Raw genomic sequence first — 53,228 nt, forward strand, 5'->3', positions numbered from 1 at the left:
AATTCTATAAAAGAAGAGCTTAGCAACCTCTGCCCCACGGCAATAAAAGTGGTTCTTTGGAACACACAGCTTTCAGAAAAGAAAAAACTTCCCGAGTGATGAGTGGGTACTAAATCTCAGATTTTCACTTGGAGTTCAGGAATTTCATTTTCCATCATGTAGTTCTGGGTGCAACGGTTGCTGTAATAAGGTTTAAGATCTCTTTGCTGTAACCCTATTCATGTCTGAACTAAACAAAACCTTTGCCATTATTATTTAGCAAATAATTGGTGCTAAGTAATATTTAGCCAAAAAATCACAGGTGCTACCCTGGCCAGGTGAAGTCTTTCCCTGCAAACCAAAATTCTGAGAGACATGTGGAAGAGATGATTGCAGCAAAGCTCCAGGCTATCTCTGTTGAGTCTGGATTTTCATACCCTCCTCCTGCTTTTCTCTAGAAGGCCCATTGCAAGAACCAACCTGAGCTGTTGTGTGGACGACACTCATTGCTTTGTCTGGTCTTTGGGAGACAGTGGTAAGGCTACATTATCTGAAGTCGAAGTAGGCGGAGCGTCGTATGGTCCTGCTAGATCCTCAAGAAGACAGAGCAAAGAAACAGGCTTCGAATACTGCCAACAGGCTGGTCCTGTAGAACTTTGCAAGAGCGCCTTCCTGGCAGGTCCTTTTATTTCACAGCAGAGTGGCCGTCTCCCCACTCTGGTGATGAAACACGGCAACATGTAGTCTGGTGATGAAACGTGGCTTGTTTGTCCATGATGGTCCCAGCAGGAAACCGATGGCATTCTCAAAATAGGGGTGTTTATTCACAGAAAGACATTTAGACGGGTGGGGGGCAGGGCACCATAAGTGATGGTGCAGGTACCCGGAGTATCGGCCTACCACCTGTAGGAAGTGGAAAAAACCGGGATGGAAACCTGGAAGGAGAGTCGTGTGGAGAGAGAGAGGGCCGACCTCGGAGGCACAGTGGCTGACACTTGTTCCTCTCAGGGAGAGGAACACCCTGACCCTCTGACCTCCTGCGACGGCTCCCCATTGGCCAAACTCTATGGGGATTGGGGAGACATGGGGACACCGATGAAGCCCACCAGGTCAGCCTCACCAACAGAAGGAGGCTAGCGGGGCAAATGGAACTGCTAAGTGGCAGAGCCAGGATCTGAACACGGTACTTGATGACTGATGTGGCTGGATCTTTGGAATATGTATTCATTCAACAAACATTTAATTTCCACTCTGAAAAGCACCGTGTGAGGGGCTGAGTATTCTGATGTGGTAGCATCTCCCACTGAAGGACCCATTGAGCCCTGGTCTGGGGCTTCCCATGTGGAACTCTTACAGTCATCCTAGAAGGTGGGTGGCGTTATCTTCATCTGATAGGCAGGCTGTCCACAGGGGAGGTGGGCTTGCCCAGGGTCACGGGGGGTCAGGACTGAGATCCCATTACCCATCTGACCCCATGCCCGCATTCTTCACATGTTGCCCCTGAGAGCAGCCCCTTCCCACAAGGAAGTCTAACTGGGGAGAAAACCAGTCTGTTAGTGGTGAAGACTCTCCTTCCAGAATTTTAATATTTCCCACCTTAGGACAAGGACTAAAATAGCATCACTGCTCTTAAATGATGAGGCAAGAATTGGAGACTGTCTGGTGTGGGGTGTGAGGCCGTGCTGAGCTGGGGAAGTGCAGATACCCACAGCCCAGCATGAGCGGCTTCAGGAAGGAAGACCCCGGCCCACGAGATGAAGGGGGCCCTGGAGGACCACGCGGTCCAGGCCAAGAAGGGAGTTCCTCAGGCAGAGCTGCAGTTTGTTTCTTGTGGGATGGGGCCCTGGACTTGCACATGATGAAAACACAAGGTGGCAGGTCCGAGAGGAAAGGCCCAGAACGGGGAAGGTGCAAGAGCTGGCGCTGGGGGCCGTGGTGGAGACGCCAGCGAGCCGTCCGGCTTCTGTGTCCGGTTCCCTCCCCCGCCCCGCCCCCGCCCCGGGACACAGGGCACAGGCGGGTCTCTCTGGTGCTCGGGGACAGGGCAGGGATAAAACTTACTTACGTAGATGGGTCAGGCAACTCGACCTCACAGTCTGCGTGTGATTCTCCGAGTGTGGTCCCTGGACCAGCAGCACCGACATCCCCTTGGAACTTGTTAGAAATGCAAGCTCGAGGGACCACGCCAGGCCTACAGGGACAGCAGCTCTGGGCGTGGGGGCCAGAAGCCTGCTCCCCCCCAGCCCTGGAGGTGCCTCTGAGGCAGCCTCCGGTCTGAGAACCATTGCTGTGGTGTCACGGATCCAGAGCCCCGCGGGGGATTCGAAGGTCGTCAGTGCGGCCGGAGGCGGGGCCGCGGGGAGCGGTGGGCGCTGGGACAGCCTGTGACAGACCCTGATTGGCGCGGGCCAGGCTGTCGGTATCGGCAGTGGCGCAGGTGAGACTACAGGCCGCTCCGGCCGGAACTCAGCGGAGACAGAAAAGCAGGGCTGGAACAGAGGGGATCAAGGGGACAGCTAGGACTTCGAAGGCGGTCAGCGGCACCCAGTTTTTACCAACTCACTTGGATTCTCACCCATTTTCTTCCTGTTCTAATTCACTTTTCTGACGCAAAGACACCGGGGACGTGGGGAGGTCAGAGGAGGCTTCGCGAAGGGAAGGGGCACGTTAAAAGGAGGCTTCCCGGCAGAGGGGTCGCTGTCTCGTTGAGGACTTTAGGTGGGTGCGCGTGGCGTTTCCCGGGAGCCTTGTGTGCCGGGGCCGGGCGGGAGGAAGGGCGGCCCGGGGAACAGGACGGGCGTGGGACCTCACTGTGTAGCAGGCACTCTTAAGCGTTTTCTGTTTAACCCCCATCCAAACCCTCTGACCTTGTGAGATGGTGAAGTTTGGATTCTATCCCGTGGGCATTGGGCAGCCTTTTTAAGTCTTTTAAGGAGGAAGTGGTTTCGGCAGATTTTCGGAGCCTCTGGCTCTCCATCCTGACCACACACGCGAGTTGCCCGAGCAGGTGATTGAAAGAAAATGCAGCCACCAGCCCAGCCCGACTCGGAGGAGCGGCCCAGGCCTGGGACTGGGATGGTGGACAGGGCCGGAGGGTCTGGACAACACACCCGACGGCCTGACCAACACGGAGGGTCTGAGCTTAACTCAGCCGAAAGCATTTTAAGTACTTGACTCTAACGGCGGCATTTTGTTTTCTTTCAGGAACGTTCTCACGGCCGGTGAGTATCCTTTCTACTTCTCCACATAGCTTCATGATGTAAACTTTACAACCTGTTTTGCCCGTAAATGTTCACAGCTGTGCTTCATTTGCTTAACAAATGCACCTCATGCATCTCACACCAATGAGGGGACCCTCCTGAGTTCCCGTGTGACATTTCTTCTCTTTAGGAAATGCTCTGTACAGGCATACCTCGTTTTATTGTGCTTCCCAGAGACTGTGTTTCTGTATAGATTGAAGGTTTGTGGCAACCCTGTGTTGTCAGATGATGGTTAGCATTTTTCAGCAGCAAAGCATTCGTAACTTAAGGTATGTACCTTATTTTTTTAGGCATAAGGCTATTGCACACTTAACAGACCACAGTATAGGTAAACGTAACTTTCATATGCACTGGGAAACCCAAAACTTTGTATGACTTGTTTTATTGCAATTATTACTTTATTGCGATGGTCTGGAACCAAACCCACAATATCTCTGAGGTCTGCCTGTCTAGCTTTTCTCAGACTAACAGTAAAACTATAAAACAAGAAAATCTTCATTTCATTGTTGTCTCTATGTAGAGTGTAAGGGAATGAAACTTTTTAATTCTTGATTCCACCTCCGGAGTGCCTCTGATAAGTTACTAAACACGCATCCGCTACTTTCCATGCCGTTAGCCCTCACTGGCGAATATGGACCAGTGAGGAGCTTGTTTCAAACGCAGACTCTTTCTCTTTGTCAGAGCTGCTTTGGTTATCCCGTGAGCATCTTCTTCATCGTGATCAATGAGTTCTGTGAAAGATTTTCCTACTATGGAATGAGAGGTAACTCTTCAACACTCTCCCCACCCCCCGTCAGTGAAGAGCTTGAGTTACTGTAGCCACTGCTAACTTTGTTGCCCTCTCGTCCTCCACCACCCTCGGCAAAAAGCGATCCTGATTCTGTACTTTCAAAGTTTCCTCCACTGGAACGACAATCTGAGCACCGCCATCTATCACACGTTTGTGGCTCTGTGCTACCTGACGCCCATTCTCGGAGCTCTCATTGCCGACTCCTGGCTGGGGAAGTTCAAGTGAGTCATGGCAGGTTTCTTGTTAACGAGCAAGCCAACGAGTAATGATAAGCTTTGGGGTTTCGGAGGGTGGGCTAGGGAACGAAGAATCAGGGAACGTAAAACTCTTAGGAGAGAGTCCCAGGCCCTGTTTCTACTCATCCTCATATTGTCAGAATTCAGCACAGTGCCTGGCATTCAGCAGGGTGAATGCAGGTAGCATCGGTAGGATTTTTTTCCTCCTCTAAACACTTATAACGTCTTTGTCGCATCTTGAAATAGTAGGAGGGATAGCGTCTGTTGTTAATGACGCGTGAGAAATTAAGGGCTGGGAGAACAAAAAAGCTCCCTCAAAACAACGCAGCTGCTGAAAGGCTCAAACTGCTGGACCACAAGCACGGGGTGCTCAACCAATCCTGCAGGAAGAGCTCCAAGAGTGCGCTCGATGCGGGGGCAGGGGGCGGGTCGTTGGGACATTTCCTTGGACTTAACACAGAAGGAAGTAAAGGCTCTTCCAGGTCAAATGCATGACACGGGCAGAGGCAGGAATATTCACTATCTCAAAATTACTCAATATAATTCAAAAATAACCAATGGACCACTCCTGCCCGAATATTGTTACCAGGTGCAAGATAAATATCTCTGACTATTTAAAGATACAGGTCATCATTTCAGTAGCTAGGTAACAATAGACACTGAGTCTTTCAAATAGTTGAAAGAAAGAACAGATCTTCTGCCTCCCCAGGTTCTCGCAGCCAAAACTTCGCTCAGTGCTTACATGCTGAGGAACAAATTCTTCAGCAGGCTCTGCCTTGCAAAGGTTTATCAGGTAATTGTCCCAGTTTGAGAAACAAGGAGAATCGCGACTGGGCTTTTGAAAGTTGGAAGCAGAGTCCTTTTCGCGCTGGCGTAGGAAGTGTATGGCTCTTGTACAATTAACTTGGATTCTCTTGACCTCTTTTAACACAGGACAATTGTGTCGCTGTCCATTGTCTACACCATTGGACAAGTAGTCATTGCAGTGAGCTCAATTAATGACCTCGTGGACTTCAACCACGATGGAAACCCTGACAATATTTCTGTGCACGTGTGAGTTGATGTTAACTGCGGCCCTACCCCATCCTCTCACTAGTTGCTTGTTTGGTGCTGTAATTTAAAAAAAAAAATTTTTTTATTGAAGCATAGTTGATTTACAATGTGTTAGTTTCTGATGTGCAGCAAAGTGACTCAGTTATACATTTATATATTCTTTTTCATATTCTTTTCCATTATGGTTTATTACAAGATATTGAATATAGTTCTCTGTGCTGTACAGTAGGACCTTGTTGTTTATCTTTTTTCTTCTTTTTTTGCGGTACACGGGCCTCTCACTGCTGTGGCCTCTCCGGTTGCGGAGCACAGGCTCCGGACACGCAGCCCCAACGGCCATGGCTCACGGGCCCAGCTGCTCCGCGGCATATGGGGTCTTCCCGGACCGGGGCACAAACCCGCGTCCCCTGCATCGGCAGGCAGACTCTCAACCACTGCGCCACCAGGGAAGCCCTGTTTATCTATTTCATGTATAGTAGTTGGTATCTGCTGATCCCAAACTCCTAATTTATCCCTCCCCCCTTTGGTGCTCTAATTTTTAATCATTTTCCTTGAACCTTCACCATAAGTGTAAGGAAAGCTTTCCACCCTCATCAGTGTAGAGAAAGGTGTTGAATTGACTCAGAGTTGGGTCCTCAGTATGTCACCATCCTAACAGTTGTCTGGAGTCATTGCTCACTTGAAGGCTTGGTGTCTTGGGTGCATCTCCCATGAGGCGTGGTCAGTGCACAGGATGTTTGTATTAATCTCCATCTTCCCTAGAGGGACATGAACTCCCACAGACCTTGATCCTCAATTGCCCCAGGTTTCCTCAAGACTCTGTACCTTTGATTTTCTGTCTTGTAACACATTTCTGCTCATTTTTCGGTAACTCAGTTTCATAAATATTTTTTCTAGCCCTATGTTCTGCTTTCTTGATGAACAGTGCTATTGACAACTGCTCCTCTGTGAGATGAATTTCCCTTCATGGCAGTCTGGCCTAGCAGACAAGTTGTAAAGATTTATTTCGTTTTCTGTTCTTTTGTTTCGATTCCTCGATCTATGAGTAAACCATCTAATGGGTTGGGAAAGTATTATTGAAATTCAAATTAGTATCTGCAGTATCTGTGTTTCTGGTTTGTTAGTCAATCAGATTGCCACCCAGGCTAGGTCCCTGGATGTGAACCCGTGGTGTCCCCAGGGAGCTGTGTAGGTGGAGGGGAGTGGGTATAAGCAGGGTATAATCCACAGCTCAGATTACCAGGATCTGAGTCCCACAGAGGAGCTGTAGGACCCAGGCCAACTTATCTCCTCCACACCTCAGTTTTCTAATCAACAATATCAATTAAGAACATGGAGTTCGGCGCCAGGCCATATGGGTTCAGGTTCTGCCTGTGCCTCTGACTAGTGTTGATCTTCAGCAAGATTCTTAATCTCTGTGCCCAGTTGTCCTTATTTGTAATAGTACCTGCCTGTGCGTTAATCCAGGTAGAACACCTAGAGCACTGCCTGGCAAGCAGTAGGTACTCAAGAAAGCTTAGTGACTTATTTTATTTCACGGGGTTAGTATTGAAACCTGCCTACAGTCCTCACGAGAGTGCACGGTATATAATATTCAACCGGCCATGTTTTTGTTGTCCTTTAAAATGCTCAGAGTGACACCGCCAAACACAAGTTGTTTTAAGAGGCAAGCAAGATGAAAGAGGTGCTTCTGCCAGTTAGTCTAGGAAGATGGGCATGATTTTTTAAAGAATTCTTTCTATGTGCAGTATCTTCCTTGACTTTATCTGTTTCATAAAATATTTTTTTAGCATTTTAAAACAATATTAGCAATCAAGAAGATATGGAATCAACACTTATAAAACCTGAAATTTGTAGTAACCTATTGTAAATCTAACAAAATGAGGGTTGGTAAATTCTGTGAGTGCTTTTCTTCAATTCAGGAGATAAAACACAGATAACTTGGAAAACACAAAAGTAAATTTAAAAAATTTAAGTTTAGGGCTTCCCTGGTGGCGCAGTGGCTGAGAGTCCGCCTGCCGATGCAGGGGACGCGGGTTCGTGCCCCGGTCCGGGAAGATCCCACATGCCGCGGAGCGGCTGGGTCCATGAGCCATGGCCGCTGAGCCTGCGCGTCCGGAGCCTGTGCTCCACACAGGAGAGGCCACAACAGTGAGAGGCCCGTGTACCGCAAAAAACAAAAAAAAAAAAAACAAAAAAACCCCAACTCTTTAATCCCTTTTATTATTATAAATAATCTCTTTTTTATTATAAAAAGTTATAGTAATAAACATTTTGCTCTGCTTTTTTCAGTCTTCTGTACTTTGTGAACAAGTTAAGATCCTACTACATAACCTGCTATTCTGCTTTGCAATTAAATCATGTTTTCTAATGTCTTTTAATGACTATTATTAGTCTGTTATGACTGTACCAGAGACAATGCTTAAAATCTCACTTACCCATTCTTTTGCTAAAAATCATAAGGCTACAAAAGAACTCCATACCTAAATCTTTGTTCCGAATTCAAGCCATTTCTTTAAATTTTCTAGATGGTAAATTATTAGATAAAAGTATGAATTTGAAGACCCTTGAGTTCAAGTTTCATTCAACTGTCAAGACTGCATTTCTTGAATTATCTTCTGATACAGGTTGAATCCCTTCTCTGTGTTCCTGGTCCTCTTAGGGAAATTAGGGGAAAGAGAGGCCGATGATTTTAAGGATCTCACATTTCAGCAATACCCATCTCTTTCCCTAGGGCACTGTCCATGGTTGGCCTGGCCCTGATAGCTCTGGGTACCGGAGGGATAAAGCCTTGTGTGTCTGCATTTGGTGGAGATCAGTTTGAAAAGGGCCAGGTGAGAGCATGCGTCACCACAGAAACCATGTAAGTGATTATAAACACCGAGGAATCAAATTCCATGGTCAAAGTGTATTCTCCATTGGAGGCTGTTCGAGTACACATGAAAGTAAGACACTGACCAAAGCTAAGTTCAAAGTCAAGTCAGATCATCGGCTACAGTTGATCCGTTACTGTATTGCCAAAATCACCCTACCTTATCCTTTTTTATTACAGGAAAAACAAAGAAACAGATTTTTTTCCATCTTTTATTTGGCCATTAATGCTGGAAGTTTGCTGTCTACTATCATCACTCCCATGCTCAGAGGTAAAAAATATCTGAAGTGGACCTTGGTTTTTCTTTTTTTAATTGTGAAGAGAAGTCAGGTGAAAAGGTTGAGTCCTTGTTGGTTTGTCCTGTCCCACAATTCTCCCACGATGCCTCAGCTGTCACATACATCCTAGAGGATACAGTGAAATCTGGAATGCCAGCTACTTTTCTTTCAAGATTTAACTGCTAATCTTATTTGAATCCCTTATCCCAGTGACCCCTGAAGAAGTTAAACCGTCCTTAGCATAGCAATCGATTTTTCTAACTTATTATTAATGCAAAGTCCTTACTCATGGTAAGAGATAAGACAAGAGAGGCTGTTTGGAAACCACAGCGGGTGGGCCATAGTTGACATTTTTGCCTTCAAGCTTTGCTCCCCAGTGACGTTCAGCGAGCCAGGAAGAATTTAGCAGGCAAGGTTTTATTCTTTGCTTTCCCATCATCTCAGATATTTCTAAAAGAACTGCCCCCAAGGAAGAGAATGGGGCAGCGTCTGTCATCAGCTCACAGTTTTGTGCTTGTCAGCACTCCATTGAGGGTTTATGAATTTCCCATATGGAAGGGAATATTTGGGGACAAATTAGACCAAAACAGGACTATGGTGTCCACACCTCGAGTCAGAATAAACTATGAAAGAAGATAATTTATGGAGTTTATGTATTTCTGCCTGTAGTAGCACTTTGAAGATGACACTTAAACCCCATTCCAACTTGCTTTGTATGAAAATGTACTAGCTTTTATTCTTACATTATGTTTTCTCACCCCCTAACCTCCCCCGCCTCCAGGTTCTACTAGAATATGTGTTGTGCATGTTTGAATTAGAAAATGTGTAATAGGATAATTTTTAAGGGAACATCATGGCTCTCATACAGATATAACGTCAGCATGACAGAGATTTTATGTAACTTATTAGTTGATGAGGGAACTGGAAAGCTGCTACAATCAGTTCAAATAAGGATTTGACTAACAGAGATTTAGGTTCTTTACTGGATGGGGGGATTATTTTGCATTGCTGTGAATAGGAATCATTTGTACAGTAACGAACAGGAAACATTTGTATGACTATAGTTTTCTGCCTAGTTAAGTTCTTTCTCTGCAGAACTGTGAAACAGCTGGTCAAAAACAAAGACAAACCCCTTTAGGATCAGATGATTCCTGGAGGCTCCAGAACTCCATTGAAAGGACTTCCAGTAATTTCTGTTGCCCCTTCCAGAGTCTTAATTTTTTCCCTACCAACCCTAGGATTTCAGAGCTAAAGTAGATCTTCAGACAGGAGTTAGGAGACTATGGCCCACAGGCCAAATCCAGAGATCTGGACAAGACCATCCATGTGTGTATCGTCTATGGCTGCTTTCACCTACAAAGGCAGGGCTGAGTAGTTAGGACAGGTCCACAGCCTAAAAGATTTACTATCTGGCTGTTCACAAAAAAGTTTATTGACCCCTACCCTGGGTCATCTAATTGTTTTCTAATTGGCATGAATTCAGGGACATATAATCCTGATTTTCCAGGGCCCTTTGATTTTACTTTCTGAGTCCCACTTTCTTCATATTATTGTGTCTAGGTCATTTTCGTCTCTCCCAGTAAGTCAGTCCACAGAACATAAGGATTCCCACTGATTTTGGCTTAGCTGGTATCAGACGTCTATTTAGTGGCTAAGGTCAGAACCCGCCTCCATCTCCTGCTCTTTCTACTGCAAAGCCGTTTGCTCAGCCTTGTAGTAGACATCGGTCTACTGCAATGACCGTCTACTTGCAATGACATCAGTAAGGCAAATGGATAAGTCTAGAACATTAAGTGAAAACAATATGTAAGAACCAGTTAGGGATTTACAAAACCGGGAAATAGATGAGTATTACCATTGCCATACTGAATTTTAATCTTGTCATTTCTCCCCAGTTCAAGAATGTGGAATTCACAGTAAAAAAGCTTGTTACCCATTGGCGTTTGGGGTTCCTGCTGCCCTTATGGCTGTATCTCTGAGTAAGTAGAAATCAGTTGAATTACTACAGTCCTGTGATCAGGTCAGGCCTTCATATTAATTGTTGTGACCAGTTTTTAAAAGTTCATGTAACAAATTGTAATAGTAAGTAATACAAAGTATTGCTATCCCATGTTAAACATACTCTGAGAATTCAAAGAAAGTAGAGTTGGCGTGTTGTTTCAGAGAAAGTAGGATCAAAAAAGAGTCCAGAGGAAAGGGGATCAACTGAGTTGGACATTTAAAGGTTTGAAACTATTTAGGCAGATTAAGAAGAAGGTGATAGAATCTGCTAGACTAGGTGAAACCATGGCTGAAAGCTTTTGTTCTTATCAACATGTGCGCATCTACAACTTGCCTGAAGACATGGCAACCTGGTCCAATTGTCACTTAAATATTTCCAGTGAACATCTAGTTTTCCATAATGTATCATCTCTAAATGTTTCTACAAGACTGTCTTCCCTCTGGGAGGAATATATGTGTATAGTCATTTGCACATAAGTTCTTGGCATTGGCTTTTTAGGAGGTCTGAAGAGTTTTCTACAAGGGATAGTCCAGTTTAAAAGATGGTAGGTGTCTTCATTTCCTTGGGCTGCCATGACAAAATGTCACAGACTGAGTAGCTTAAACAACAGAAATTTATTAATTGTCTTACAGTTCTGGAGGCTGGAAGTCCAAGATCCATCTGTCAGCAGGGCCATGCTTCCTCTGAAGGCCCTAGGGAAGAATCTCTTCCAGGCTCCCCTGCTACCTCTAATCGTTCCCTGGCTTGTGGCAGTATAACTTCAGTCGGTCCACAGCCTTCCCCCTGTGCGTGCATCTGTGTCCAAATGTCCCCTTTTGATAAGGACACCAGTCATTTTGGAGTAGGACCCATCCTAATGACTTCTCCTTAACTTCATCATCTGCAAAGATTAGATTTCCAAATGAGGTAACATTCTGAGGTCCTGGGGACAGGGACTTCAACATCTTTTGGGGAGAACACAGTTCAATCTACAACAGAAGCAAAAGAAGGAAACAGAACCCAATAACCATCTCAAGCCTTCATAGCATCTCCTCCCTCTCAGATGAGGTAGCAGTCAGCACTATCACGTTCTCTGATTTTTTTTTTACCAGTTTTTAATAGTATTGAGTATGCCCTTTTTCATCTCTTTTGCTCATGTTGTAGTAATTTAGCTTTATCCTTACACTTAGGCGAAAGCTCAGGATTCGCCCCCTTTTTAACATCCATTTTCTTCTGTAATTGTTTAAATATTGCCACTCTCCCCTAGAAGGCTTATACATGCCTTCTCTCCTTCAATTCTGGGTAAAGAGATAGGTTTTCAAAAACTATTGTTTTATGCCAGATGCTGTGTTAAATTGGCATCAGGTAAATTCTCTTTTCGTCCCTGTGAGTCATCCTTACATCAAAGATTATGCTTTTTCTTATAATGGATTTGAGAAGAGGCCAAATCCTATGCCTTACCATCCTCTCTAGAAGTTCCTATCGGCAACAGTCCTATGCTTGAACAAGTTCATTAGTTAATCAGAAGCTTAAAGATTAAAATATTGGTTGACAAAAAGAGGTAAACTCAAATGGAATACTCAACTGGGTATTCCATGTCTGGATTGAGGGAAATTAGCATTGGGTGAGAATACAAGTAAACTCCTCTTCCTTTAACTGCAAAGAACATCTACAATCCAGGCACACACTTGGAGATATGCTTGAGAGTTGACAAAACTTCATGTCTTCTTAAATTGGGGAAAACAAGTAGAAGTCAAGCAATTCGTCGATGTTTTAAAATTATTGAATTGTGATATTGGATAATCAGAAATCCCAGCATAGAGATTGTGGTTTTCAGAGTCTCTTGCAGAAAGGCTTTTTTTTCCCCCTAAATTATTTTCACAGTATTATGCATTTTATAAGACGGTCCATGGAAGAATGGCCTCATTGAAAGAGAACTTTTTAACTTTTCATAAAACTGTAACTGCACATGCAATTAATGGTAACTGTTTCTGTACCATGACCACAGAATAAATTCTGCCATATGTGATTAAGTAGAAGTTTCAACAGATTAGTTCCTATTTTTGTCTGAAGATTTAAAAAAAAGAAGAAACTTTCTCTTGCTATTGCAGCCAGAAAATTAAAGCTGTGTTCTATGTATTTGTAGAATAATGCATTAATCTGCTCTGTGAAAGCATTTATCCCTGTAAAGAGGGATAGAACTTGTGCTCAAATAGCTCTACCGAGTGTCTGCCAGCTGCCCCAAGTTCTGGGAAGGAGATAGTATTAGGCTTCAATGTTCATATATGAGAACACAATATAATATTACTCAGAAGCTGCTGTGATCATTAGAATCAAAAGCACTCTGGAAACCAGGAGAGAGGGAGGTAAACCAACACTAATGAGTAATCCCGGTATCTCCAGAACAAGGTTGTAACTCAAATAAAAACACATATTCTAGTTCACAGATAGTTCTGTCAAACTCCCTGTTGACTTATCTTCTTTTGCCCTCCCCAGTTGTATTTGTCATTGGCAGTGGAATGTACAAGAAGGTCCAGCCCCAGGGTAATGTCATGGCTAAAGTCGCCAGGTGTATTGGGGTAAGTATTTCAGTAGTCTTCTCTCTCAATCACATTTAGTCACCCCAGAGCCTTCTACCTCCTTTAAATTAAAATTCAATGAACCTTTGACTTTCCTTTAGACATTTTATTCTTGTTCTTTCCTTTTTTGATAAATTGAAGTTTCTTATAAAACTCACCAAATGGAAAAGGACACAAACAGAACTCAAAAAGGGAAGGATGGAAATGGCTATTGAACTTATAAAATAAGATCAGTGGTGATAGAAAAGCAAATCAAAGGGACTCTTTACCTCTTAAAATGATAGACAACATCTGATGTTTGTCAGGGAGCAGTGAAACAAAAATGGAGAGGTCTGGTTTCATAGTGTATATCCAGAGTCTGAAGTGTGGAAAGTGTCAGTAATCCTACGTGCAGGAACTAAGGCCAAGAAAATAACTTTTAAAAATGAACACAGCGTCACATGAAAAGATTATCAATGTATGTAATACTTAGAAAAAAATTTATGACAAAAATTGAAGTCCAGCAAGTTGCTGAAAATAGAACAGTGTTTAACTTATAGTGCATCTATGTCATACTACGCAGACATCAGGAGTCTTGTTTCCAAGACTATTTCACCAAATAGGAACATGCGGAATATGGTTTCTTCCATGTGCATCTACACGGTATGTGTCCACACAGGCACATTTTAAGGCAGGAAATCAATATTGAGTGTAGGAATTTTTAAATAATGGAGTCAAATAACTTTATTCTCAAATGTGCTACCCATTTTTTTTTAAAGGAATATCTACATTGTATAATCAGGGAGTAATGTGTCACTCATTTTTTTTAAGTGTGGGTAATCTTTTGGATGTAAAGGCAGCCTTAAGATAATTTTAGTCACTTACTTTCCCCTTTTCCTGATGTTATTGTGTTAAACTATACATGTATACTTTATCAAAGTCAAAAATTCTCCCGCCTCGCTGCTATTCCCTTTTCCTCCTACACTTTCCTCTAACATTGGAACTATTCCCACCACAAAGCTTTTTCCAGTCTAATAGGAATGATCCAATTCCAGTGATCTCTAAGTTCTTTCTTCCCAAGTAACTGATGACTTAGCCCCAACGCCAAAAGAACAATTTCAAGCTATTTAGTCATGAAAATGATATTGTTATTTCCCAGCATCCTAAGTCACCTTGTAGCTTTGAGTTATTGCTTTTAAGTCACAAAGTCACATGCATGTCCCCAGCTGGCATCACCATCGCCTTCTCCTGCTGTTACATCACTGTGAATGCACTTTGCTTTCCTAAAGGCATCTTACAAACAAGGAATCTTGGGAGCCTCTAATTTTGTAATGGGTGGTGGTAGGTAGGTATGTTTTTTGGATCAGTGTTACCATGTTTTAAAGTATGTTCAACTATAATCTTTATTTTCTTCTACTTCTGTTTCTATGTAGTGAGTTCTCCCTCTCCTTCATGTGACTGTAATACATTATAATAGGCCTTCACCATCCAGTATGGTAGCCACTAGCCATGTGTGGCTATCGAACACTTGAAATGTGGCAAGTGCAACTGGGGAACAGAATTTTAAATTGGATTTCACTTAAATTAATTTAAATTATGTAATTTCTTATACACGTATTTCTATGTAGTGGGTTCTCTTAAATTTCAAAACCAGTACTCAATTCAGTTATTGGACAGCTTTTAAATATGTTTGAAACAACTTAGGTGTGTAAGTCTAGTTTTTCAAGCATAAATTTTAGACAGTGTAAATACAGATCAAACATTTCTGGTAAAAATTTAGCATCCAAATTGAAATGTGGCGTAAGCGTGAAGTATACCCTAGATTTTGAAGACTTGGTATGAAAAGAGAATGTAAATTTTTTCACTAATTTTTTAACATTGAGTACATGTTAAGACCATACTTGGGGTTTGTTGGGTTAAATAAAATATATTTAAAATGAATTTCACCTGTTTCCCTTTTACTTGTTAACATGGCTACCAGAAAACTCAAATGGCAAATGTGTCATGTGTTGTATTTCTACTGAACGCTCCTCTCTAGAGAATCCGGAGAGTAAAGTAGTAAGTAACAGCGTGATTTCGTTTACCCCAGCTCAAACGCTCTCAGTTAGTGAGAGGTTTGAAATAAATGCATGTCATGCCTTTAGCATCATCATTATACTAACATCTACAATTTTATATTTTGCTTCTCTTGTAAGTCTTCCATTAAAGGGAGTTTCATTGAAATGTGTTGCACTGATAAAGGAATCAGTTCTGTTTTGAAATCTGATTGTTCTTCCTTCCTTCAGTTTGCCATCAAAAATAGGGTTAAGCATCGGAGTAAGAAATTTCCCAAGAGGGAGCATTGGCTGGACTGGGCTAACGAGAAATACGACGTAAGTGATAATTACAGCCTCAACGGCCCCAGTGATCGTAATGCGTATTATTAAATAGGCTACATGGACAGAATTATCAGTCGTATCTTCATAAACTTTATTAGCATTTTAAATAAGACTCTGTGTGAGAGTGCTTATTTATATTGAAAAGACCTTGAGAAACAATGGATATAATTTATCTGGAAACAATATTACCTCTTCATAGTTATTCATGTGGAATAATCTGCCGTTCGTTATATGTCATTATGACCACGTAACTTTAGTTTGAATATCGAAGGGTTAAGTGATGGTGGTGGGATTTACATTTAGTGAATTTACACTTAAATTTGAATAATTTACCTCCTAAAGATGTTTTCACTCTTATTTTCAACACCTTAGGAATTTGGGGTTTTCTAAAGAAACCTGTGATAGGGTTCTTGGAACAATTACTCACCTCCCAGCTTGTCTCTAGATGCAAATATGTCTACGCTGAAAATAGCATTGGCTGGGAGCTCTGGCACAGGTCATGTCTGATTTGTCCCCGCACTCACTCCAACTGCAGGAGCAGCTCATCTCTCAAATTAAGATGGTTACAAGAGTGATGTTCCTGTATATTCCTCTCCCCATGTTCTGGGCCTTGTTTGATCAGCAGGTAATATGAAACTGTGTTTCTGTACATCTTCATTAACAAAACATTCTTTGGGCATTACCGCATGGCAAGCTGTACCTACTTAGTATTTAGCTCCTGAAAATGTTCTCTTCCAGTTCCTTTTTTACATTTCATTTACTTGGTAACTGTTCGATCACCTAGGGTTTCTTTCTTTCTTTCCCCCCCCTTTTTTTTTTAATTATCTAGAGGGTTCTATCCACATTTCTGTGACAAAACAATGAAGAAAAGTAGGCGGGGTCGAGTAGAGGAGCCTTGGGAAAGACAAGTATCCAGGACTCCTGCCAGCCAAATTGAGAATTCAGAGCTTTTCTCCTGATACAGCATGTAAAAGCTGTACTGTACTGTCTTTTATGGGATACACAGAATATTTAGACTGAGAGGGACTTGATATCTTCCACGCTGAAACGGGATTCTTGGGCTAGAAGCACCATCCAGAAATGTGAAATGCCTGCCAAAGTCATTCTAATCAGAGCAGGAGCTGGAACACATCATTGACTTGTCACCCTGCTCTTTCTCCCACAGCTGGAAGATGCGTGCCTAGGAATTTTTCTAAATAGGGTTAGAAAACCCAATGCATGACGCTCAGTAGCCAAAGTGATAAGCTATCCTTTCTTTTAGAAACCGGGGTTTAAGAAGAAATTTACACACGTGTATGGTTTTATTGTACAGGAGGGATTATTAAAAGGGTAAACCATCTCTTGGAAAAAACTGAGAATAGACATTAATCTCCTTATTTGTAAGTATGAAATTTAGACCAACATCTTAAGAACAAGTTTTGCATGTTGGGCGGGAACTGGTTATTAGAATCAGGCTTGCACTAGAAATGCACTGAGCACCTTTTATCTGTGTGACTTGGCGTAATCCCTTAACCCTTCTGAAAGGGTAATAACCCAGGGCAAGGCTGTGAGGATCAAAAGAGAGAATGTATAGTAAGTAATCAGTGACTGGCTTGTATTAAGAACTCAGCCGGTGGCATATTTCCTGACTTTCGATGATGTTCTCCTAGTAGAGATGATAGATTATGTTCAAAAATTCACATATCCAGTTCTCCATGGAATATATAACATATACTTGTACAGTCCTGCATCATCTTTTACTACAAAACAGGTTGAATATAAGTAGGCTGCCCAGGTTTAAATCCATCACTCTCTTGATGGAATTACATTTTAGGACAACCTAGGCTGTCAACGATAGGCTTTTTTTTTTTTTTTTTCCACATTTGCATTATATCACCATTTTACTTCTTAAAATTTACTTTAATGACAATGATACTCCCTTCTTGTTTTTTGTTTGTTTGTTTTTGTGTTTTAACATAACAGTAGGCTCTTAACAGTAATAATGTTCCTGAAACTGTGATCCCAGTGAACATAAAATAGCCTCAGGGTGTGAAGATGCTTTCACCTTGCAGGTGATGTCAACTTCCCAGCAAACCTCAGAAATGCATTTCTGTCTCTATGAAGGAGAGCTTATCTCAAAGTAGTACTTTGTAGGCTCTCTGTGAGTGGTTGGAGTACTATTTGTTGTTAACTGAACAGCAGAAATGCAAGTTGTTTCTTCTTACCTACAATCACAGTGGAACTGGGAGAGGAGCCTGATACTGAAAAACATCTTTAAACCCCATAGCAATTCAGACCTCATTCCTGATTTGGAAAAGACTCCACACTGGCTTATAAAACGCTTAAAACCCACATTCCCAGATGACGCAGTAAACTTAACTTGTTTTTAAGGGCTCCAGGTGGACGCTGCAGGCAACAACTATGAATGGGAAAATTGTAAGTCTGGGACCTGGAGCTATTTTACGGCCCCTGGTCCCTATTCCTTTGCTTTAGCCCCTTTGCCCCCTTTTTGCTTCTCTCTCATAACATTCCAACCCCCCAACTGATCCTCTGTGCGAACTTATCAATGAGATTTTCCCCCTCTTTTTAGGGAATTATTGAAATTCAGCCAGATCAGATGCAGGTGAGAGAAAATATTTAAGTCGCTTCCAGAGCTCAGAGCCACCGCTGAGGCAGTAACAGCTCCTCTCCACTTCCTCTGCAGACCGTGAACGCCATCCTGATCGTTATCCTGGTTCCCATCATGGATGCTGTGGTGTATCCTCTGATCGCAAAATGTGGCTTCAATTTCACGTAGGTGACCCTCGGGTTGGGGTTCGGACTCCATGTGTCCGAACTCCCTCAGCTTTGCAAATGGGCTTTGCAAATGGGCTGCACTCCCTCAGCTCCCAGAGCCTCAGCAGAAAGAATGTCTGGCTCCTCTCCCATGACGCCACCTACGTGAGGGAGTTTTCAAAGAAATATTTTCGAATCAGATGTCTATGTGCTGACGTTTCTGAAAATTTGCCCTTAAAATAAAAGTGCTATTAATGGCACCCTGAAAAAGCCTCTCATTAAGGCTCCCTTGTATGTGTAGATGATAGAAATAGTAACTGTGGTCCAAAGTAGTTTCTAGAATTTAAATGAGAAGCTGTAACATTTATCCTCCTTAGTCCTGGTCATGAATAAGAGACAGAGAGACGCTTGGAATCCACGTGTTTTGGAGGGGAGTTGGTTTTGTCTGGGGGAGGCGGGCGGGAGAGGAGCGCTTCCCTTGTGGGTTTACCGTCAGCTTGCTCACCTGCGGCTGGCTGAGAGCCACCCTTCTGCTTGTCCCGCCAGCTCCTTGAAGAAGATGACGGTTGGGATGTTCCTGGCTTCCATGGCTTTTGTGGCAGCTGCAATTGTGCAGGTGGAAATCGAGGTGAGCTGCTTTCTGATTCTCCAGTGGCCTTTCTTGGTGGGTCTGGTGGAGCGTCCTTCTCCAGGACTGAGAGGATGAGGGAGGCCAGGGATTTGCTGATAAACTAAGTCCTGGGGCTGTGGACGATGCGCTGCAGGGCAAAACAGTCCCTTTCAGTCAGCGCGCCCTGTGGGTTCTTGTCATTGCAAAGGACGCAGCCAGGAATAGGGCCAAAAAGGTGCACTCAATTAGGAGAAAACTTAGATGGCAGTTACACAGGGGCTTCCGTTTATAATACAGTTTTTATAAGGGGAGGGAAGTTTGTGGAACTTGTTCTTTTGCTATTTAAACTCCTAGGAGATCTGGTTAAAAGAGGTTCGGCACTCACAAAGTCCTTCAAAAATATGTAAATTGTAATGGGAAATTGTTCATGGGAAGATGCCTTTTGTATCCTAACATTCCTGATGATGGTTAGTTCCCAAGCTAATCCACACGTCTGTTGGACTCAAAATGGGACTGAACTAGATTCCTAATGCTGTTCGTCTGAGAGCAGCTCTCAGAAACAGGGTGTTAGGTAGTATGTAAGATGAGAGGTAAAATCTCTCTCTCCCCCCTCCCCTCCCCTCCTTTTCCCACACCTGCACCCCCATGTCTCTCTTTTTCTCTGTCTCTTTCTCTGTTTCTGTCTCTGTCCCTCTCCCTCCCTCCCTCCCTTCTCTCTCTTTAAATTTTTAAGCGTGGTAACATACGTATAACATAAAATTTGCCGTCTTAACCATTTCTACGTGTACAGCTTGGTAGCACTAGGTACATCCGTATTGTTGTGACCTCAATCCCTAGAACACTTCTCATCTTGCAGAACTGAAACCTTGTACCCATTAAACAACTCCTCATTCTACGTCCCCCCAGGCCCCCAGCCATGACCATTCTATTTCGTCTCGTTGAATTTGACTGTTCTCTGTACCTCATATAAGGGGAGTCATGCAGTATTTGTCCTTTTGTGTCTGACTTATTTCACTGAGCACGGTGTCATCAAGTTTCATCCATGTTGTAGCACATGTCAGAATTTCCTTCCTTTTTCAGGCAGAATAATAGTCTTTCATACGGATATAGCACATTTTGTTGATCCATTTATCTGTGGATGGACATTTGGGTCATTCCACCTGTTGGCTGTGGTCAGTAATGCTGCCTTGAGCTTGGGTGTGCTCACTTTCTCTTGGACATCACTAGCTTTATGCTAGTGGGAAATGAATTGTGGGGCTAAAATAGACGTGGATTACTTCAGTGACACTGGGATTTGAGAGAAAAGGCAGAAACCCTGAGCAGGGTGAGAGGCAGGGGGCTCCCAAGCATTGGGAGGGGATATTCAGAGCACTATGTCCAGGGCTGAGGTCTGAGCTTCTAGAGTTACGAGGGAGAGCAGACCTCAGGCGCTACAACAAGATCAACCTTCATTTAGGCGACGGTTACTCTGACCCCTCAGGTATCAGGCTTCATACATCAGGCATCCTTTGACCAGGTCTGACCTGGAGGTGGCTAGGTAGGACCGAGAGCAGCCTCTTGCTGACTGCTTCCATGTTCTGTCCGAGCATCACTTTCTGTGGGCGCCATGAAGTGCAGGATTGGAGGCCTCCTGGGCTTCGTGGTGGGTACGTTGTGTGCCTCAGCCAGTCCACCTTCCTCGGCCAGGGGGAAAGTGACTCCGGTGCCACGGTTAGGGTCATCTTCGGTATGCACTGAAGACCTCACTGCCAATTCTCTTTTATTTTGCTCAGAAAACTCTTCCCGTCTTCCCCAAAGGAAATGAAGTCCAAATTAAAGTATTGAATATAGGAAATGATAGCATGAATATATCCTTTCCTGGAAAGACAGAGACACTTAACCCGATGCATCAAGTAAGTAGAAGGAAATGCAACTTTCTTTTTCCTCTTCTGACCTGAGTTATCACAATAGGATTTGGAGAAGCCGATCTTCTTGGTTCTTGTGTAAATCCAAAGATGAGCCCAGAAGTGAAATGTCTTCATCTCTGATCTCATTTTGGCTTCACTCTGGACCAGTGTGCTCTTTAATGTGTCTGTGAATCACCTGGGGAGCTTGTTAAAATGCAGATTTGTGACCAGTGGGTCTGAAATGCTGCATTTTTACAAGCTGTCGGGTGACACTGCTGCTGCCGGTACGTGGAACCACACTTTAAATAGCAAGGTTCTAGGTCAGCGGTTCTCCACCGGAGCTATCAAAACAGCCCCCACAGGGAACACTTGGAAATCTCTAGAAACATTTCTAATGGTCACAACTGGGAGTGTGCTTTTGGCGTCTCCTATGTAGAAGCCAGAGATGCTGACATGCAGCCCCCTCAACAAAGAATTATCTGCCCCAAATGCCAACAGTGCTGAGACTGGAAAACCCTACTGTGTATGGTTGGTCATTGGTCTCGATGAGAGCTTCTCAACCTTAAGTCTGGAGAGCTTTGGCAATTCTGACGCCTGCAGCCCAACTCCAGAAATTTTGATTTAACTGGTCACATTCCCGGTCAGCCACCACTGAGAACCACTCCCTTAGATCTTGCCGAACTAATAATCGTGAAGGAGGAAAGAATGTTTGACTCCCGATGCTTGGGAAAGCCCAGTATTGATTTTCACCCAGGTTGTTGCTTTTCCTCAATGCTGTTCTTTGCCCAATGGTAGAAATAATTTCCATAGCATTTATCTTCCTAAAATGAAAGTAAAATGCTGGATGAAAATCATAATTCTTGTGGTAATGCTAAACAACTTCAGGATAGAGTCCACAGGGGTGGGCTAGGGCGGGGGCTGAGACAAACCAATGCCAGCCCCCATCAAGGCATTTTTGGATGTGTATGAACATGACCTGGGAATGCCAATAATATGCATGACAGTGTTAGTGCAGAATAAGGCTCTGGTATTAACTGTGATTCCTTTCCCCCCATTATAGACAAGTGATTTTATGACTTTCAGTGCAGACAAACTGACAAGTATAAACATTTCTTCTACTGGATCACCACCCACTCCAGTAAAAGACTTTGAGCAGGGCCATCGCCATATCCTTCTAGTCTGGGCCCCAAACAAATACCAAGTGGTAAGTAGCTGGACACCTGCAGCTGACTCTTGACTGTGCTATTGGAGACTGTGCTATTGGCCTTTTAGTGGTGTGACTTTTTTTCCTCCCCATGTAGTATTATATTAGATAATCCTCAATTCTTCCTTTTTCAAGGACACAGTCATTTGACTTCCAGTAAAGGTTTGACTGGTGGATGGGAAGGGTTAATAGTAATTTTACAAATTTTAAAAAGACCTTCTGGGCATGGTATGGTATATGTGCACACAGGTCACACAGAGTACCTGTGTGGATTCTCAGAGACTTTTTGAGATAAAGTTTCAAAGATATCTTTAATGGCATTCATTTAAAAAATTTGCACTGAGTAATTGGGAAATTAGAGCCGTCTCTAAAAAAAGAGTGAATACATCAGGTAAAAGCAATAGAAATGCATAAAAATGATTTCATAACAAAATATAGGCATCTGGATATTCCATTCAGCATATAAAGAAGCTATGAAGGTGTAGTTGACCTAATGAAGGAGTTGTGCGTATTCTGTAAGGTGAATTTAAGTGAGCTTGTACAGAACTGCGATATGGAGTTAAGACTTCTTGGTAATGTGTTTAATTAGGGAACTGTTGAGTGGCTTGCCCTAAATTCTTGGAGAGCAGTGTTCTGTGGAACCACTAGAAAGCAAGCATGAAAAGTTGTAGAGGCTCATCTTAACTTCAGGTGAACCAGGGCTGAAGAATGGAGCCCAGCAAATGTAGTCATGGTGCCCTTAGCTCCTAAGATAAATGCCAACATCACTCTCCTTCTGAACTTATTCTGATGAGTTAGATTTGAAAATGTTTTCTTTCTCAGGTAAAGGATGGCCTTAACCAGAAGCCAGAAAATGGAAAAAATGGAATCAGGTATGTGTATTTCTTTAAAACTTAAGTTATATCAGCTTCTTACATAACTAATGTATACCCACAGTAAAATTCAAATATAACAAGGATATAAAATGAGAGTATGTGGTTTACCCCAAGAATGTAAGGCTGGTTCAATGTTTTTTTAAAAAATTAATTTATTTATTTATTAAATTTATTTATTTTTGGCTGCACTGGGTCTTTGTTGCTGCGCGTGGGCTTTCTCTAGTTGCGGCGAGCGGGGGCTACTCTACGTTGCGGTGCGTGGGCTTCTCATTGCGGTGGCTTCTCTTGTTGCGGAGCACAGGCTCTAGGCATGCGGGCTTCAGTAGTTGTGGCACGTGGGCTCAGTAGTTGTGGCTCACGGGCTCTAGAGCGCAGGCTCAGTAGTTGTGGCTTACGGGCTTAGTTGCTCCGCGGCACGTGGGATCTTCCCGGACCAGGGCTCAAACCTGTGTCCCCTGCATTGGCAGGCGGATTCTTAACCATTGCGCCACCAAGGAAGCCCTGGTTCAATGTTTTCTAAATCATAAATAAAATCCATCATCTTAATAAACTAAAGAGGAAAAGCCACATCATCATATCAATTGATGCAGAAAAAGCATTTGATGAAATTCAGCATCCATTCATTTAACAACTCTCAGCAAACTAGGAACTGAAGGGAACTTCCTTACTCTGAAAATGTACATCTAAAAAAATCCAAGCTAACATTGTACTTAAAGGCAAAAGTCTAAATGCTCTCCCCCTAAGATCAGGAACCAGGTTAGATTGTCCACTCCACTCCTATTCACAATCCTTCTGGATGCTAGTGCCATGAGGCAAGAAAAATAAGTAAAAGCATCTAGATTGGAAAGGAAGAAATAAAACTATCCCAACTCACAGAAGACAGGATTGCATCAACAAGTCCCAAGGACTCTACAGAAAAAGCCCATAGAATCAGTAAGTGAGTCTAGAAAGGTTACAGGATACAAGGCCAACAACAAAACGAACATATTTCTATATACTAGCAATAAATGATTGGAAACTGAAATTTTTAAACTATACCTTTTACCATAGCTCAAAAAAAAGTGATGAAATACTAATTATAAATCTTATAAGACATATACAGGATTTGAGAGCTGAAACTACAAAAGGCTGATGAGAAATCAATGAAGACCTAAATAAATGGAGAGATATGTTGGTTTCATTGATTAGAAAACTTAATATAGAAAAGATGTCAATCCTCCCCAAATTGATCTATAGGTTTAGTGCATTTCCTATCTCAATCGTAGCATTGGTTTTTTGGTTTATGATTTTTCCAGTTTTATTGAGGTATAATTGACAAAATCATATATATTTAAAGTATACAACGTGATGATTTGATACATGTATACACTGTAAAATATTTACCACAATCAAGTTAATTAACATATTCATCACCTCAAAGTTACCCTTTTTATATTATGAGAATTTTAAGATCCAATCTCTTAGCAAATTTCAAGTATACAATATAGTATTAATTAGTCACCATGCTGTACTTTATTTAGATCCTTAGAACTTATTCATCTTAAAACTGAAAGTCTCCCCTCACCATCCCTCCTTCCTTGGCAACTACCACTCTATTCTCTGTTTCTATGGATTCAACTTTTTCTTTTTCGGTTCCCCATATAAGTGACACCATACAGTATTTGTCTTTCTCTATCTAGCAGATTTCACTTAGCATAATTGGTCAGTGTAATGATCCAGAAATAGACCCACCCAAGTACAGTCAACTGACTTTTGACAAAAGTACAAAGACAATTCAATGGGCTAATAAGTTTATTCTTTTAAAAAAATGGTGTTGAAACATTTGGACACTCATATGTAAAAAGTGAATTTGTCCTAAACTTCACATTTTATACAAAATTATATAACAAATCTTATACATCATGTAGGAAAATTAACTCAAAATTGATTACAGACCTACATGTAAAATGTACTATTAAATTTTTATAGGGAAACAAAATCTTTGTGACTTGAGTTCTTAGATATGACACCAAAAGCATAATCCATAAAAGAAAAAAAATAAATTTTCTCAAAACTAAAAACATCTGTTCTATAAATCTCACTGTTAGGAGAATGAAAAGGTAAGCTACAAGCAGGGAGAAAATATTTACAAATCACATACATATCTGACAAAGAATTTGTACCCAGAATATATAAAGTACTCTCAAAACTCAATAATAAAATAATCCAGTTAAAAAATAGAGCAGAAGATTTTAACAGACATTTCACCAAAGAAGATACACAAGTAAGCACATGAAAAAATGTTCAACATCATTGGTTATTGAGGAAATATAAATTAAAAGCACAGTGAGTTTTCATGACACACCTATTGGCTGGCTATAATTTTTTAAGCTGACAATATCAAGTGCTGGTGAGGATACAGAGCAACTAGACCTCCCAATGCATTGATAATGGAAGTGCAAAATGGTACAGCCATTCTGAAAAACGGTTTGGCAATTTCTTGTCAAATTAAATAGATACTTACCATGTGAGCCAGCCATTTCACTCCTAGATATTTATCCTAGAGAAATGCAAGTTTATGCTCACATAAAACCTATACTCAAATGTTTATAGAAGCTCTGTTTATAATCACCAAAGATTGGAAGTCACCCAAATATCCTTCAGTGGGTGATGGATAAACAGACATCAGATTTTATTGCATCCATACAATGGAATATTACTCAAGAAAAAAAAGGAACGAACTACTGATTCATGCAACAATATAAAAGAAATTCAAGTGCATTATGCCATCAAAGAAGCCAATCTCAAAAAGTTATACATACTATATAATTCCATTTATATGACATTCTGGAAGTGGCAAAAAACCCCCTAAGAATGAAGAACAGATTAGTGGTTGACATGGGTAGGAGTGGAGGAAAGGTTTAACTACGCGGTAGCATGAGGGAGATTTGGGGGCAATGGAACTGGTCTGTATCCTGATTGTGATGATGTTTATATAAATCTAGACATGTGTTAAAACTCATAGAACTATATAGCAAAAAAGCCAGTTTACTATAAATACACTTTTTTAATAAGAATAAATTGGGGAAAAATGAGAGTAGGTCTCCTATTTGCCTTAACCCTTACTGCAATTCCCATTTCTTTGTGGCTACAACCGAATTTCTGATTTTAGCTTTTACTAGCTACCACTAGAACACATTAATAGAGAAATAAGTATATTATTACGGTGGTATCTACTAATTTAATGATATAAAGAAATTAAGGTACTCTTCATCTCTCTTTACTGCCCATGTTTCACATTGTTAATACTTAACATTTATTTTTCCGTGTATTTCATGTGCTAGGTGGAGTCTAAAAAATAGATCAATACACAGGATTTACAATTTGACTGTATAAATATTAGTTGTAGTGTAATAAGAGTGATCAGTCTGAAAAAGAAGAGAATGTAACTTTATAAACTTGAAAATGTATCCTCAAAGGGAAGTGTTCTGAATGTCAAGATTCATTGACATTCCATGAATTGTTCGGTGGTACTGCATCTTGATTGCCTTAATTTAACCAAGGCTTTCTTGCCTAGCTTTTGTTTTTTCCTGTAACTTACTTGACCTCTCATTGACAAAAGCATAAGTCTTTATCCCCAAGGTGAGCGGATCCAGGGCTCCATGTCTCTGGAAACCTTCAGCATGCTCTTTGATCTCACTGGAACCTTTGCTCTGTAACCTTGTGATGCCACTATCCTCATAGAATTTTCATCGTATGCCCAGGTTTCTGCCTTTCTTTCTTGGATCTCGTGTCATCTTTCTGGGACACCTTTCTTGTTTTGCTGTGGGATATGCTCAGTTATCTTGTCAAGAGAAGCTGTGAGGTAAATTGCAAGCCCTTGCGTGCCTGAAAATGCCTTTTTCTATTCGTACACTTCATCATAAGGTTGGATGCTATTTTCTCCCAGAACCTTGGAGGGTTTTTTTCTACTGGCATCTAGTACCTATTTGTGCAGACAAAAAAAAAAAAACCAACAAAAAGCGTCTGCCAGTCTTTGTAGTTGATTTCATTTTCTTCTCCCCACGCTTTTATTATCTCCTTTCTCCTTGGTGTTCTCACAGTTCTCTGCAGTGAAAGTAAGTCTGGATGTGATTTTATTCATCTTGCCTGCACTAGGCCCTTTGAATGTTTGGTTCCTTCCCTCGTTTTCTTTGTTCCCTTCTGTATTCGTTTGCTAGGGCTGCCATAACAAAGTGCCACAGACTGGGAGGCTTAAACAAAAAGAAAATGACTTCCTCACCGTTCCGGAGGCTGGACGTCTGAGGTCAAGGTGTCGGCAGGGCTGGTTTCCTCTGAGGTCTCTCTCCTTGGCTTGTAGATGCCGTCTTCTCCCTCTGTCTTCACATGGTCATCCCTCTGTGTGTGCCTGTGTCTTAATCTCCTCTTCTTATAAGGACACCAGTCATCTTGGATTAAGGCCCACCCTCATGACTTCATTTTACCTCTTTAAAGACCTTGTCTCCAAATACAGTCCCATTCCAAGATATTGGGGGGTTAGGACTTGCGCATATGAATTGGGAAGTGGGGAACACAATTCAGCCCCTAATACCTTTTCCAGCTTCTGGATTGTTGTTCTGTCCCTCACACACGCACATACACACAACTGCCTTAGCAGACCTGGAAGGAAGTACACTAATAATGGTCACCTGGCCCTTTCCTGACCTTTGTATTTGATTCTGAGCTGGCAGCACCTCTGGGATTTCCTTTGTGCCTCAGAATCCATTGCTTTGATTTTGTCAAAAATGTCTCCCGGGCTTCCCTGGTGGCGCAGTGGTTGAGGGTCCGCCTGCCGATGCAGGGGACACGGGTTCGTGCCCCGGTCCGGGAAGATCCCACGTGCCGCGGAGCAGCTGGGCCCGTGAGCCATGGCCGCTGAGCCTGCGCGTCCAGAGCCTGTGCTCCGCAACGGGAGAGGCCACAACAGTGAGAGGCCCGCGTACCGCAAAAAAAAAAAAAAAGTCTCCTAACTTTAGAAACTTTGGACAATTTAGATTGTGGTATCCTTTCTTGTTCTGGTGCTGTTAAAGCTTCGTTCTTCTCCTCCTCTTCCTCTCCTCCCCCTCTTCCTTCCCCTCCCCCTCTTCCTTCCCCTTCCCTTTTCCCCCTTCCTCACTCCTCTCCCTCTCCTCCTTCATTGTCTTTGATGAGATCTTACAAAAGAAGGATACATGAGGTCACCAACACTTAACTCCACCAATCCATCCATGTGGTAAAAGATAAACCAGAAACTTTTTTCTTTTTATTGGCAACAACAAATTCTTAATGGATCAAAGGTTTTATTATTTATTATTTCAGTAATGCCCAAGAGACACATTTTAAAAAAAAGGGAAGTTCTGAAAAACTAGCATCAGAAACAAACTGATAATTAGAACAACTTCAAAAATTTCAGGAAGTCAGACTTCTGAGTAATATATGAACTAAAGGAATAGTATATAGAATCTTAAGCAAAATGGAATCCTCTTAATTATGTGGTATCAGGAAGCTGCAGGACTTAACAGACTACAGTCTTTTAAATAAATGGCAAGATACTTCATTCAAAAAGTGGTCGAGAGTTTGATACTAATCTTTCTCATGAATTTTTTTAACATTACATATTGCTACATATATATGTATCTATAAACAATATGTTTTTGGCATGTTTTTAAACTTAAAATGTTATTGTTGGGCTTCCCTGGTGGCGCAGTGGTTGAGAGTCCTCCTGCTGATGCAGGGGACGCGGGTTCGTGCCCCAGTCCGGGAAGATCCCACATGCCGCGGAGCGGCTGGGCCCGTGAGCCATGGCCGCTGAGCCTGCGCGTCCGGAGCCTGTGCTCCACAACGGGAGAGGCCACAACAGTGAGAGGCCCGCGTACCGCCAAAAAAAAAAGAAAAAAAAAAGTTATTGTCTTGTGTATATGTCATTCTACAATCATATTATAAAATATATTACATTAAAATATTATTTTAATATTTAGTCACATTCATATATGTGTCCCTTATCCATTCACTTAAACCATTGTATAATATTCCATTGCGTAGATATACCACAATTTTTTTGGTCCATTCCTCTGTACAGGAAATTTAGGTTATTTTCATTTTTCCAAACAATGTCACAGTCCACATTCACATATGTTTCTTTGTCCACATGTGGGAAGTTTCTCGAGGGCAGTGATCTTTAAACCTTTTATCACATTCAATAAAAATATTTTGAGCATGTACCCACAATGTATGAATATGGTATCCTTTATAAATTATAAATGTATATAAACTACTGTACCAAATTAATATGTTCATCATAAGTAATACAAAAAAGAAATATAAAAAGGATGAAGAAAGTTTTAAAAAACAATATTTTACAAATATTTTTATTCAGTAGTGGTACAGAAATCATTCATATAGATAATGTGATTGTATGCTTCCTTGGTTGCTAAAAATCTCAATTTAAGATTTACTGTCAGTTCAGTTTATTTCAGTCCTGGTCTTGACGACTGCCATACTGAAAAAACACTCCCTTTAAGGAGGGAGTGTAGCTGGGACATGATTGGCCATAAGTAGATTCAGAAAGATATCTTCATTTTAAAAATTGTGGAGTTTTCCAAAAACGGTACTGGAAATCCACATACAAAGGACTGACGTTGAACACCCGCCTCACTGATCCCACATATAAAAGTTAACTCGATGGGTCATAGACCTAAATATAACTAAAGCAATACAATTTCTAGAAGAAAAATAGGAATGAATCTTTGTGACCTTGGATTAGGCAGTGGTTTCTTATATATGAAACTAAAAGCACAAACAACAACAACAAAAATACTAATAGGCTTCATCAAAATTGAAAACATTTGTGCTACAAATGATGCCATCAACAAAGTGAAAGACAACCCACAGGATGAGAGAAAATATTTGCAAATCATATATGAGAGACTTATATTCCAAATGTATGAAAATTATTACTACTCAATAGTAAAGGGACAGATAACCCAATTTTTTAAATGGGCAAAGTATTTGAATAGACATTTATCCAAAACAAATACTGTTGGCCAAAAAGTACATGAAAAGATGCCCAGCAGCATTATTCATTAGGGAAATGTGAATCCAAACAACAAGATACCCCTTCACATTCACCAGGCTCTAATAAATAAATTTAAAAAAAAAACAGGTAATAAAAAGTGTTGGTGAGGAGGCAGATAAATTGGAATCCTTATACACATCTGGTGCGAATGTAAACTGATGCAACCACTTTGAAAAACTGTTTCTCAAAATGTTAAACATAGAGTTACCAGATGACCCAGCAGTGTTTCACCTAGGTATACACCCACAAGAAATGGAAACATACGTCCACTCGAAAACTTGTAGATGGATGTTCATAGCAGCATTAGTCACCACAGACAAAATGTAGAAACAGTTCAAACGCCCATTAACTGATAAACAAAATGTGGTCTATCCATACAATGGAATGTTATTCAGTGATGAAGAGAGATGGAGTACTGCTATATGCTGTCACATGAATACACCTTAAAAACATTATGCTGAGTGAAGGAAGCCAGGCACGAAGACCTCCTGGTGTATGATCCCATGTACATGAAACGGCAGGCAAATCCACAGAGACAGAAAGGAGATTAGAGGTTGCCAAGGACTGTGGGGAGGGGCATGGAGAGAGACTACTCACGGGCATTGAGTTTCTTTTTGGAGCGATGAGAACTGGACTCTTGTGATGGTTGCACAACCATGTGGCTGTAGTGAAATCACTGAATTGCACACTTTAAAGGGGTGAATTTTGCGGTATGTGAACTATAGCTCATAAAGCCTTTTTTTAAAAAATTTTTTATTGAAGAGGAACAAATATCTCTGTCCCCTCGTTATAATTTTTTTTTTTTTTTTTTTGCTGTACGCGGGCCTTTCACTGTTGTGGCCTCTCCCGTTGCGGAGCACAGGCTCCGGACGCGCAGGCTCAGCGGCCATGGCTCACGGGCCCAGCCGCTCCGCAGCACGTGGGATCTTCCCGGACCGGGGCACGAACCCACGTCCCCTGCATCAGCAGGCAGACTCTCAACCACTGCGCCACCAGGGAAGCCCCCCTTGTTATTCTTTAAGGAACTGGTCCCATCTTGTTTTCTCAGCTGGTTCCCACTCTCCATCCCTCCTCCCATGATCACTTTGTAGCTTAGATCCTGGTGCTCCTAAGATGTCAGGCCAGCTTGAAGCCTAGTGGACCCTAGGATTTGCCTGATCAGAGCTCTTAGAGCACAATTGATCTGGAACCTCCGCTTTCCATGCTTTTTGAAGCACTCAGAATGTGTTTGCTGTTTATCCTCTTCTATTTTCTGTGTGTATATGAAAACACATCTGATACGTGTGATGTTGCTTTTTTTTTTTTTTTTCAGATTATTTCCATTCTTATTGGTATCTTGTACCAGCCCTGAGACATATGTCAGGCAGGCAGTAGTACTCAAGCCTTAGGATAGGATTTATTCAGTCTTCTGGCTTATAATATATAAAGCCAGGCCCCAGGCCCAAGGGTCTACTTCCTAATTGCATACTGTTTCCACTGTCTGTCTTTTGAATGGTTCATCTTAACCTTTTATAAAAGTGGCATTTACAGTTTGGAGCAATATTCACTCTATTAGGCTCCTGTTGACCTACATCAGGTTCAGTTTTCTATTTTAATCACCTGTTAAATGACACCAAGTCAAATGTTTCATAAAAATGTTGTCTCAGTCCCTGGAATTTGACCAATATTACTTATTGCCACAAAATAGATGAAACTTGGCCACTGTTGACAAAAAAATTAATCAATAGTCTATCTAAAGGAGAAGTAGAGAATTTTATTTGAGCAGATCTAAAAGATTATAACCCAGGAGACAGTCTTTCAAAAAACTCTGAGGACTGTTCTCCTTGTTAGAAGTCAAAGGTACTTCATTGATACAAAGGTACCTCAAGGGAATTCTCTGGTGGTCCAGTGGTTAGGACTCCATGCTTTCACTGCCGAGAGCTTGGGTTCAATCCCTGGTTAGGGAACTAAGATCCCACAAGCTGCCTGGCATGGCCAAAAAAAAAAAAAAAAACACCACAAAGGTACTTCAAAATACACATTTTTGAGGCAAAAGATTGTACATCAAAATGACACACATTTTTACATAAGGTTCACCAAAAACACATAGTCTAAGTCTGCACATACAAAGCAAGCAGTAGGTCACCACAACCCCTTACAGAATTAGGAGAGAATGTTATCTTCCAAGGAGTTACACTGCTGATGTCAGAAGAAAGGGAAAAAAAATTGATCTTTATGGTGGAGCCAGCATTCCCACCTTTGGGGAGGTCAAGTTAATGTATAATGCACACTGCATATTAGGGAGCGCTCAATACAGAGCAGGGAATGTTATGTTTCCATATTCTTGTCCTGCCTTAAAACGTAAATTTTATTCCATCACCATGTATTTTAGGGATGTGGAAGTTAAATTGTTCTTTATGGTACTTAGGTGTATACTGTTATTACTTCTCGTTCTCTGAATTGGATAACCTTCTGTATGCCTTCAATCACCTATCTGGTAGGAGAGATCCGCTGGTCTTATTTGGGGTAGCCCCCTTCTCCCTGGGGCAGTACAAGAGTACCAGAGTCTTCTCTAGCCTGGAACACTTGAGGAAGGGATCTCTAATCATCTGTCCACCCGGCCACCACCTATATGGTCCTTTGGAGGCAAACAACTCTCAAACGGTCCCATTGAAGCTTGGGCACAGGGAATGTTTCAGAGACTGGAAACCTTGGGACCCAGCACCCAGTCCTACTGGGTGTTCCATTCCCAGCCGTATTCCCGTGGGGTGCTGATCACTGTTACTCCACGACCTGCAGACACAGGTCTCTGCCATCTGAAGGGAATTCCTCAAAACTGTCTCTGATTGCTGGGCTGGCCCATGTCTTCCTGTCCACTCCTTGGAGCCCCTGCCTGCCTGAAGCTGCTCTTTAAAGTAAAGGAAATGAATGGGCTTCCCTGACGCTGTAAAAGAAGCCCCAGTTGGAGGCTGTCTTTTAGGTACTCGGCAGCTACTGCTTTTGGTCCTTCATCACTTTGGCTGTCAAGCTTCTGAAATAAGAAGCGCAAAGACATGGCTGCCTTCCGGAGGGGGAGGAGATCAGCAGCTATTTCAATCTGTACTTAATATCCCAAAATACCACTGAAATAGTTCCTAGTCAGAGAGTACTTAGAACAGTTCCCGGCATTTACCGGTGTTAAATAAATTCTTTTAGGTGTGTTCTCATGAGGTGAGCAAAGACAAACCTAGAGTAAGTCACTTTCTGCCTTTATACTGTAGAAATCTTCTGCAGACATCTTAAATTCCTTCCAAAAGGGAACAGATCCCAACTTCAGATACACATACTGTGACCTGGAGCAAGTCATTCCATAGTCCACTCACAAGACAGATGGTTTTCTGTTTCAGATTTGTAAATACTCTTGCTGAGAGCTTCAGTGTCACAATGGGTGAGGAAATTTATGAAAACGTCACCAGTCACAATGCCAGCGAATATCATTTTTTCTCTTCTGGCAGGTAAGTACCTGTAGTGGACACTTTGCTCCCAAGTTCAAGGGTTTCAAGTCTTTTCCTTTAAATAATACATTGAAACTTTCAATACCAAGAACGTTAATTTATATTAATCTTCCTTTTCATAGAAAGAGCTTCACAATAAACTCATCAGAGATTGCACAACACTGTGGAAATGAGTTCGAAACATCCTACCTTGAATTTGGTAGTGCGTATACCTATGTAATCACAAGGAAGGTTAGTAACTCATTGCACTGAATCAGAAGTTCCACTCAAAGTTTATTGATATGAGTCCTTGAAAACAGGACATAGTAATGATTTAACAGAGTGATATTAGGATCTGTATTTTAAACGAATTTAGAATTAATTCAGTTCACCACTAATTCTGTGGTTTATCATTGCCTTAAGTTCACCTTTAGAATAAAATTAAACAGACTGACCTGCTCTAAACGTTCACATTGACCACTGTCCTCATAGACCGTCAACATGGACCTTGGAAGCTTTTCGTTCAAAGAGCTGGCAATGTTTTCAACAAACCTGACTTCCAATCTGCTCTCTTATTTAAGAATAAAAAGCTAGTGAACATATTTTCAAATCCTACCAAGTCCATCCCATCCCAAGGATAAAATGCAGTTTTGCATATTTACATTTAAAATGTGTGCTTTCTGGAAGATCCTTTGGTGTAACCCTGAAGGTCCAAATTCAGTTTGCCTGTCTGAGCAATTTTTATTCTGGAAGCAGTCTCGCTTTTCATTTCTTCTTCTTGCTTTTGCCTTACTGGTTTAGGATAACGGCTGCCTCGAACCGATAGTAGTTGAAGATATTTCCCCGAACACAGTCAGCATGGCCCTGCAAATCCCCCAGTACTTCCTCCTCACCTGCGGCGAGGTGGTTTTCTCCGTCACGGGATTGGAGTTCTCATATTCTCAGGTTTCCTATCTGTCGTTCTGTACACCCCTCTCCTACAACCCTGCCTTCAAATAATGCTGCTGGGACTTAGTTAAAAGCTGGGGTAGCCATGTATTTACAGTGTAAAAAAAATTCTAGAAAGCATTATGGTAGGTTCTACCAAACAAGGTTTTAGAAATTACCAAGTCTTATTTACTGAATAAGAATATTACCGTTTAGGGAATTCCCTGGCGGTCCAGTGGTTAGGACTCCATGCTTTCACTGCCGAGAGCACAGGTTCAATCCCTGGTCGGGGAACTGAGATCCTGCAAGCCACACGGCGTGGCCAAAAAAAAAAAAAAAAAAAAAGGAATATTACAATTTAGCATCATGAGTGTCCATATATAGGTATCTGAATTCCCAGTCACATGCTAGAGATTTGGGGTCCTAAGTAGGAAAAACTACATTAACGACCATTACCAGGGTCGTGATGGTCAGTGGATCCCACGTTCTGAAACAACCTGTTCATAGCAGGCTCATGCATAGGTCTGTGTCCTCATTATTTTTAAGGTTCACTCGAGGTCTCTTTGTAGCTCCCAGTAAACACACTGATTAAGGCCTAGCTTTTATTTTATTTATTATTATTATTTATTTATTTATTTTTGCGGTACGCGGGCCTTTCACTGTTGTGGCCTCTCCCGTCGCGGAGCACAGGCTCCGGACGTGCAGGCCCAGCGGCCATGGCTCACGGGCCCAGCCGCTCCGCGGCATGTGGGATCTTCCCGGACCGAGGCACGAACCCGTGTCCCCTGCATCGGCAGGCGGACTCTCAACCACTGCGCCACCAGGGAAGCCCAAGGCCTAGCTTTTAAAAGTTAAAAAGTAGTATTGCTTTTGTGACTATTAGACTAATGAGGCACATTTTGCTGATACCTAAATTAGAGCTTAGGTTCTAAACTATTTTATCAAAATACAGTGACAGTCGTCCTAAGCCCAGCGTGCCTAATACCTTCAAGTTTTGCAGTAAAGATGGTAAATATGAGCTGGGTAATCCCTTTCTGCGATGACCTCACAGTCTAGTTAAGGAGAGGACTGTAACACAGGTGACAAGAGTTCTAAGAGAAGTTTTGGTGACATAGCGGGGAAGCTCCCCAAAGAGCAAGGTGACAGCGCAGAGAGCAGCCTCCATTTGGGGGGACGGAGAGGTTGGACTGGATGGCTTTGTCTGAAAATTCTTCTGTAGAAGCAGAATCGGTTCACCTATAGATTCGTCCATTTCATTAAGATGAGAGCTTTGCAAGCATGTGGAGAGTGAAAAACAAAGGATTCTTGTGTGTTCATACCACAGGAGCATTTGGGATGTCTTGTTATCCAAGTGATAATCCTTTTTGCATTTAGACCAGCCTGACTCTTAATGTGCATTTTGGGGGTAGACGGCCTAATTAAGGGAGTCGGTGAGTTAGCTGTGTTCCGCTCTGCGGTTGACGTCTACATCGGGACTCACTCTGTTTCGTTTCCTCAGGCTCCTTCCAACATGAAGTCAGTGCTTCAAGCAGGGTGGCTGTTGACAGTGGCAGCTGGCAACTTCATTGTCCTTATCGTAGCAGGAGCGGGCTCGTTCAGCGAACAGGTACTGGTGCAGACAGAGATCGCGCGTACCTCTGTCTTCTCACCTGTTAATCGTCATCGCGACGACCCTCCCTAGCTGTCTGTATATACACGTGGTCCTCTTGGCTAATGGCTGAGGAGAACTGCCAGACCAGCCAGACAGGGCAGATACAAAAAGGCCTTATGGCCAAGTGCGTGCTGATGCTTCTTATTTCTACTTGGAAAATAACCAGATGTAACCAGATGGGGTTAACATACCTACACGCTCATATGGTTTTACTACCAAAGGAAACATCTTTCCTGGCCTCAGTGAATGCGGCTCAGTGGCCCCAAAGCAGGCGTGTTATCCAGAAAGTTTCACAGTACCTAAAGTTAAAGCCATCCTAAAGGGTGTCGTAATTTTTCCCATTAAAATAAAATGAGGGCTTTTCTGGTTCTGGAACTCTCCTTCAGCACTCAGAAGCTCTGCCTCATGAGGGAGCTGTCCCTTTACCCCATCAGACTCATTACTTCCCCCACCAGGGCCCGTCAGAGCCTGTGCTAATCCTGCGTGCTCATGACCTCAGCGTTCTGCGGAAGATAACCTGGGGGTCTTACCTGAGAACGCACATTCTTTTTCCCTCAAGAGTACTCTGCCTGCTGTGCCCTGGGTCCCCATCCTTCCAGGGGCCAGCTATTTGTCTTAAGACTCGGGTTTTTCGGAAATTTTGTCTCATCTTCTTAAAGTCCTGGGTGTCTGCACTCCAGAGCCGTTCCAAGAACGTGACTGTTACATTGGGCATTCAAGAAAAGCTGGCCATTCTGTATCTGTGGCAGTAGCTACCAGTTTCCCCTAACAACTTCATTTCCAACACCTTCGATCTGGATGTCTCTAGAAAACATACCCGCGATATATACATTCCCATAACCTGTATTGTTTTTGTTTCTTTCCTCGCTCCAACTTCAATTCCTTCAAAGTGGGCCGAGTATGTTCTGTTTGCGGGGTTGCTTCTGGTCGTCAGCGTAATATTTGCCGTCATGGCCCGATTCTATACGTACGTCAGTCCAGCAGAGATTGAAGCTCAGTTTGATACGGATGAAAAGAAAAAGTACCCGGAAGAGAGTAACCCATATCCCAAGTTGGACTCCGACTTACAGACACAGCTGTGAATATCAAGAAGCAAGTGGAGGACGGATTGGGCCCAGGATGTGCCCAGGTGTCTGTCCCCTGGGGGCAGGACACTCTGTTGTATGGCCGCTGATGGGGAAGACTTCAGAACTGTGAAACAAACCAAGAAAGCTGTTCTCTAAGCAGCCAGCAATGAACCTAACACTCTAAAAGAAGTCCTTTTGTTTGTTTGTTTTTCAGAGAAGTCTTATTTAAAGCACACACACACACACATACTTTCACAACACTGAGTCCACACCCCGCATTTAACTCCTTTCCTAACACACGAAGTTATTTTGGCCTAACTTGAATTTTTGAAATGGTGGCAAAGTTCCATATTGTTTGCATTCAAACACTCTATGGAAACAATGTTAAATGAGGCAAAAAGTGACTGTTCAGGCTTTAGAATGGTACACCATAAGGACCGGCTAGTAGGAACTGGTAACTTTACCTTCTGTTTTTAGTTTTGTCTTTCCAGTCCCTACCTCTTTTTAAATTATGTATAACTCAAAAAACTACTCAGGTAAAGGCAAGTCATGATTTTTAGAGTTTCAATGGTATGAAATAAATTCTCATTCTTAAGAGTAAGTGTCTGTGTATTTGGGTGGGGGCAGAGTAAGAAATCCTTAACATTTCCTTTCCTGATTATAAAAGCTGTGCCCGCTCATTAAAATTTCCTCAGAAGGTGATAAAAGCATGAACAAAGCAAGACCCACATACAGTAAATTCCAGGAACATGAACTATCAAAGTTTGTTTCCTGCTTTTCTCGGGGTTATCTGTGGCTACACTGCTCTTTTCTACTAGGAGCTTCCCGTGTGCATATATTTGTACCATCTCAAAGTGTTTTTCTCAATACTCGTGAGCATTTTTCTACTTGAATAAAAATCGTTCCAAAATATTATGAACACTTCCTGCCAAATTCATCCTATAGATATTTATCATATAACCATTCCCAGGTATCAGACTCAGAACGAGTCCGCTTTGGCACTCTTGGAAAAACGAGCAACAGTTCTTAGACAGACGTGTGCACAGTTCTGAATGTGGAAACTGGTTCCTGGGTTAGGAGCTTGGATCTCTAAGATGCTTCATGCACAAGCTTGTCATTGCAGTGTGGAGACGGAATGAAACAGAGAAACAAAGTCTAGAGTGAGAAACGCAAATGTAATGATCAAAGCTTGCTGAGGACCTTTTCTACCCTTTGGATCAAGTCCTCATTCCTTAACTGTTTCTTCTGTGGATATGTCACCTTTCTCTCTGATCTACCAACTTCTTCTAGTTCCTGGAATGCAATGGGTTCTCACTTCTAGTCAAAGGCAAAAGAAAAATCAGGTCTTGAGACACTTATTTTCTACCCACCCCTCGCCCACGCACTCCTCCTGGCAAAATGCTCTTCATATTCAGGATCCAGGCCACTTCCTCCAACGGTTTTCCTGTTCCCCAGTTTCGTTACCAAATTAAGTTGCATGGTCCCTGTTTGAGACCTAGCCCAGCTGGGTTCAAGAAGGCAAATAACAAAACTGAAGCTGAGATGGACACAGCACAAGCTTTATTCATGGGCCAAAGAATGGAGAAACAGGAGGTAAGTTCACAGATCAACTTCTCACCCACCTGGTGAGAGGGATTTAATTTTAGAGTCAAGACGAAGGGAGGAGGAGTGAGGCTAATGACGGGAGGCATATGCATTAGTCTTTTAGCGCTTTTTCCGAGGGAGTGGAGCGCCACCGCGTTTATCCTTTTTTGGTCCTTGATGTCCGGTCATGGCCTTTGGTAGGTGTGTGTCATTTGATATGCTAATGTAGTAAAATCACTGTATAATGAGACTCAGGGTCTGTTGGAGGTCAGATTCGATTCGGGCCACCATCTTGGTCCCAGCTGGTTCCATCTGGGTTTGTTTTTTTAATTAATTGATTTATTTATGGCTGCGTTGGGTCTTCATTGCGGTGCGCAGGCTTCTCATTACGGTGGCTTCTCTTGTTGCGGAGCACAGGCTCTAGGTCTGCGGGGTTCAGTAGTTGTGGCACGCCGGCTCAGTAGTTGTGGCTCGCGAGCTCTAGAGTGCAGGCTCAGTAGTTGTGGCGCACGGGCTTAGTTGCTCCGCAGCATGTGGGATCTTCCCGGACCAGGGCTCGAACCCCTGTCCCCTGCATTGGCAGGCAGATTCTTAACCACTGCGCCACCAGGGAAGTTCCCATCTGGGTTTTTTTGTTTGTAGCTTCCTTTCTTATCTCTGGACCCTTTAACTTAAAGATTTATGTTCACTCCTGTTAAAAGTAGGGGTTGGCAGGTTTTGAGCAGAGACCTGGAGCAGCTCTGGCAACGGTCTGGCTGTCTCTCCTCTGCACTCCTGTCTCGCACCCCCGGTGTGTTGTGACTCTCCAGCTTTCCGTGGGCCGGAAGCTCTCTGCATGTATCCTGTGATCCACTTAATTTCCGGAAGGTGGTTGGCCTCTTTGTGTTAAATAACAATTTAAAATCTCTTGGACCATGAGGGGTGAGATGGAAGAGGCTGAGGACTGAACCTTGAGCAGCGATTTGAATGCGCCTCGGGGACAAGGTCTAGTGTGAAAGGCTCGCTATAAGGGACTATGGATTTTGCCTCTCTGGTCATTTCTACCCTCTAACTTACACAGTATGCCTTTGATGGAGGAAAACAACAGTCCCGGTGATGAGCTCTCAGCTCCATTACCCCACTCTCGTCAATAATCCAAAGAGAACTCATCCTAAATTCTCAAAATATATTCTGGTCCTAACACTTCTTACAGCCGCTGGGTAACACGGGGCAACTCTTCACCTTTCAAATCTCATTTTCCTCTCCTGCAAAACAGAGAGAACACGAGACAATGTGAAGTCTCTGAAATCCTCTGTTTGAGGGTACCTGGCACACACCAGGCTTCCAAATGTTGGATGAAGACCTGCCCCTCGATCGACGACGACATTAATATTGAGTACGCTTTGCAGTTGGACGAAAACATTAACTCAGTGTTAATGTGACCTCCACTGGCCTTTAAAGGATAAGAGGGGGGACGGGGGGCATCAGGGCACTTTGATCATCAGGGGTGAGTTTTCAGAGTGATCTTCCCTCTAATCTTCCCATTTCTTCCAAACGTAATCAAGACTGACGGGTGCGACCATGGGGGTTCTAGACAAAAGACTTTGGACAGTGGTAAGTGTCATGGGGCAGGAGTGGCCAAGGGGGACGCATGGGGCCAGATCCACAACCTCTGGTCTTCTGCCTTTTCCTTGGCCCCCATTTTTTTGTGCTTTACACCTTTCTCTAAGTTGCTGATCAGTGTTTAATCAAAATAATTCACTGACTTGAACATGGGCTGAGTGTTGAAGTACGATCCTACATGGGTTGGGGAGAGTATCTGGAATGGAAATGCTTCCGTTGTACATAGCAGGATTTCATTGTTTATACCTAAAAGCCAGAATAGTTTGTGGGGTTTTTGTTTTGTTGTTTTTTTAAATTTTTATTTTATGTTGGAGTATAGGTGATTTACAATATTGTGTTAGTTTCAGGTGTACAGCAAATTAATTCAGTTATACATATACATATATCTATTCTTTTTCAGATTCTTTTCCCATTTAGGTCATTACGGAATACTGAATAGAGTTCCCTGTGCTGTACGATAAGTCCCTGTTGATTATGTATTTTATATATACTAGTGTATATGTTAATCCCAAACATCTAATTTATCCCTCCTCCCCTTTCCGCTTTGGTAACCATAAGTTTGTTTTCTATGTCTGTGAGTCTGTTTCTGTTTTGTAAATAAGTTCATTTGTATCATTATTTTAGATTCCACGTATAAGTGATATCATATGATATTTGTCTTTCTTTGTCTGACTTACTTCACTTAGTATGATAATCTCCAGGTCTATCCATGTTGCTGCACATGGCATTATTTCATTCTTTTTATGGCTGAGTAATATTCCATTGTACCATCTTCTTTATCCATTCTTCTGTCAATGGGCATTTAGGTTGCTTCCATGTCCTGGCTATTGTAAATAGAGCTGCAACGAACATTTTGGTACATGACTCTTTTTGAATTATGATTTTCTCAGGGTGTATGCCCAGTAGTGGGATTGCTGGATCACATGCTAGCTGTATTTTTAGGTTTTGAGGAACCTCCATACTGTTCTCCATAGTGGCTGCACCAATTTACATTTGCACCAACAGTGTAGGAGGGTTTCCTTCTCTCCACACCCTCTCCAGCATTTATTGTTTGTAGACGTTTTGATGCAGAATATTTTGGACAGTGGTTATAATGTCCACATGAATCTTATTGGCCTATTCTTGTTTTGTTTCCACGTGTCTCCATAATTTTTTTTTTCATTTTGTGGATGTTCTTTATTTCTTTCAGGGTACTAACATTTATTTTGCATCTATTTTAGACTTTATAAAGTTACTTTATTAAATGCATCTTCCAGTTTAATTTTTGTTGACCATTTTAGCCATAGATTTTTGTCATGCATTCTGGACTACTTCTGCAGCTTCATTTTTTTTTTTTTTTATAAATTTATTTATTTTTGGCTGTGCTGGGTCTTCGTTGCTGCATGCAGGCTTTCTCTAGTTGCAGCGAGCGGGGGTACTCTTCTTTTTGTTGCGGTGCACGGGCTTCTCATTGCGGTGGCTTCTCTTGTTGCGGAGCATGGGCTCTAGGTGCGTGGGCTTCAGTAGTTGCAGCACATGGGCTCAGTAGTTGTGGTGCAAGGGCTTCGTTGCTCCGCGGCATGTGGGATCTTCCTGGGCCAGGGCTCAAACCCGTGCTCCTGCATTAGCAGGTGGATTCTTAATCACTGCGCCACCAGGGAAGTCCTGCAGCTTCATTTTTTTTAATGACAAATAGAAGTAGTTAACACTTATTGGACACTGAATATGGGCAGACAACATGTGAAGCACTTTACTGTGTCATGTTTACAAGCATGTGGTCCTTGCAATAGCCCTATAATTTAGATTCCTGTTATTATTCCCATTCCACAGAGCAGAAAACAGGCACAGAGAAACCAAGTAATCTGCCTAAGGTCACATCTACCATCTGGCTTAAGAACCCAGGCTACCAGCCACTACACCAGCCTGCCTCTCACTGCCAATGGTTACTGGACAGTATGGATTAACTGAATTTAATCCTTATAACAATAATAAAGAAGGTGTTATTACCCCCATTTTAGAGATGAGAGAACTGAGGAATAACCAGCTTAAGTAACTTGCCCACAGCCATATACCCAACAGTTGGCCAAGCCAGGATGTGAACCCAAGCATGTCTGAGCGGGGAGAAGTACCTCTCTTCTAATCACCAGGCTGTACTGTCTTTTTTCACGAAGTCAAATGCAGACATGTGATGGCAGGAGTGATGTACCAGGGACAAGGACAAAGGGCGCACTGGGGGGCCTCAGAGAAGCACGATCCACCCGAAATCCAGGTGGACACCCCAGGGCTGGCCTAGATGGGCAAGAGGGGCCATGTGTAGGGAGGAGAGGCTGGTAAACCCTGCTCTCAAAGGATGAAACAGAACAGATTAAACACAGTTACCATCTTAGAGGGATCCAGGACCTCCTGTAAAGACCTTGTGACGTTCTGGAAACACTGGAACGCCCTCCCCCGTGGATCTGGGTTTTGCACGCCCCCGTGGCCAGTGGGAGTCCTGGCGTTGGCGCCTCCGAGGTCATGGTGATCAGCTCTGAAGCTCGCCATGCAGGGGCCAGGGTCTCACATGAGGGGCAGCCGGCTTGGGAGGCAGGGGTAGGTGTGGGCTACAAAGGAGGAGTGGCCAGCAAGTCACAGCAGGGGCCACAGACAGCGGGCAAGCTGTCTGGTTTCCTTTCTCACTGTGGTAAAACACATGGGACAAAGTTCACCGCGAACCATTTTGAAGTCTCCAGAGTCCAGAGGCATTAAGAGCATCCACTCGGCTACGCAGCCCTCACCACCGGCCGCTCCAGAGCTTTTATCATCTTGCAAAACTGAAACTTCACCCTCATTAAACACTACCTCCCCACTCCCTGCTCCTCCCAGAGGCCTCCAGCAGTTCCCCTTCCACTCACCTCCATCCTGTGACGTCGGAGGCCTTTCAGGCTTCCCGGAGAAGCCCTGAGTGTCTGGGGCCTCCAGCTCACACCTGATCAAAAGCGATAAACAGGAGAGAGCCTGGGCCGCCCGGGGCTCCGAGGTGTGTCCGTGGGGACACAGCCCACCTCCAGCCCCTGCAGCCTGACCACGGAGCGTCTGTCCCCCCTTCCCAAATCCTCCTGACCTCTGACCACTCAGAGCCTCTAGGGTTTTTATTTTCTGGAATGTCTGGCTTGTTCTAAGGAGACTTGGAGGCTCCACAGATGTGTTTAAAGACTCATAAGGAGCAGGAGCCGGATCTGTAAGGTTGCTGTTCTGGTGCCCTTGAAACAGAGACCCTTGCACGTTTTTTGTTGTTGTTGTTGTTTTTTCTAATATTTTCCAGTTGTTTTTTTTCTTTTAATTTAAAAAATAATTTTTGGCCACACCGCGCAGCCTGTGGGATTTTAGTTCCCTGACTAGGAATCGAACCCTAGCCCTCGGCAGTGAGAGCGCAGAGCCCTAACCACCGGATCACCAGGGAATTCCTGAGAGCCTTGCATTTCTTAAGGTGGCAGGTCCCGGAGGCCAGTGAGGGGCCCTAAGAGCTTTTGCTGTGTGCAAGTCCTGCCTTAAGTGCTGAATGAAGAAAGTGCTTCCCTTAACAGTTTCCGTTCCATACGTGGCTCCTAAAGCAGTCTCTGCCCCCATCACCACAGGGAAGAGGAGGGAGGTGCAGGCCGTCTCTCACAGAACTCGCTGTGTAAGGCTTCCCAGCTCTGCAGTTACCAGCAAAAGGTGCCGAGAGCCCCTCCTGAAACCGTACCTTTGGGCAGAGATGACATTCTCAGCTGCCCCATGCTGTTCAACGGATTTCAGTCTTGGTAAGACTAACCTTCAATGAGTCATCAGTCTTACCTGGATCCTTGGTTTGGCTTACAAACCTCCAAAGAATTCTTAATATATCCCACTCAGCTACTAACAGTCACAACCCATGTGTGTCCAATAAGTATTAAGGCCCTACAGCAGGCAGCCCAGGCAGGAGGGAGGGAGCCCTCATGATGGAATTAGTGCCCTTAGAAGAAGTGAGAGCTCTCTCCCTCTCCCCACTGCTACCCCCTCTTTCCCTCCCTCACCCCTCCACCCCCAGGCAGCCGTCTGCAAGCCAGCAAGAGAGGCCTCACCAGAAACCAACCCTGATAGCATCTTGATCTTGGACCTCCAGCCTCCAGAACTGTAAGAAAATTAATTCCTGTTGTTTAAGCCACTGAGTCTGTGGCATTTTGTTAAGGCAGCCCAAACTGGCTAATACGGGGTCCAACCGTCCCTGTTTGTCAGGGACTGAGGGAGTTCCCAGGACAGTCCTGGGCAAACTGGGATGAGTTGGTCAGCCTAATTTAGAAGACAATGTATGTGCAGTGCTTGGGCTTCCTATAGTGCATGGCAAGTAGTAAGTGCTCTATAAACACTCACAATTATTATTTCATTCCTTCAACAACAATTATTTAGTAAGCACTTGCTCTGTGCTCAATGCAGTTTATTTTTATTTTTTATAAATTTATTTTATTTTTGGCTGCATTGGGTCTTCGTTGCTACGCGCGGGCTTTCTCTAGTTGTGGCGAGCAGGGGCTACTCCTTGTTGCGGTGCACGGGCTTCTCATTGTGGTGGCTTCTCTTGTTGAGGAGCATGGGCTCTAGGCACGCGGGCTTCAGTAGTTGTAGCATGTGGGCTCAGTAGCTGTGGCTCGCAGGCTCTAGAGCACAGGCTCAGTAGTTGTGGCCCACGGGCTTAGTTGCTCCACGGCATGTGGGGTCTTCCCGGACCAGGGCTCGAACCCCTGTCCCCTGCATTGGCAGGCGGATTCTTAACCACTGCGCCACCAGGGAAGCCCTCAATGCAGTTTAGTACACTAAGGGTACAAAACAGATAAAGCCTCCCCTTGTGGAGTTGGCAAGCATTTATTGAGTACCCAGACCAGATCGCCAGGGTCTAGCTGTGAAGAGTTTATGTAGGGATGTGTCAGAATGGAAGGACAAAGTTTGGGCAGGGAATGGCCCTCCATTGCTTCTCTCTGCTCTTCCCCAGCAGAAGCCACCAATCGAGGCAGTCACCTCGGTTGCTTCCTGTTTCTAAAAAACAGAAGCCCGAGAACCTGGGTAGCACCAGGGCCTGGTTAAATGACCACAGGTGTTTTGCCCAATGGCCCTGGGCAAGCCCAGCCCCCAACTTTCCTTTTGACTAAGCAAAGACATCGCAAACTGCTCCCCTGGAAGTTCCCCAGTGTGGCCACAAGATGGCAGAAGAGAACATCCTTGGGAAAACTTGCCACAACATGCCAACAAAAGGCTTTTGTAAATGTCATAATTACCTTATTCGGAATTTTTCATGAATGCACATCAGAAGGCCTCATCATACACTGCGTATTTTTTTCTGGAAGTTCCATTCTTGGGACTGGCATTAGTGGACTCTATTCTATCTGGGACTCGGGTATAAATTCCAGCAGGGGTCGCTGTTCCTTGGGATGACACCAGGCAGCAGGTAGAAGCAACAGCCTTTGTGTGAATTGGGAAAGAAACACATTTATCAAGCACTTCCTACAAGCCAGAGTTTGCATTATCTAATGCACATCCTCATCCACTCATTTAATTGTGCAATAAATATTTATTAAGCTTCTCGTGGTTTCCAGGCACTGATACAGACCACGTAAACTAATAAATATATAATAGTGTCAGGTGTTGATAAATGCTATGAAACAAAAAATAAACAGAGTAAGGGGTGAAGGCTGGTATTTTAGAAGGAGTGGCCCAGGAGGGCCTCTCTGAAGAGGTGACATTTGAGCAGAGACATGCATGGAGTAAGGGAGCGAGATGGGGAAGAACATTCTGGAAGGGGTCCTAACAAGGGCGGATGCCTGAGATGGGAATATGGTTCGTGTGTCTAATAACAGCAAAGAGGCTCCCGTGTCTGGAGTGTGGTGAGCAAGGGGTGAGGGAGAGGTGACCCGGACTGATCGTGTAGGGCCTTGGGGGCCAAGATAAGACTTTGGGTTCTCTCCTGTGCGTGTTGAGAAGCTGTCAGACAGTGGTTCTCAATGCGGGCTCCCCTCAGAATCATCTGAGGGGCTCTGATCCCAACGCCTGGGCCTCCCTAGACCCAGAATCAGAACTCTGGGGTTGCAGCCTGGGCATCTGTTGTTTTCTAAACGCGCCAGGGATTATTAGAAACCAAGGTTGAAGCCACAGCATTCGATATCGTGTGAGAGCACAATAGAAACTGCAAAAGCACGGCGCAAACACTGTGATTCGCGATAACGTGTGCCTTTCGGGAACAACTCTGGGTCTAGTAAGTGTGCGGAAGCATGACGTGGGTCACTGAGCACAGCTCTTTAATGCTATGAACTTTTTAAGTTGGAACCCCTATCTCCCATCAACAGCAGTGAATCTTTCCTGGGGAAAATGAAATTCCTAAAGCATCGTGAGTCATTAGAAGCTATGATGACCAGCATAAGAAATAGGATGATACAGGTAAAATACAGGCATGTCTCTGTTTCTATAAACTTGTCAGGTATGTTTAGATGTAAACTAACCAAGGCAAGGTTTGGATTTCCTCGGTGCTGTTGTTCAAACAAGCATAATGAGATGCTGGTGGTCACGTCTCCGGAAACAGCAAAACTCCTCTCACATCCTCTCCCTTCCTCTGGGTCCTTTGTTTTCTTGTTCTGTTCACATCTGCATGTGCCCTGCTGAAGGCCTCTGTGGAAATGAGAATGCTCATTTTATTGAGCAAACGTGTGTTGACTTTGATTCGAGAAAAAAATGTGTTGGGAGTTTCTTAAGAACATCCCCAGTGGTGCCTGGAATGCCCGGCAGAAGCATGTATAATTTTTAGATCATTTTCTCAAGCAAGGTGTGCCAGCCGAGGCCTCTGTGCCTTACCTTCGACATATCAGCACCTCCACACAGAGGAACTTTGAATATTACAAACAACTGCCCTGCTTGGACCCCATTTTGTTGCAAACTTAAGTATGATGGGATTCCTTCCTGGCCTGAGTTGGGGTCCCCATCTCTGCCCTGAGAAGATTACCAGCAGTTTGGAACATTGCCTCCATTCGCTGGAACTCTTTCCAGGAGTTCTACGGAACCCTGCCAGCCTCTCTTCTGGACGATCCTCCTTCCTGACCCCACTCCTCCAATCACTGGGCAGCAAAATCCACCCTGGGGCCAAGAAGCCATAGACGTAGATGTTGAAACTGACGTTTCCCACCTTCAGCATAAAAATCAGTTAGGTGTGGCATTTAGCAGTGATGAAGTGCCTGTGAAGCCTTTTGACTGGTCTTTGAAATTTCTGACTGCAATTTAAAAATAAATCAAAGAATGCTAGACCCTAAACAATGTGGTTTGGGCAGCAGAGATAGGAAACAGCACTGCACTAACCCTTCCTTTGTTCTTCTCCAGTGAGTGGTGGTGTGAAGCTTTCAGATTATGCTTCCCTTAATCAATAGCTTGGCAAAATTGTGTGCAGAGTGGCTGGTCACCTGCTACGTCAAGTTTATTTTTACAAGGTAGAGGTAAGGCACCCAGTAAGCTTCTCGCTAGAGATTTGATTGCATGAAATCTACCCACACCCACCTGAGTCAAAATAATTGTTCGAACCCAGTCCATCTTGAATACTCTGTATTAATGTAGTATATTTTTTAATTAGTCTTTTAAAAATCAAATCAATACATGCAAAGTCTAGAAAGGCAAAGATCTCTACAAGACTTGTTTGGAGAAATAGTCCGCCGTTTTCCCTCCCCTGGCCGATCCCCACTCCTTAGAGGTACCACTGTTGCAAACAATCTGATGGTTTATCTCCAAGTGGCATGCTTATATAACTACTTGTTGGTTTCTCAGTTCTCAACTTTATATATTAACTGCCTACTGTAGACAATGAGAATTCAGCTCTTCCTCACACCCCCCCTGCCATTCACATCGGCTGCAAATGTGCACTTGTATTGGGGGGAGGGTGTTCCCATCCACTCAGTACAGCTTTATAGTGACTTTAGTTAGATTAATATTCACTGTCACATTGTTATGCTCATGTAAGTGCTGTTTTCACGTAAGCTACGTAGTGTACTAAGATTAGCTTTTCCTTCTCTGCAGATACTGTACTTTGGTTTCCCTGGAGTTACTTACTCTTTTAAAAATTTGCTTACTCTTCTATATATTTTTACTAATTCAGCCTCCAAATCTTCCTTGGTTTAGTAAATATCCTCTCAGTATGATCAAATACACTAAATGTTCTATTGATTTCGTCATCTAAAAGAGGTTTCTTCTGGAGCCTTCTGAAGGACTCCAATCTGGAAGCCAGAAAGAGCCTTTTAAAAGTATCCTGGGGTCCCCTTCACCTCTCTGCTTTGTCACCTCCTGTCACCTTCTGTATCCCATGTCATCTTTTTTCTTGATTCTTTCCTTTCTTCTTCTTCTTTTTTTTTTTTTTTCTGATGGGGCACTTTTCTGTAGTAGCTTGCTGAGAAATGAAACATGGGAGGTAAATTTTTTCTAGGGTCTTGAATGTCTGAAAACGTTTTTATTCTACTTTCCCATTTGATCGACACTTAGCTGGGTGTAGAATTCCAGCTGGAAGCCATTTTCCTTGGGAACTTTGAAAGCATCCCTCCACTGACTTTGAGCTTTCAATGTTGCTATTGAAAAGCCCAAGGCATTCTAGTTATTGATCTTTTGTATGAAAACGTTTTTCTCCCTAGAAGCTTGTAGAATCATCTCTTGGCTTCTAGTAATTTGAAATTTCATGGTGAAGTATGTTGGTGTGGATCCTTTTTTTGTGTTTTTTTTTGCGGTACGCGGGCCTCCCACTGCTGCGGCCTCTCCCGCCGCGGAGCACAGGCTCCGGATGCGCAGGCCCAGCGGCCATGGCTCACGGGCCCAGCCGCTCCGCGGCATGTGGGATCTTCCCGGACCAGGGCACGAACCTGTGTCCCCTGTATCGGCAGGCGGACTCCCAGCCACTGCGCCACCAGGGAAGCCCGGTGTGGATCCATTTTTATCCATTATGCTGGCTGCTCAGTGGGCCCTTTTTATCTGGAAACTCATGTCCTTGGATTTGGGGCCATTGTCATGAATTTTATTTTAATCCTCTCCCCTCCATTTCCCCTGCTCTCTTCTAGAACTCCTATTATTTAGATGTTATTCCTTCTTGAGCCTCTAATTTTCTTATCCTTTCTCTCCTACATTTTTTTCTTTTTGTTTTACTTTTGAGAAATCCTCAACTTATTTTCCAAATTCCCTAATTTATTTTTCTTAATTCCTACCAGCTTTAATCCAAAGAGTCTTTTTAATTATCTGAATTGTTATTTTTGATGGTATCCAGCTTATATTTCATGATGACAGTGTCTTCTCTCCTTTTAGACTATGCCCATGGGTATTTTAAGCATTCTTCCCCTATTTAGTCTCTGTTCCCTCCAAGTTGTTTTTCCCCAAATGTCTTATGATTCTTGGCTGTCTGCTCATGTTTAAGAGGAGGGGTCTGAAAAGCTGCTGGGAAGTTCTGTGCACAGACCCATGGTCTTCACTCTAAGGAAATATGGATAAGCCATTTTATTGCAGAAACCCAGAAGGTGGCATTTTTAGATTTTTTTTTTAGCTGATCCAGACCAGAGGGTGAAAGCATGACTGTCCTGAGCTCTGAATGGGGGGCAGGGGAGGAGGAACTTAGCATTCAGTGTGTAAAACTTCATTTACGTCCTATGTGTGCTGGCTGTCCCCAAGCCCCTGATGCTTGGTGTTACCCTCTCCAGAGACTAAACCACCAGGGAGGAGGTGGGGCGGGAGATGTACCCCGCTGTGCAGGAACGGGGTAGGGGAGCTTAACAATCAGATTCCATGTGTTGCTCCACCTTCACACCTGCTTCCTAAGGTGCTGATGCTGCCGATTCCTGAGATGGGTGTGAGTGTGTGCATGGGTGTGTGTGCAACTTGAGTTATTTTATCGCTTCCTTACTATAAAACTTTGAATCCAGCTCTCTGAATTGGCTAAATCACTCACCACTCTTCTATCTGCTTTTCAGCTTCCAAAACTGTCAACATTGTTGTCTTCTCTCCAGTTTCTTGTGAGTTGATACATTTAAAAAAATATATTTCACTATCCTTACTGTCATTTACTGAGTTTGAGGAGGGAGTAGGTGTAAATATTTCTATCCAGTCCACATCTCTATCCAGAAGTCCGCCACCGCCGTGACCCGGGTGTATAATTGCAGCCTTCTTCTGATTGAACAGACTTTCTGTCTCTACTCTTTCCAGCAACTTGTTCAAGATGCCTGGAAAAGCCACCTTCTCCCCAGGTCTAGTTTGCCGACCTGTTCTTCCCAAACCCAAAGCAGTCTTCTGGGTCCTGCAGAGGTTAGCTCGCTCCCACTCTCCTTCCATTGAACTTCAAGCCATAAGCCCATTTGCAGCATCCACTCAGGACAGACTTGGTGGGGCTGAAAATCCAAGGACCCAGGGAGAGTAGAAATTATTTATCCCCACTGACATCCTGACATTAAGAACCAGGCAGCCTCAAATTCTGATCTGGCCACCTGGCATCCAGGGAAGTTGGTTTCTGATTTGTTTTTAATTTCTTTTCCATCTGCTTAAACTTAAAAACAGGGAAAAACTCTAGTGGTGTACTTGCCTTTGGCTGCAAGTAACAGAAACCACAAGCCACACAGATGTAGGTAACGTGGACATGTTTTGGCTACATGATTGGAAGTCCAAAGATAGGACAGGCTGCAGGGTTGGTGGATCCAGCTGCTCTACGATGTCATCAGTGACTCCATTCTTTCAGCCTCCATTTTCTTTCAGTTTTTCTCCATCCACATCATTCTCATTACATTTTCCCCTCGTGGTTATAGGAGGGCTATGCCAGTAGCAGTGCTTCCTTAGTCATGGTCAATTTCAGTACACACGTGAGAGAGAAGAGACTTTCAACTCACAACTGGGTGTATGTGCATAGCATGTGACCCACGTCTGGCTCATCACTGTTAGCAGAGCACGTGCACAGCCAGCTCAGGTCCGGGCAGTGGGGAGGTTGTCAGGAGACCAGGACAGGGCAAAAGAGGTGAATGCCTTAAAACTAGGGTGGTGGCAATGGGACCAGGAAAGAAAGAAGAGTATTCAGGGGGACATCGTTTGAGGTGATTGGGAAGTCAAGTAGGAGAGCAACTTGAAGAAGGCTGGGGAGGAAGAAGGACCAGTGGAGGAGATTTGGGGGCATGAGAATTTGGAGGGAGAGAAAAGCCCCCTTGGGGCACTACATCAGTCAGGCCCTGTTGTGGGCTGAACTGTGTCCCCCCCAAAAAGATACGTTGAAGTCCTAACCCCTGTTTCCTGTGAATGTGACCTTATTTGGAAATAGGGTCTTTGTAGATGTCAACAAGTTAGAGTAGGGTGGGCCCTTAATCCAATGTGACCAGTGTCTTTACAGGAAGAGAAGAGCTATAGAGACACAGAGGGGAGAGTGCCGTGTCATCAGGAAGGCAGAGACTGGAGTGATGCAGCCACAAGCCAGGGATGCCCGAGCTTGCTGGCAACGCCGGAAGCTAGGAGAAATACCTAGAACGGAGTCTCCCCTGGAGCCTTCGGGGGGAACATGGCCCTGCTGACAGCGGGCACTTTGAGTTTGGACTCCTGGACTCTAGAACTGTAAGGGAACAAAGTTCCGCTCTTTTGAGGCACCCAGTTGTGGTAGTTTGTTATGGCAGCCCTAGGAAACTCATACGGGCCCCCACCAGAAAGCAGATGGCGCCCTCGAAGTGGGGAAGTGAGAAGAGTCTGTAGAAACCATAAGCAAGAAAGACGGTGGGTGAGGCTGGTGGGACCAACATGATGATGAAGCACCTGGATTTGGTAAAAACCTTACTAGTACGAGACAGAGGCAAAGAGAGGGAGCAGGTACTGGAACCCAGAGAGGGCAGCTCAGCCGTGGGAGAGGGTGATGGTCCTTGACGGAGGGATGCAGCCAACCCAAGGCAGCCTGGGAGGAGAGATACCCTGACTTCCCTCTCCTCCCGCCTCCCACTGGCTGAACCCAACCAGAAGCCCATGCAAGGAAGCCCGGTGGGCAGTTCACGTAGACTGCCTCCCGGGGCAGAGAGCAGAGTAGAGGTGGGCAGAGAATGGACCTGAAGGGGCCCCTGGAAAATATGCCTGGGAAAAAATTGGGGAATGTGGTTTTAGCTAGAACCTTCTGAGAGAAACTGTCAATAGGCTGGTTGCCTAACCAGCTGATGTGAACTAGCTTCGTGGTTCCCCAGCTGGAATGGGTCTTGGGGCAAGGGGCTTGGTTTGGGGCTGGGAGGCCACACCTCAAATCCCAGCTGGCTGCTCCAGATGGCCCACACGGGCCTTGCCTCAGTTTTGTTCCTGCCTCTGAAAAAGGTTACTGTGCCCAGGGACCTGTTCCTAACAACTCAGGACTCCCGTCACATTTCAGATTTAGGCTTAAAAAATATATATATAAGCGTAGCACATTATCGTGGAAATCACTCAGAACCTTTATTATGGCATAAAAATTAGGATTTTTAATAGCCTAATGAGAATTGAAAACTATACCTTGGAATAAAGCAAATAACCAAATTCCAGTTAAAAACTCTGAAGCCTGCTGTGCCCTCTCTCAGTTGTGGGATTTTTTTGTTTGTGTTTTTGTTTTATTTCAAAATTGAACTTTTTACAAAGTTTTGCATTAAGTTTGTCATATTTTGCATCAATTTGTCGTTAAGGGAGAATAAAGTTATTTGGATTATACATCTCCGGAAAATGAAAAACAAATGAAATTTTTTTCTATTTAATTCTGAACTGCCTCAACGGCTGGTTTTTACAGAGGTATTTTATACAACAGCTGAACTCAACATTAATCTATGAACCAAACATTTCCAAGGGCAGAGGACTCAGAATTATAATAGTTCTGATACAGAACAAAACCATCCATTACTATCCCTTTCTGCATATGCACAAGTCTTTCATTCTCATTAAATTGTAAAAATGATGAAGTAGTGGCCTCCATAAGATATGTAACATGCTTGTCAATGAAAAAATACATTTGAGGAAGAGGATTTTATTTATAGATGATCATAACCAATGTAGTCAGATTAATGTAGCCATGTTGGAGAGGTGTCGAATAAATCATTCCCATTTCGTAAAAGTTATCGTGAGCTTCCTCACCAACAGATTTGCACATATTAAAATGGCTAGAGCTGGGATTTTTTTGGCCAAATGAGATGAAAGATCACTGTTACAAAAAAAGAAA

General features: G+C 43.3%; 1 protein-coding gene across 1 annotated transcript; it reads left to right on the top strand.

Moving 5' to 3' along the window:
* Positions 1–906: 906 nt before the first annotated feature.
* Positions 907–36,898, top strand: SLC15A1 (solute carrier family 15 member 1; the record flags this gene model as incomplete). Its single annotated transcript, XM_082675357.1, has 24 exons — positions 907–1,088; positions 2,112–2,344; positions 3,184–3,200; positions 3,921–4,002; positions 4,109–4,250; positions 5,199–5,318; positions 8,053–8,152; positions 8,371–8,461; positions 10,364–10,447; positions 12,946–13,028; positions 15,293–15,379; positions 15,921–16,010; positions 17,756–17,800; positions 17,955–17,987; positions 18,069–18,157; positions 18,686–18,767; positions 20,522–20,641; positions 21,696–21,839; positions 22,662–22,711; positions 33,152–33,259; positions 33,382–33,490; positions 34,040–34,183; positions 35,664–35,771; positions 36,707–36,898. 24 exons carry the CDS (start codon positions 907–909, stop codon positions 36,896–36,898), a joined length of 2,535 nt encoding a protein of 844 aa, XP_082531483.1.
* Between the last annotated feature and the right edge of the window lie 16,330 nt (positions 36,899–53,228).

Source organism: Grampus griseus (genome assembly GCF_964374135.1).
Source record: "Grampus griseus genome assembly, chromosome: 18".
NCBI classification, from domain to species: Eukaryota; Metazoa; Chordata; class Mammalia; order Artiodactyla; family Delphinidae; genus Grampus; species Grampus griseus.